Consider the following 54,169-nt stretch of genomic DNA (forward strand, 5'->3'; position numbering starts at 1 on the left):
TCCATCACCTAAAAGAATACACTGATTATCTGTGTAACCAAATAGAATCATAAATTCTACTATGCTTATTGGGTTATGACCACAGGCCTATTGATAATTGTCCACTGTTAACTACCTAGGCTTAAGGCATATGAATCACGGGTTTAAGGCATATGAATCACGAGTTAACTTTTATTGTATCTTTCTTTTCCTTTGTTCAGACTAGTTTCAGAGAAGTTGGGGAGGAGGGTTTGAACATGTATACTTAGGGTATATAAGGTTTTCACAAAAACTGGTCAGGGTCCTTGGCTAAGAGGAGACTCTGCCTTGGGCCCGCCAATGTAATAAACTGCACTCCACTATCTAACCCTGAATATTCATTGGAAGGACTGATGCTGAAGCTGAAGCTCCAATACTTTGGCCAACTGATGTGAAGAACCCATTCATTGGAAAAGACACTGATGCTGGGAAAGATTGAGGGCAGAAGGAGAAGGCGGCTATGAGAAGGAGGATGAGATGGTTGGAGGGCATCACCGACTCAATGGACATGAGTTTGAGCAAACTCCGAGAGATGGTGACGGACAGGGAAGCCTGGAGTGCTGCAGTCCATGGGGTCTCAAAGAGTCGAACACAACAAAGTAAGGAATTGGCAACATACACTTAAGAGACACACACACTGCGTAGGTTTTTATGTATTATATGTTGCTGACGATACTTTCCTTAAAGGAAAACTACGGACACATATCTCAAAGCTTAGAAGTGAACCTGCATGCTCAGTCTCTCAGTCATGTCTAACTCTTTGTGACCCCATGAACTGCAGCACTCCAGGCTCTTTTGCCCATAGGATTTTTCAGGCAAGAATACTGGAGTGGGTTGCCATGCCCTCCTCCCAGGGATCTTTCCCACCCAGGGATCGAACAGAGTCTCTTAGGCCTCCTGTATTGGGAGGCAGACTCTTTACCAGTGCTGTCAGCTGGAAAGCCCGTACAGCATGTCCTCCCCTAAACTTATGTAGCCATGAAACATCTCCAGGGACCAGTGCTCCCAGGAGTATATTTTGGGAAACGCTAGTCTGTCCTCTCAGCGCATAGTTCTTTGCCACCAGCAAGCAGAGCAATTAGTTGTCCCTTGTGATGAGGGTAGGGCAGCAGCGCCCACAAGACGTGCTGTATAGAGTGAGACTCAGTGACACAGCTCGCTCAGAATCGTCATCAAGCGAGTGAAGCCACAGGATTGGCTTAGAGCCTAGAAAACAAATGAGGACTAGCTCAATAAATACGAATAACTGAGCATCAGGTGACATTTTAAAGTACTCTGCTCACAGCCACCACTAAGCTTTACTGTCTCTTTCAGTCTCATTTGGATGGGGCACAAATACATTCAGAGGCAAGGTGAGAGGGGAAAAAACAGATGTTTCATCATCGGCTACAGTATCTACTCCTTAGAGAATCACAATGTACCTATCATATGGAAGATTCTAGAATTCCTTTAAAAAGAAGTGCTGAACTGTATTTAACCCAGAGTTTCCAAAATCACTCAGCCCTTGGACTCTTTTCCTTGGGTCATATATTTCATAGAGCACGTTTTGAGAAATGCTCCGCTATGGCTGTGAAACACTCTTTGCAAAAACAAAGAGCACAGAAACATTAAGTAACTTCTGGAAACATGTGCTGGTCAACACCACAGAGGATGAAGAGCCATGAAACCACAGACCCCACTCTAATTCCATCTTGACACTTTTGCCGTAAACCAAATCGCCAAAGAAGCAATACATTTCCCACGATGTCCCTCTTTACGGTGTGAAGTGGCGGGTCTGCTGATTACAGCACGGAAGTGAACGTGGCCCACGGGGGACCCGCCGGTCAAGTACAGAGGCCAGATGTTTCTAGTCTTTCCCTCTTTGAAAGTGACAGTCGCTCAGTTGTGTCCGACTCTTGTGACTTCACGGACTGTAGCCCGCCAGACTCCTCTGTCCATGGGATTCTCCAGACAAGAATACTGGAGTGGGTTGCCGTGCCCTCCTCCAGGGGATCTTCCCAACCCAGGGACTGAACTCAGGTCTCCCACATTGCAGGTGGATTCTTTACCATGTGAGCTACCCAGCAAGCCCTCTTTTCCTCTTTGGTAACAATCAAATCATTAAACAACAGTCATCATCACTTACAACATGACTACAAGATTTTTCAAATAGACTTGACAGCCCTTCAGTTCAGTTCAGTTCAGTCGCTCAGTCGTGTCCGACTCTTTGCGACCCCATGAATCGCAGCACACCAGGCCTCCCTGTCCATCACCATCTGCTGGAGTTCACTCAGACTCACGTCCATCGAGTCAGTGACACCATCCAGCCATCTCATCCTCTGTCGTCCCCTTCTCCTCCTGCCTCCAATCCCTCCCAGCATCAGAGTCTTTTCTAATGAGTCAACTCTTCACATGAGGTGGCCAAAGTACTGGAGTTTCAGCCTCAGCATCAATCTTTCCAAAGAACACCCAGGACTGATCTCCTTTAGAATGGACTAGTTAGATCTCCTTGCAGTCCAAGGGACTCTCAAGAGTCTTCTCCAACACCACAGTCCAAAAGCATCAATTCTTCGGTGCTCAGCTTTCTTCACAGTCCAGCTCTCACATACATACATGATCACTGGAAAAACCATAGCCTTGACTAGATGGACGTTTGTTAGCAAAGTAATGTCTCTGCTTTTCAATATGCTATCTAGGTTGGTCATAACTTTCCTTCCAAGGAGTAAGCATCTTTTAATTTCATGGTTGCAATCACCATCTGCAGTGATTTTGGAGCCCCCCAAAATTAAGTCTGACACTGTTTCCACTGTTTCCCCATCTATTTCCCATGAAGTGGTGGGACCAGATGCCATGATCTTCGTTTTCTGAATGTTGAGCTTTAAGCCAACTTTTTCACTCTCCTCTTTCACTTTCATCAAGAGGCTTTTTAGTTCCTCTTCACTTTCTGCCATAAGGGTGGTGTCATATTTCCTGATTTTTTAAAAAAAAAAAGGATGCAAGAAGACAACCAGAGTTTCTAATTCTTTTCAGCCAGAATTACACAGGCCAAGAAAGCAAAATACAAAAGCTTTCGGCTCTATATGCCAAATAATTTTAAAGTATCACAGCGAGGACAGGGAAAGATGGAGATCAACGAGATTACTGGAATGATGTAAACATTTCATCTATTTGCATAAATACGTGTTTCTTTATTCTTGTTTCCAAGGAATTTCGCATGATGTCTTGAAACAGAAGGTGGGGCAGGGGGAGGGGAACAACTCTCTGGTTGGTTTAAGACTTGGCAAACACAGTTTCTTCTCTGTGCCATGATGCGAACCCACGTTCACACCTCAATCGTGATTCTTGCAAACCGATACTGCAGGGAGGCAGGCGGCCTCAGCAACACAAGGCCCCTGTCCAGCCCTGGCTGCCTGGATAGCATGTCCAGCAAGCCTGTCAGGCTAACAAACCCCAGGGCTTCCCCACAGCCAACGGCCATGGAAAAATCTCCCTGTGTGACAAAGCCAAGGAGAACTCTGGAGCAGTGAGAAGTCACAACGGGGAGGGGGCCTGACCACAAGCCCGGGGTCAGGGGCTGGGGCCCGGCTGCAGGGCTGCCCTCTGCCAGGCCCTCGGACACGGCACGCCCTCGGTTCAGCCTCTTCTCTAGCTTCTTCTTCTCCTTCTGTTCCCGGATCTGGTTCTTGAATGGGTCACTGTGCTTGGGCTCCTGGGGCCCATGGTACAGCCGATCGCGGCCGAGCTGCAGGCGATCCTCCTCGGCCGGGACACAGATCAGGGTGTGCGGGCCAGGGCTGCCCTTCCCCAGCAGGACCAGCCTGACCCACACCAGGGCCCTGGGGAAGCCGTCCAGCACGGCCAGGCAGGCCTCTCCGGTTAGTCCTTGCTGCCCTCTGCCGGCTCGCTGGGTCGCCTGACGGCCCCCAGGCCTGGGCCCGCACCAGGCTGACAGCTGCCTCAGTAATCTTCTACTCCTGCGTGAAGGAGGAGACAAGCCTTATGAAGATATTTTGTTCATAGAGAAAATAAGCAATCAGGAGACTGGGCATTGCTAGAGTTCATTTGCTTTTTTTGTTTAATACTCAATGTGGGAAAATGATCAAAGCTTTAATTTAAAAAAAAATTAAAACTACACATTTTTACATTTTTTTAACGATCCGTTTCAGGTGTCTCCTATTTGAGACTGAAGGACTAAAGGTTTAAAGCTGAAGGCAGATAAAAATAAGATGGTGGGGTAGAATCTACCACTGTATTCACAGTGGGAGGGTTAAAAAGTAACTGATTATTTTGATGGAAAAAGAAAGCCTAAGGGAGGGACATTTGTATGAAAAGTCAGAAGGAAAGATACGAAATTACAAGGTATTATACAGAAAAATAAGTATAAAGCAAAGGGGTGGCATGCTTTTAAAATCAGAGCACAGAACAAAGGGTGAGTAATAAGCAGAATCCAACAGGCCACAGCAATACCGTGAACACACATTCCACACAGTCCCCTCGGTGGTACAACAGTATCACAACAAATGAATGGATCACCTCATCGGCCACAAACGCAGGTTACTCAAAACCAATGAGAAGAAATCTAAGTCAGCGATTTAAAGAAAGCTTGCAGAGGTTCTTGATTCCTTAAGACTATAACTGTGAGGGTACTGCTTTGTGAGCAAAGACTAAACAAAGTAGGTCATAAATGGCCTTGGTTTAGGTCTATTGAAGCGGTATTTTAAATCATTTCAGCTACATCATGCCCCAAATCAAGTGTGTATGACTTTAGGCTTTTCCCCAGGCCCTTAAGGATCCACTGACTTTCTCTGCTAGAAGATCTGTAAATTCACTTGGCCTTTGTGTAAAGGCACCATGGTAACTTCTACATCCTGTGGCCAGGGACAGTATCAAAAAACAGACAATCCAAAAAAGGCATCAGGACGTCTTGTGCACTTACCTCAGAACGCAAAGGGGGCTGCTGGCGGCACTCTGGCTGGCCGCCTCCTCGGTCCCCACCCCGGCTGGACAATCTGTGTCCATGACTCCCTCGGGCTCACTGGAGTCACGCAGGGGTGTGCCCTGGTCATCAGACAGCTGAGCAGTCCTCCCAGGCTCGGGAACATGAGGCACCCCATCTCTGCTCGAGCCACTCTCCCCACCACTTGGAGAGGAAGCTGCAGGCAATTCCTCTGGAGCCTGGACTCTTGACTCCCAGTCTTGAGTTAACTGCTCCCAGGGACAGTAAAAAGGTGCCAGGGTGCCAAGCTTAACGTAGTTGGGCCGTTTTGCAGGAGGACGTCTAATGGGAATCAGAGAGGAAAACCAATTTTGAACAATTTAGGATGGACAATCAAAAGAATCATGGCCACTGAACTCCATCTCTATTTAAAAAACAAACCTGCAGGGATTTCCCTGGTAGTCCAGTGGTTAAGAAGCCACCTGCTGATGCAGGGCACACAGGTTCAGTCCCTGGTCCCGGAAGATTACCGAGGAGCACGCCGAGAGCCCATGCTCCAAAACAAGAGAAGCCACCACGATGAGAAGCCTGCACACCACAGCAAGCAGTAGCACCCGCTCGCCACAACTGGAGGAAGCCCGGTGCACCCAAACTAAACTAATTAATCAATAAGACCCCAAAATAAATAACAACATACAAAAAAGTTTTCAAAGAAATGTAATTTTTTTTTTTAATGATAATAACCAATTCTCCTGGCTGAGCTTTTTTTTTATTGTTTGGTTTTTACTATACTAGATAATGCACCCACAAAGTCACCCCATGGGCACCCCTCCACAAGGACTGCAGGTAAGGTGTGCTCCTGCAGCTGGGCAGTGACGCCCCTGCACCCTCAACAAGGTTTGAAGTTTCCAAGGTGCAAGATGGGGGATGGTGAAGTTTCTCTCACCCTTGACCTCTGGGGACCCCACTATCCTCCACAGAGTCACTGTCATCATTGGTTTCTCACATATCCTTCTACAGACATTCTTTGAACATACAAGCTGATAATGCACATATTTCTTTCTGTTTTTACCCATCTTGCACAAATAGTGGCACACAGATCCTACGCTCTTTGCTTAACCTTATTCATTTAACAAAATATCTAGGAGATCACCTTATATTAGCACATCTAGACACCCTCACTCTTCTGCACGAGGCTCATGGCCTCAGTTATCTAGACAGACAGGGCATCATCTCCTGCAGGGCATTTTGATTATTTTCAAGCTTTTGCTTCCACAAACGCTGCTGCCATGAACCACCTTGAACACGTTGCACAAGGACAAGTGTGTTCACAGGATCAAGTCCCGGGAGTGGAAGTGCTAAGGCAGCGAGTATTATTAGCACTTGCAATTTAGATGATTATCTCCAAACTGCCCTCCATATGAGTGACACCAGCTGACTTTTCCAGCAACAGGTAAGTGAGGGCGAACCTTCAGAAAGCCAGACGAGTGGGAACCAGGGCCTGCTCTGGTATGTAACGACCCCAAGAGGTAGGGAGCGGCCTGGCTATGGGCCCTTCTGGGCGAGGGGACTCTGTGAGAGCCTGTGTCTTCAGACTGATGGTCTCCTTGGGGACAAGCCCAGATCATCCTTCCTGACTTGGCTTCTTACTATGTGCTGCATTCTAAGATCTCAAAGGCAAATGACCCTGTACCGGGGATTCAGTGTGAGCCTACATCCTGGAGATGGAACCAAATGCGCTCTGGCCTCTGAGAGGGGCACCTGGTCAAAAACTCTCCCAGGGTACTGGCCTCACCCAAACACCTTTAAAAAGAGAGATGGACAATTTACAAAAAAGAGATAAGAAATGGTGAAAACACAAAAGGGAAGACAGAAGGCGAGCTGCAATTTCACTCATACCTGATGCTGATGGAACGCACGTTCACATCTTTGAAAGTTGGCAACTTGGAAGTTCACACACAGGGCTAACCACATGTTTACTCTCCCGCTTCATCACTGCCTACCACCATCCTCACATCTCTCTCCTGAGAAGCCTAGATCCCACAGTTCAGCACCTGCCCGCTAAGTTGCTTCGGTCGTGTCTGACTCTTGGCAATCCCATGGACTGCAGCCCACCAGGCTCCTCTGTCCAAGGGATTCTCCAGGTAAGAACACTGGAGTGGGTTGCCGTGCCCTTCTCCATAGTTCAGACTCACTCCCTTTACACATACCCTCAACTCCTTTACCCCAGCAAAGCCCATCCTGGGTTTTGCATCCTGGTTACATGCAACCCTCCCCCTTCCCCAGTCCAGGACCAGACTGGCAGAACAAGGCTGGGAAGAGCACGCAACAGTCCTGAGGGGCCTCACTATCAACACAGAACTCAAGTGGGCTCTTACATTTCTTACAAATCCCCTAGGTTTCTCCTGGTGATTCCATCTTCCACTCTCCAAGAACACCATTTACATCAATTCCTCGCTCCTTAAATCTCTGACAGCCTCTCTCCCCCTATTCCTAGACGATATTTCCTTGCCTATTTTTCACTGAGAAGACAGGCACAGTTAGAAGATTACTACCCAACCTCTCCACAGATTCTAGCCTACCTAAATCTGTAGCATTTCAGAGTCAGCCTTCCAGCCTATTAAAATGAGAGCGCTGAGCCTGATCCTACGGAACGCCACTCCTTCCCCTGGTGCCCCGATGCCAGCCCTCTTCCCTGCTTGAGGGCTTTGCTCTTGCAAGTTAGCCTCCCTCACCTCTCCTGGATCCCCCCACCAGCCTGGAAACATGCACTTCCAAAGAGAGTAAGCTCCACAAGGGCAGCACTTGACTTCGCCTGCCCTGACCGCTGCTGTAGCCACAGGGCCTAGAAAGGCTTCCGACACATGGCAGATTCTAAATTAACATGTGTTAAATGATTACATCGAACAAATATGTAGAGATGCATAGGGAAAGCTGTTCATGGAAGCAAAAAAGCAGAAAGAACTTATGTTCTTATGTTCTTATGTTCAGGGCCACTGATAAATCACAGAATAGCCACACGGCACCAGCCAAACCTGGCCCACTGCCAGGGGCCAGGTATGACCCACGAGCTAGGAATGGATTTACACTCTTAATGGCTGAGAAAAACACAGGAGATTAATATCCTACGGCACATGAAAATGATACGAAATCCACAGAGTGAGAGGCTGGAACATAGCCAGGCCCACTCGTTTACACATTCTCTGTGGCAGCTTTTGCACCATGCTGGCAGAGCTGAGCAGTTCCCATGGAGACCACAAGGCCCAGAAAGCCAGAAATAGCTATCATCTGGCCCCTTACAGAATAAGTTTGCCAACACTTGGTGTACAGTCGTATTTATTGATGTGGGAAAATTTTCCATAATATACAGTTAAATGGAAAAAAGCAGGTTTCAAAATAGTATATGTCATATAATGCTTTAAAAAAAAATTCCAACTTCCCTGGTAGTCCAGTGGCTAAGACTCCACACTCCCAATGCAGGGGGCCCAGGTTCAATCCCTGGTCAGGGAACTAGATCTCACACTCTGCAGCTAAAGTTCCTGCACGCTGCCACTAAGATCAGAGATCCTGCCTGCCGCAACTAAGACCTAATGCAGCCAAATAAACAAGTAATTTAAAAATTAATTAAAATTTTAAAAATTTATACAGAGAAAAATCTGAAGGATGAGACATAAGCATTTCTGCCCATGACTATTTAACAAGCACAGAGAAGCCCCTGCATACTATGGGAGGCATAGGACGGCTGCCCTCAAATGGCCTGTGAGCCAGAATCCAGGAAACTTTCGCCGCTCACTCGCCCACTGATTCGTCCATCATTCAAACCACAGCTCAACTGTTCATCATTCAAACCTGGGAAGTCAGACAGGGTCCGTCTCTGTGGCTACAGCCATGCATAGGAGGCAACCGTGGAGCTCAGAGTCAAAGAAACACAACATTCAATTATTCACCCATTCCTCAGTCAACAAACACAAGTATCCGGGCCCACTGTGCACTGGCTAGACACAGCAGACGCCATAACAAACTAGAGGGCTTCTGTGCTTCCAGGAGCCTAGAGCATAAAGGAAATAGAGCCTCTCACTGGCCACTCTTCCAATGGAAAAAGAAAAGAAAACAGTCTACATGGATAGATAGCAAAATGTAAAAACAGTGCATATCTCTCTGGATAAAAAGAATACACTGATAAAAGGAATACACTAGTTTATGAAGTATTTTTATATGTTTCCATACTTTCTTTAAAACTTCATAAATATATACTCCATTTATAGCCATTACGGAAAAAAACACAATGTCCATTTTGAGAAGCAGGGCTCAGTAGTGGGAATCTGTTAACAAGCACCTGGAATTCATTCAGGTCCACAGTTCAGGAGTACACTATCGTCACTGAATCTAATAACCAAGAGAAGGGTTTGTAACCTGCATGGACTATAAAATCCAGCGATAGGGCGATCTCCTAACTAAATAATGTCTTCTTAAATTATGTCTCAGGAATGTTGACAAGTCTAGGAACTCCACATTATACAGTCAGGAGTCCCTGAAGCCAGGAAAAACATTGCTGGGCAATGTGTCTTCCCTTTAAGACAGAAAACTAGAGAAGCCAGTTTCTTACCTCTTGTACTTCTCAAGAAGATGTTTAGCTTGCTCTTCAGCAAAGAGAACCCCAGCAGGGCAGTCTGGGAAATCGTCTGGGACATTAGGCGACCTTTTATACTGAGAATGCACTAAGGTTTCTTTTAACCCTCCGACTCTTGCACCTCGATAGATCTAGAAGAAATACCAGAGAGATTCTGCCATTATACCAACTTACAGGGAAACTGCTGAATTCTTTGTATGGGGAAAGTGGGAAACCTAAATACTCATCAAAAAGAGAACGGATAAATACACTGAGGAATTACTCTATAATGAGTTAGCATACAATAGTAAAAACGAATGACTTAGAGCTTCATCAATCATCATGGAAAAAAAAAATCTCAATGTTGAGTGAACAGAGCAAGTAAAAACATGTCAAATTTAGCTATTTTTTTTAATTTATTTTTTTATTAAAGGATAATTGCTTTATAGAATTTTGTTGTTTTCTGTCAAACCTCAGCCTGAATCAGCCATAGGTATACCTATATCCCCTCCCTTTTGAACCTGCCTCCCATCTCCCTCCCCATCTCACCCCTCTAGGTTGATACAGAGCCCCCGTTTTAGTTTCTTAGCCATACAGCAAATTCCCGCTGGCTATCTGTTTTACATATGGTAATGTAAGTTTCCATGTTACAAATCTAGCTACTTTAGTTTGGGATACATACACACACAATTAATAAAACCGTAAAAACATGCATGATCGCCACAAACACCAATAGGGCCAGTGACTCCTTTGGAAGGAGAGAAGGAAATGGAATTGGAGAGGGGTATAGAGTGCTTCCAGTGACACTTCTATGTCTTCTTTCTTAAGCTGGTCGGTACCCAAGTGTCACTTTCTGTATACTTGAAACAGCTCAGAAATTTAAAGTTATCTTTAAAAGTAACCCCACTCCTAAATGATTGAGTATCTTTTGCACTATGCATAAGGACTAAAATTAATTGCATGAATCTAACAGTCCTACATGTCCTTTATGTTCTCAAAGTAATTATTTAAAGTAACCAGGAAAACTCAAACACACGTTAGATTTTTAAGAAAATTTTTCGCTGCAGTTAATAAAGAAGAATATGTGGATCCACACAAAAAGCAACTGCATTATACACATCTATAAAAATTAAATACTTTGTTTTTAAACTATAACAAATTTCAAGTAAAAAACACAAAAAACCTCATTTGTTGCCACTACTATTCAAAAATCAGGCCACTTTTAAAACCTCAAAAGTTCACCAAATGTTAGCACAACTCTTACTAATGAACCTGGCTCCAGGGACTTTATGAAATTATCTCGTATCCAAGATTATAGCTCAAAGGGCAGAAAACCAGCACTCAATTTCTAGGTCCTGTATTAAGTCAGGAACATTTTCAGCATTTGGCACTCCCTAAGAATGTACCTTGAATGATGTAACTGTTAGTCAGTATCAAAAGAGTCACTTACAAATGGAATCCAGAATGCCATTCCCCAGCCCTTTGGGAGCAGGACATCCCAGCCGCTTCCCCAGCCTCGTTGGTCATCACCCGTCACTTTTCCTGGTTGTTGAATCAAAAGTATAGGAACCTTGGATTCATGGGGACCTAAAAACAGTTGTGACCCAGGCACCAGCAATTCACTCCTCCTCCGGTTTAACTCCTGAAGTGGAAGAAAATAATTCAAGACAAACAACTCTAGTCTTCTGGGAGATCCTACTGGGTCTCCCTATAAGCAGCTTTAGAAAGTTAAACACTCTTTTAGGAAGAAAACATTCTCAATAAATAAATGTGAGCCATTTTAAGTACAGAGTACTCCTCCCAGGATGGTTTTGCTCCATAGAAGTGCCTTGGTAGAAAATGCCACATTGTCTTAAATTTGGTGTAGAATATACTAGATGATTCAACGTTCTAAAACAATATACATTTATTCTGCTCGTTTCTTATATCGGGATTAATCTTACATTTTAACACTCTTACATTTACTTTGGTTAAGATTGGTGGTCATGGAGTAAAAGAGATATGAATAATTAACAACTTCTCAAGGGAAGCAAGTCGGATAATACTCCAGCTCTTTGAGAAAATTTCTCATCAGGTCTTAAAACAGAAGGTGCTACAGATTATCTGTCTGGAGGGAGATGGACTGGAGGGAGTGGGTAACAACATCCTTTCAGATTTTTCTTGCCAGCTGTCAAAGGAGATGAGGAGGTAGGAGAGGCCTGCCACTCGACTGAGAAGACCACACCAGGGACCACCTCCACCAGCTACAGTTTCACTCATGAATGCCCTTCATGCATGACCAAGTCTTGGGTCTCCTTTTTTTAACCTTTAGTGATTCCAAAGTATCTATGTCTATAGCCCGTGTTTCCTCCTGAGACAGATACCTGTCTCCTGGACATCTGCTCCTGGGACAGCCCAAGGCCTCTCAAACCCAGTTTACCTAAGACCGGGCTCATCTTCCCCACTGTTTCACTCTCTTCCTGAAGGACACACAGTTCTCACAGTTCATTCACTCATCCTTTCAAATATTTACTGTTCATTCATTCACTCGTTCATTCAAGTATTCCCTGAGCACTTGTGACACACCAGGCACTTTGCTCGCACTTGGGAAGACAGGAGTGACAAGTCAGACCTGGCTCTGGCTCTCTTTCAGCTGAGCTCTTAAATCCAAGCTAGACTGCTGGAAGCTAACCCACAAGGCTTCTCCCTTCTCACGTCCCATCTCACTGAGTCTTGTCAGTTTTATTTCCCAGGTGTATGTTCCAAACCCCAGCCCCTCCACTCCAGCGGCACTGCCACACTTCAGGCCCCCACCGTGGCATCTGGACTATTTTAAGGATCTCTTTCAAGGCCATCCAACCACGCGTCCTCTCTCCAGCTCCTCGGGCCGCCTTTTCCCCATCCCTAGTCTCCACAACACTGCCAGAGTGAAATCTAATCATGTCACGGCCGAGTTTAAAATGTCAGTGGCCCCTACGTCTTCAGTCCAAATCCAAAGATGCCTCAAAGTCTTTTACCCTCGATCCCCATCTTAATCTCTTCAGTTCCATCTCCTGCCTCACCCTTAACCCCAAGATGCTGATCTGCTTGGAGATTCCTGAACAGGTCACCCTGGTTTTGGCCTGAGCCCTTGCCCTTCCTCTCAGCTCGGACAATCCTTTCTCCACTGTAGCCTTGGCTCCTGGCCCCTGGCCCTAAGAAGTCTGGTTAATTCCGACCATCCACCTAAGAGTTAGCTCAAATACCGGCTCCTCCATCTGGGAAGCTTTCCCCAGTTTCCCTAGTCCAGGCTCAGTGCCCATTCTTTGGGCTTCCTCCATTCTCTGTACTTTTTCAACCGTGTCCTAGGCATTTGCACCATCACTGAATACAATTCCTGGTGCTGGCAGGAGCTCAACCATGGTGAGATTACAGACAGAGAGCATATAAGGGGGAAAAAATAAGGAAGAAAAAACATAGTTAGACCACAGGATTATCATTTTCAAGAAAAAGTCTTTGTATTAATCTTTTCTAAAGATTATTCTTCTCTAAAACAGAGAAAAGAATCATTGTTTATATCACTAAGTAAAGGGATCAAAAGTCTAAAAATAAAAGGAAGTCTATGGGCATCTATAAAGTATGAAATAACTTTCATGGTCTCTAGAGTGATGAATTTCAACCTGTTTTCATGACTTTACCATTAGTTACCTGAGCCGAGATTTTATTCTCTGTGACACTCTTACAGATATCTTGGTTCCAGAGAAAGCTATGTGAACACTCCACGGGCACACCCTCCAGAAGCAGCTGTCTAACTTTCTCATTATCTAAGAGGGAAAAGAAATAGCCTTAAACCACATTCTTTAATTTAGGTCAGTAAGGGTCAAATTCTAAACGATGCTAGGGGACCTTCTGTTAGAGGAAAATATTCTACAGGCATTTACTTCTCTAGAGGAATTTATTTGCTTGAAAGTGTTATTCTTACAGTTGGTTTCATAATCTGTGAAACAGCGCAGACTCCTAAACTTACTTGACATTTATTTTTAGTGTATAAGATGCAAATATTACATTAAATTGCCTCGAAATAACTGCCTGATTCCACGGGGAAGATAATCAAATTCTAGGCATCACTGCAGAGGCAAAGAACCACTTCTTGATCATACACTCTGATTGCACAAGTTACATTTTAACTACAGGCTTCAGGGCCCTTTATATCATCCCTGACCCAAAAGTCCTGAGCAAATAGATACCATCCTTTTTTTCTGTCCTTTTATTTCAAGTCTCTAATGACCCTATTTTTATTGAACTGAGTGAATTCCCTTTCTGTAAAATGTATTGCTCTTATTCCTTTCAAATGAATATATTTTCTGTGAACTATGTTGTTTCACCCCTTTAAACGAGCCACACCGGCCAAAAAGTACTCCAGTGGGGAAGGGGTGGGGGGAATCATTTCAGTTATAAACATGTATATTGATAGAGATATCCTATATGAAATTATTTAAACACCAGGGGGAAAAACATCTTTCAGATTTTATTTTGTTGGACTGAAGAATTAGAAGGAAAAAAAAGAAAAAAAAACCAGACAATTCATGAGTTTAGGCTAAGGTCCTAAAATGCCAACACAAAAGATCACTCAATAGAATATACCCACATGGGTCTGATGGCTGAAGGAATAAAGAAAAGAGTTGGAAGTGACTCTGCAGCTGTGATGCGGTGAGACTGTGAGATTGCTGGTCAAGATGGTTCAGAAGATCCTGAACTCACTTCCTCACGTGGGCACAGCACAATTACAACTGTTTACAGAGCAACTACGTACGAGAACATCTTGAAGACTAGCAGAAAAGACTTCCTACGGCTGAAGAAAATAAGGAACTGGAGAGGAGAGGTAGAAACCTGGTATAGTCAAGCCACACACTCCCCAGGGTAGGCAGATGGGGTAGGCAACCCACAAAATACAGGAGGAGAATCACAGTTGCACAGTTTTCCCAAAAGAGCCAAGGGCCCAAGCTCCACATCAGGTTCCCTAGCCTGGGGGAGCTGTATGGAGAGGACGAGCTCATAGAACAACCGGCTTTGAAGGCCAGCTGGGCTTGACTACAGGACAGCTGGAGGACTTCAGGAAACACAGACCCCACTCTAAAAGGGTGCACACAAAATCTATATGCTCCAAGAACCAGAACCAAGGAAGCAGTCTGAAAAGAGCCTTTACTTCCCAGAAAGACAGGAGGCAACTGGGAGTCCTCCTGCAGACACCGACCTTGCAAGGATGTGGACAGAAGGGAATCCTCATACACTGTTGGCAGGAATGTCAACTGGTGCAGCCACTATGTAAAACGGAAGGGAGCTTCCTCAAAAAAACCCAAAATCAAACTACCACACAATCCAGCAATTCCGTTTTGGGGTACGTTGTCAAAGAAAACAAAAACACTGAATTGAAAAGATATGTGCACCCCTATGCTCGCTGCATCATTGTTTACAATAGCCAAGGTATGGAAGCAACCTGAGGGTCCATCAGCAGGTGAACAGTTAAAGAAGATGCGGTGGCTATACAATGGAATTCTACTCAGCCATAAAAAAGAATGAAATTTTGCCATTTCCAACAACATGAATGGACTTGGAGGATACTGCGCTAAGTGAAACAAGCCAGACAGAGAAAGTCAAATACCAGATGATATCACCAGTATGCGGAATCTGAAAAAACTAAGACAGAAGCAGAGTCACAGACACAGAGAACAAACTGGTGGTTGCCAGAGGGGAGAGCTGTGGAGGGATGAATGAAATAGTTGAGCGAGATTAACAGACACGAACTTCCAGTTATAAAATAAATAAGTCATGGGGATGCAACGTACAGGACAGAGGATATAGCCAATGATACTGAAATAAATCTGTATGATGACAGATGGTAACTGGACTTATCTTGGTTATCACTTTGTAATGTTTTTTCAAGATAGACTTTAATTTTCTCTGAACTGATTTATATTAAGATCATACCACTCTAATGGCAGAAAGTGAAGAGGAACTAAAGAGCCTCTTGATGAGAGTGAAAAAAGAGAGTGAAAAAGCTGGCTTGAAACTCAACATTCAACAAACTAAAGATCATGGCATCCAGTCCCATCACTTCATGGCAAATAGAAGGGGGAAAAAGTGAAAACAGTGACAGATTTTATTTTCTTGGGCTCCAGAATCACTGCGGATGGTGACTGCAGCCATGAAGTTAAAAGATGCTTGCTCCTTGGAAAAAAGCTATGACAAACCTAGACAGCATGTTCAAAAACAGAGACATCACTTTGCTGACAAAGGTTTGTATAGTCAAAGCTATGGTTTTTCCTGTAGCCATATACAGATGTGAGAGTTGAAGCATAAAAAAGGCTGAGCACTAAAGAACTGATGCTTTTGAACTGTGGTGCTGGAGAAGACTTCTGAGAGTTCCCTAAGAAGCAAGGAGATCAAACTAGTCAATCCTAAAGGAAATCAACACTGAATATTCCTTGGAAGGACTTATGCTGAAGCTGAACCTCCAATACTTTGGCTACCTGATGCAAAGAGCCAACTCATTGGAAAAAGACCCTGATGCTGGGAAAGATTGAGGGCAGGAGGAGAAGGGGGCGACAGAGGATGAGATAGTTGGAGGGCATCACTGACTCAATGGACATGAGTTTGAGCAAACTCCGAGAGATGGTGAAGGACAAGGAAGCCTGGAGTGCTGCAGTCCATGGGGTCTCAAAGAGTCGAACACAACTTAGCAAATGAACAATGAAAGCCTTCGAAAGAATTTAATACATAACTGCCTTTTCCCAAAACTGGTATAGACACTATGGAGAAGAGTATGAAGATTCCCTACAAAACTAAAAATAGAGCTACAATACGATCCGGCAATCCCATTCCTGAGCATATATGCAAAGAAAATCATAATTCAAACAGATACATGCACCCCAATGTTACTGCAGCACTATTTACAATACCTAAGACATGGAAGCAACCTAAATGTCCATCAACAGAGGAATGGATAAAGAAGATTTGGTACATATATAAAGGGAATATTACTCAGCCATCAAAAAGAACAAAATAACGCCATTTACGACAACATGGATCGACCTAGGTACAGTCATACTAAGTGAAGTAAGACAGAGAAACACAAATATTATATGATATAGCTTATGTGTGGAATCTCAAAAAAAAAGGCCACTAAAGAACTTATCTACAAAACAGAAGTAGTTACAAACGTAGAAAATAAATTTATGGTTATGGGGTTGGGGGGAAAGAGGGGGGGAATAAATTGGAAGACTGGGATCGTCACATACACACTACTGTATATAAAATAGATAACTAATATGGACCTACTGTATAGCAAAGGGTACTCTATGCAATATTCTGTAATGGCCTATATGGGAAAAGAATCTTAAAAACAATGGATATACGTATATGTTTGCGGCGTGTTGCAGTCCATGGGGTCGTAAAAAGTTGGACACGATTGAGTGACTTAACTGAACTGAATGTATATGAATAACAAATTCACTTTGCTGTACACCTAAAACTAATATAACATTGTAAATCTATACCCCAATAGGAATTTTAAAAAATTATTCCAGAAAAGGATTTAAGGCAGCAAGACAACCTAAGTAGACAAACTAACTGTGGTTCTGAGATCATTCTGACAGTCAACAATTATCAGTGTAGTAGATGCTGTAACTTTTACGGTTGTACCCAACCATACTGCTATAAACAAGAAAATAAAGAGCCAACAATTCACTGATTAAAGTGTTAGACTCTCTAATTAACTAACTTACCTACATATCTTAAACTCCTCTTTCAACTAATCCACCTTTCATGTTAAGGTTCTGGCAGAGTATTGTAGTGCCCCCTTAATAAGCTATCTACCTACTTGTGAAGGTTAAAAAAAACCCAAATCTCAAGTTGTTACTACGTACACCAATATCTTTTCTCCAAAAACTGATAGACTGATTTTAACTATTCTTCCAATTAATTGGGCTTAAATGACAGTAAACACAGTGAGGCATTATCACAATTGTGCAGATCAGACTGAGATTTTAGCCAGCCCCCACCCACCCCCAACCACATCACCTGGAAGAAAATCCCGCAGGCCACGCTACTGAGTCTAAGCCGAGACCTCTTACCCTTCAGCACCTGGGATGGCCTTGCCAGGATTCGAACCTGGGTCATCTGTATGGTCAGACAGAGGCTCCCAAAGAGCACAAGGCCAGCTGCGGGTGCGGGTCCCTTCCTCACAATTAAAATCCTGAAAAGCCAGGCATTTTCAGAGAAGCCCGTTTGCAGAGGCAGGTTTTTACTAGATATTGAAAACAGAGAACTCAGTGGGAAAAATGAACATGAGGATCAGTCTACACGTTTACAGCTAAAGATACTTCCTGACATACCATTTCCTTTTATCATGATCACCTTGAAAAGGTAGACAGGTAAAAAGATGGCCTGAAATTTTCTACAGATAAAGTTACTGCAGAAGTTGTCACTGACGGAATTCTTCTACTGGGACTGACTAGTCAGAACAGTTGTTAAGGAAAACGAGGGTTGTCTCAGGAACTTTACCTTGGCATTTTTCTGGATTGGGCAAAACTTTGGACCTTTTTTGAGGCAGATTTATTCGTGGGTCACCAACCGTCAGTCCCAGAATAGTACCTGCTGGAATTTCTGCTGGTGATGTTATTCCTTTAGTAACAAAACAAGACGCAAACAGGAAATTATTCACAAATACATACATATTTTGCTTCCATTTTCAAATGTTTCTAATGATATTTTCATCTTGGGCTGATTTTGTAAAGACACACATTCCCTTTTATCTTCCCAATGATACTTTCAGAGAATAAATTAACATTCATAAAGAGTAAAGTTTCTTACCAAAAACATTAAGTTAACATAACAGGTCATCTTACAACATGAACATGTATGTTCCTAGCAATAACTACAGGAGCTTTACACACATGCAATCACGGGCGGGTAAGTAAGATTTCAGTTTAGTAGCTGGTATATGCTTTTACCTATAGTAACAGAATACCAGTTATTTATTTAAAATACTAACATCTCATTTGTGCTTCTTGTTGTATTTTAACAGTTTCAAAGTAAAAAGCACCACTACATTGAGGTAGCTCAGCTGCAAGATGCTCTTTTAACCCAGTTCCCACTCCTCCCTTCTTTCCCAGTACAACCCAGTGTTCCCCTGTATGCATGCTGAGTGCTAAGTTACTTCAGTTGTGTCCGATTCTTTGTGACCCTATGGACTGTAGCCCGCCAGGCTCCTCTGTCCAGGGGATTCTCCAGGGAAGAATACTGCAATGGGTTGCCGTGCCCTCCTCCAGGGGATCTTCCCGACTCAGGGATCGAACCCGCATCTCTCACATCTCCTGCACTGGCAGGCGGGTTCTTTACCACTAGCGCCACCTGGGAAGCCCCATTCCCCAGTATACCTCCCAACAATTCAAAAATGGCTTCTTGTCTGCGATGAAGGGAAACACTATCAGGATTCTTGCAGGTTTCAATCCACCAACGGTGAGGTGTCTTCTCTGTGTCCTCTCCCTCCTAGAAAACAACAACTCCTGTTCACCAGACAAACAGTGGATCAGGCTTAATAATTTTGGTTAAAATGTTTGTGCTAGTGGCCTCCATCCTTTCATCCTCGTTTCTTAGAACAAATGCTTTCGGAGAGGAACCAGGGAAATTGTCACATCAGACTAACGACTCTTCTAATCAAAGACAAGGCGGCAGGACTATACTTCTCTCAAGATTTCATATACTAAGAAGAATATCTGTGGTTTTCTGAGAGACTACCTAACTTACCACACGCCTGTAGTCCCTGGAGCACAGCGCCAACACGAGAGACCTTGCTCCTTGCTCCTCTCCCAACACTACCAACCTCATCACCAGACTAAGCAATAAAACTCTCCCAGCTGAAGAAAAACCGAAACAAAACCCCTTTTGAAGAAATCTTCAGCAAAGGAAGACATTACTACTATAGTATTTTTAGAAATTTCAAGAAATACTGTATTTTACTTGCCTTTTTTTCGGAACAGAACTAGGAACTGAGGTTTCAAACAGCGCTTCAAGTACCATAGGCAAGCCCGGGAAGAGAACTTTACAGCTGCAGTTCAGTGCTGAAGGGGGATGTTTCCCTACAGAGTCTAACCTCTAATATTAATACATTGAGCCCTTTACCTCACAGAAACTCAGGTAGCACGTGGTTCAAAGTACAGACCCTGGAACCAAACTTTGCAGGTTCAAATCCTCCCTCTGCAAGTTACTAGCTAGCATGGAATGCCTAGTCAGCGCCAGGCACTGCCCTAAGCCTGGGGCAAAAAGAGGACTGCCCCGAGCCTGCCAGCATGAAGCTCAGAGTCTTGAGACACGGACATCAGAAAGACATGCGAACAAATCTAGACGTAAAAACTGAGGAACAGCGCAAGACGGAATGAAAACGACAGCAAGGGTTTAACTGAACTTGGAGATCAGGAAAGAATTCTAGAGGAAAATGATATAGATGTTGAAACCTTTAGACTCAGCCAAGAAGAGGGGTAGAGACAGAAAATTCAGACAGTCTCAAAGGGGCGTGAGATCTGACATATTCTAGAACCTGGAACCACTGGAAGAAGCCAGTGTGGCTGAAGCACAGAACGTGAGAAGAGATAAGGCCAGACGGGCATGGAGGCACAAGATTACCAGTCAAATTAAGGGTCTGGATTTTTTTTTCTCACATACAGTGAGAAGCTATCCAAAAACTTTTTATCAGGAAGTAGCACGATGAGCATAAATTATTTAAATGGGACTACCCTGGCGGTCTAGTGGTTAAGAGTCCGCTTGCCAATGCAGGGAACATGGGTTTGATCTCTGGTCTGGGAAGATCCCACATGCCTTGGGGCAACTAAGCCTGTGCACAACTACTGAAGCCTGCGTGCTTGAGAACCTGTGCTCTGCAATGAGAGAAGTCACTGCAATGACAAGTCTTTGCACCATAACTAGAGAGTAGTCCCTGCTCATTGCAACTAGAGAAAAAGCCCGCATAGTAACGAAGACCCAGTGCAGCAAAAAATTAAAAATTAATTAAAAAAAAAAAGAAAATTACACTTCACTTTCCTTTGAAAAAAAAAATTGCTAAAACATCACTTTGCAATGGAACAAAATAGAAAGCCCAGAGATAAATCCACACACATATGGACACCTTATCTTTGACAAAGGAGGCAAGAATATACAATGGAGTAAAGACAATCTCTTTAACAAGTGGTGCTGGGAAAACTGGTCAACCACTTGTAAAAGAATGAAACTAGATCACTTTCTAACACTGCACACAAAAATAAACTCAAAATGGATTAAAGATCTAAATGTAAGACCAGAAAATATAAAACTCCTAGAGGAGAACATAGGCAAAACACTCTCAGACATAAATCACAGCAGGATCCTCTATGATCCACCTCCCAGAATTCTGGAAATAAAAGCAAAAATAAACAAATGGGATCTAATTAAAATTAAAAGCTTCTGCACAACAAAGGAAAATATAAGCAAGGTGAAAAGACAGCCTTCTGAATGGGAGAAAATAATAGCAAATGAAGCAACTGACAAACAACTAATCTCAAAAATATACAAGCAACTTCTGCAGCTCAATTCCAGAAAAATAAACGACCCAATCAAAAAATGGGCCAAAGAACTAAATAGACATTTCTCCAAAGAAGACATACGGATGGCTAACAAACACATGAAAAGATGCTCAACATCACTCATTATCAGAGAAATGCAAATCAAAACCACAATGAGGTACCACTTCACACCAGTCAGAATGGCTGCGATCCAAAAATCTGCAAGCAATAAATGCTGGAGAGGGTGTGGAGAAAAGGGAACCCTCCTACACTGTTGGTGGGAATGCAAACTAGTACAGCCACTATGGAGAACAGTGTGGAGATTCCTTAAAAAATTGCAAATAGAACTACCTTATGACCCAGCAATCCCACTGCTGGGCATACACACCGAGGAAACCAGAATGGAAAGAGACACATGTACCCCCAATGTTCATCGCAGCACTGTTTATAATAGCCAGGACTTGGAAACAACCTAGATGTCCATCAGCAGATGAATGGATAAGAAAGCTGTGGTACATATACACAATGGAGTATTACTCAGCCGTTAAAAAGAATTCATTTGAATCAGTTCTGATGAGATGGATGAAACTGGAGCCGATTATACAGAGTGAAGTAAGCCAGAAAGAAAAACACCAATACAGTATACTAACACATATATATGGAATTTAGGAAGATGGCAATGACGACCCTGTATGCAAGACAGGAAAAAAGACACAGATGTGTATAACGGACTTTTGGACTCAGAGGGAGAGGGTGGGATGATTTGGGAGAATGGCATTCTAACATGTATACTATCATGTAAGAATTGAATCGCCAGTCTATGTCTGACACAGGATACAGCATGCTTGGGGCTGGTTCATGGGGATGACCCAGAAAGATGTTATGGGGAGGGAGGTGGGAGGGGGGTTCATGTTTGGGAACGCATTAAGAATTAAAGATTTTAAAATTTTAAAAACAAACAAACAAAAAAAAGACATCACTTTGCCTCCTGTGTGGAAAAAGGAGCAAAAAATGGGAACAATGAAAGAAAGTTGAGAAGCTGCTTCAGGACCCAAGCCAGAGACGACAGTGGTTGAGACTAGTGTGGAAACAGTGAAGAAAGAGAGGTTGCCTTTGGTTTTTAAACTTTATCTGTCTTCCAACAGCTCAAACTCTGATGGGCTCTACCACTGTATCAGACATGTCCAATCTGCGAGAGGCATGGACACTGAGAGGCACTGATACAGGAAAACAGACCAAATCTGAACCCAAAGTGTTCACATGTGAGTCTGATTCCTCATCTACTCTCTACTCTCCAGACCTGCGCAATCAACATGGTGGTCACATGACACAGAGAGCTGTGAATTTACCTATTCATCACTGGAATAAGTGAAAGTACCAATTCACTGCCTCGGCCACACGAGCCACTCAGTAGCTACCTGGGGCTGGTGGCTCCCAAACTGGACAGCACAGAGAAACAGCATCCTTGCAGAAAGTTCTGCTACACAGAGGTGCATTTGACACATTGCTCTCAACCTGCTAGAGACCATCCTGAACACGAGCCCCAGAGAATATGCATCACACAAAGACAAACAAAAAAACCTGGCATATACTTTCAGGGATTTTAGGGGCAGCTCCCGGTTACCTACTTACCTATAGCAGAAGTTAAGACCCTTTACAAAATTCAGAAGCTGCAGGAGCAGTCTGTATTTAAATAAGAATCCGTTTACTTGCTACATTCACTTAGACTTGCTATTCTAGGAGAAGTGAAAGATAAAGTCTTTGATAATAAGCATGACTAGGCAAACAAACACGTATAAGCTATGGCCACAAACGCTCCCAAATTATATGCTGCTGCTACTGCTAAGTCACTTCAGTCATGTCCGACTCTGTGCGACCCCATAGACGGCAACCCACTAAGGCTCCTCTGTCCCTGGGATTCTCCAGGCAAGAATACTGGAGTGGGTTGCCATTGCCTTCTCCGAAATTATATGTTAGGTTTCGCAAATTTGCTAAGGAGGGCCTGACCAGAATACAGCAATGCAATCAGGTTTACTCTTACGGTGTGGATGGAAGCAGCTTTGAGCGCCTCAGTTAAGATGGAGTGAGAGAGAGGACCGATCAGCCGGAATCTGTTCATCTCCATAGTCAAATCACTGAAAGAAAAGAGAAGGGCTTTATACTGCATATAATGTCTGTCTCACTGACAAAAACAAAGCACGGCTTCACTGAAAATGTTCAGTAGATTCAGAGTAGGTTCAGCCCATACCGGATCACGATGCCTGTGGCTGGAGAGAGCCAAGAATATGGTTGAAGTGGATCTCTAGTTCCATCACCGATGACTTTTTTAACTGGTTGAGCATTTTCCCCATCATCTTTCCGTTTTCTTTTCTTGCCGACTTTTTCTTCAGGCAGGTCAACCTGGCTTTTCTCTTGAGACGGTGTCAGAAGGGGATCTGGGATCCGGACAGTTGTCTTGGTAGGTTCCATACACTGGCACACTGCTTTTATCTCCTCTAAGATATCCTAAGGACACATTCAAACATTTTAAGCTCTGAATTTAAATACAAGTTTAAGTTGGCTTAGTTTATTTTTTCTACCTGTACAAATTTATATTCCTATGTCACACAAATGAAGCTAAATTTAAAATCGTCAAAAAGCTTTTTCGATTCCTCTGAAAAGCTTTTTTGATTCCTCTGAGTAGTGCTTGACACATAGAACAAAAAAAAGAACTCCTAAATGTACAAGACTCATGAAAACAACATGACTACTCTGACCAAATTTTTTTTAAACTAGTCTAAAGATGAATTTGGAGAAAATTTACAATCTACTGTATAAAAGCAATGAGAGTGTTAATAGAGGGAAGCTAAGCTAAACGCAGTATTAAAAAATTGTCAGAATCACTCAAAACAGATTCTCATCATCAAACTGGCTCCAACAAGCACATGAATACCAATGAACCAGTTAAGGATAATGGAAGCACTAGTCCAGGGCACCATCTCAAGCCATTTGTATAAGACTGGTTTCATCTCTACTCCTACTCTGGCCTTACCAAAAGTCAGGTCAAGATTTGCTTCACTTATTAATACTAACATAACTATCCTCCCTATATTCCAATACAAAGCAATCAGTCAAACTTTCACACTATTTAAATTTCTGTAGCACTCATTTCTAACAGTAATCAAGAATACACTGACTGAGTGATGAGAAATAATATCAAGGATTATACCTGTTTAAGAGCTGGATGAAGCCAGATCCACAACTGCCTGCTCTCAGAAGTGTCACCAGGGGTCCCCTGGGCCTTCCACATAAATGTCACAGGGCCCAGCATTTCTAGGGGATACTTATTTGCCCGGTAAAGCATGACACTCCCTTGGCACTTTCCAGACAAACAGTGGACCGCGGCAAAAGTCAATCCTAACATAAACAAAAACAAAATTCCAAGATCATTTACTGTCTATCTTCATAACAGATGAGGTTTTAGTTTTGGTTGTTGCTTAGATCAAACCCTGGCACATGATAAGTTCTCAATAAAAATTTGTTGAGAAAATGATTTAATGAATTTTGAGTTTCTTCCTATCTAGATTTACTGCATCAGAATAATGGTTCCCTCACTTTATACTTAGTATGTTAGAAATGATTTAAAAGGTACCCCAAGCTTTCCTTACATGAATATACTCGTTAGGAATAAGAACTATCTCCGTAAATCCTGTTTAAATGCCAAAATGCTTATAGAAGATACTTGTTCATGAAATGAATAAATATACAGACTTAAACAGGACTCAGCTCTGAAATAAGTTTACCTGTGTCTATGCTACACATTGAAGAAAGTGCTTTGAGTATTTCTTCCTCTTTGCCCTCTAACTCCAAACAACAGTAGTAGGATAAATCCTGTAAAAAGAGGGAGATACAATTAAATACTTGAATTTCTACTTAAAATGTAAGTGGCAGTGTCTTACTTTTCAGAAAGGAGGTATGTGTTTTATCCTATAGTCACAGATAAGTTCCAAGTGGTATGTAAAAACTACTGCCTTTAAGGATTATCCCTCCCCAAAATCTACCTCAAGTGAAAAATCAAAGTAGAATAAGCAAGACTGTAATAAATTCAGCAAAATGATGTTAAAGACGCTCAGTTTGGTTAGCTAACTTAGGGCCTTAGGATTACTCAACACTCAGCCTAAAGACACATGAGGCAATTTATCCCACGTTTCTCCCCTGCTCAGTCTCTCTCTTTTGCTTGTTTAATATTGTTTATTTGGCTGCTCTGGATCCTAGCTGTTGACATGAAGGATCTAGTTTCCTGACCAGGCATCAAACCCAGGCCCCCTGCCTTGGGAGCCACTGGAGCACCAGGGAAGCCCCATCCCCTGCTCAGTATGAACCACGGCATCCAACTCTGACTAAGCAATGTACAAGGAAAAGTGTGAGTAATGAGAATAAAGCCTTAGCGATTTAAACAGGATGAAGAGAGCTCAGACTGAGCTAATAAAATCAATTATGTTAAACATATAATAATGGTTAATAGTTACTGAAAGGTTATTGAGTGCCAGCGCGGGGTTAACTCCTTACTGGACTGTCATTTAATCTTCCCAACACCTGATGATCAGATGCCAGCATTAACTTATTTGCCGGGTGAGGACATGGAGACAGAGACTGCTACTTGAACAGTCATATCATCAGAAAGTGGAGAAGCTGGCATGAGTCAGGCTCACTGACCCCCAGGCTAACCCCTCTGCCACAGGTCCTGTAAGCAAATCCAGTACACATGGAAACTAAAATGCCAAGTGCAGCAAAGGCTGCAACAAACTCATGTTCATCTGTGCTGACAGAAATCTTCCAGCAACAGTGATCCACTCCCAGCTGTCAGCGACAGAGTGTGTACAATTGGCTGACAGCAGAGAATGATGGTTAAGAGCATGGAACTCTGGAGCCAGACGACCTGGGCTCAAATCCCAGCTTCACCACTCATTAGCTGTACAGCTGTGGGTAAACTGCCCAACTTCTCTGTACTTCAGCTTCCTCATTTGTAAAATGGAAATAATAATAAACACTTACCCCATACTGTTGCTGTAAGGATTAAGTGAGTAAACATATGTAAAGTACTAAAACAGACATTAAGTATTCAAAAATATTTATTACTAGCTATTATTTTTATTACTTAGGGCAGATGTAAAGAAAGTATGGGATAACCTCAGCAAAAATTCTGCCCCAAATGAGGAGTAACTATGTCTGCCTTACAATCTGAGTGATGGTAGTGGAGAAAGCATGGGCCAGGGGAGTCGGCTTCCCAGAGCTAGGTAGGTCGCCAGCAACATGTGTGGCCCTAGGCAAGTCACTTGATCACTCCAAATCCCAGATCCGCAATGTAAAATGAAGAATTTGACTCTAATCCATGATTTCTGCTACTGAGTCTTCAAATCAAAGGCTCTTAAGAGGTCCCTGTGTTTTACTTATACCCATTAGGATGGCAATTATCAAAAAAAAACCAAAAAACCAGCAAACACCAGGTGTGGTGAGGATGTGCAGAACCTGCTGATGGGCATGTAAAATGGTAGAGCCTCTACGGAAAACAGTATGATGGTTCCTCAAAAAATTAAACCAGGAACTATCTCATGATCCAGCAGTTCCACTCCGGGGCATGTACCCAAAAGAACTGAGAGCAAAGAGCTGCAGGGATGTTTGTACAACGTGTCCACAGCGGCATTACTCGAGACAGCCAAGAAGTGGAGACCACCCAAGAGTGGATCAACGTTGATGGATGGATGAATGGATGGATGATGAATGGATAAACACAACGTGGTATAAAATACAACGGAATATCATTCCGCCTTAAAAATAGGGAAATTCTGACACATGATACAACATGGATGAACCTTGAAGACATCATGCTAAGGGAAATAAGCCAGTCTCAAAAATACAAGTATTATATGATTCTACTTATGTGAGCCACCTAGAGGGGTCAAATTTATAAAGATAAAAAGTAGAATGGTAGCTGACAGAGACCAGGGTGAGACAGGAATGGGGACTTCAGTGTTTAATGGATGCAGGATTTCAGCTTGAGGAGACGAACAAGTCCTGGAGACGGATGGTAATGACAGTCACACAACAATGTGAATCTACTTAAGACCTAAGTAATAAGTACCACGGAAGTGCAGACTTAAAAATAAAATGGCAAATCTGACGTTAGGTCTCTTTTACCACAGATTTTTTTTCAGGTTCTTGTACTGATTATTCTGCTATATTGCTCTCAAGAGGTATCAGAGGATGCTAATACGAACAGCTTTCTAAAGTTGGTCAAGGCCATCCTGCCATTGAAAGGCCCTCTGCAAAGAACAGATTGCTAAGTGAAGTCGCTCAGTCCTGTCCGACTCTGCAACCCCATGGACTGGGATCTTTTGCGACTACCAGGATCCTCAGTCCATGGGATTTTCCAGGGAAGAATACTGGAGTGGGTTGCCATTTCCTCCTCCAGGGGATCTTCCCAACCCAGGGATCGAACCTGGGTCTCCCGCATTGTAGGCAGACACTTTTCCGTCTGAGCTACCGGGGAAGCCCACAGATTGCTAAACATGTACTGAAAAAGAGAGGAAGCGATTTCACGTGGAGCTGGGGGGACTGGGGCAGGCTGCTGGGGTGGAGGAGCTAGGACAGCCAAGACAGACAAAGACTATTACACAGCTCTAAGATCAGCTCCAAACTCAACTGTCCTCTCAAAGACTTTTTTTAATTTTTATTTTTAATTTTTTAATTTTAAAATCTTTAATTCTTACATGTGTTCCCAAACATGAACCCCCTTCCCACCTCCCTCCCCATAACATCTCTGTGGGTCATCCCCATGCACCAGCCCCAAGCATGCTGTATCCTACGCCTGACATAGACTGGCGATTCAATTCTTACATGATAGTATACATGTTAGAATGCCATTCTCCCAAATCATCCCACCCTCTCCCTCTCCCTCTGAGTCCAAAAGTCCGTTATACACATCTGTGTCTTTATTCCTGTCTTGCATACAGGGTCGTCATTGCCATCTTCCTAAATTCCATATATATGTGTTAGTATACTGTATTGGTGTTTTTCTTTCTGGCTTACTTCACTCTGTATAATCGGCTCCAGTTTCATCCATCTCATCAGAACTGATTCAAATGAATTCTTTTTAACGGCTGAGTAATACTCCATTGTGTATATGTACCACAGCTTTCTTATCCATTCATCTGCTGATGGACATCTAGGTTGTTTCCATGTCCTGGCTATTATAAACAGTGCTGCGATGAACACATGTGTCTCTTTCAATTCTGGTTTCCTCGGTGTGTATGCCCAGCAGTGGGATTGCTGGGTCATAAGGTACACTTCCCAGCAGAGACGGTTCTCAAACATCTATGGTGGCAAATGACTGCTAAATGAATCAGTGCTGAATCAGCCTGGAGCATGACCAATAAGACCCCGCGGGCTCTGGTTTCTACTTATTTCTCCAGAACTACTCTCACCCTAACGTTAGCCCTGCTCTCACTCTCTTCGTCTTTGTCACAGTGTGTTTATTTCGATCCTTCCCTATCTGGCTGCCTGCTGCCTTCCCCACTCTGGCAATTTCTTAGCCCTTAGAGCTCGGCTCAGACATCACTTGCGTGGCGAAGCACTCCTCTTCCCGTTATGAATATTCATAGCATTGCACAGTTTTCCCTTACAACAAAACTGAATGTTAGGCTAATTATCTGACTGTCAGTCTCCCCCCAAAACTTGAGGCTGCTTCAACTCCAGCATCTAGCAAAATGGTTCTCACCCAGTAATTATTTTTAAAATACGTCATCTTAGATAGGGCTTTGGCCTACCACGAACTCTTTCAAAAGGGTGGGGAAGAGTCTAAACAGAAACAGAGGGGAGCGCACTGAGCGGCCGCTGGCTCTGGAAGCCTACCTGGAGGAGGCAGCGGCTCGTCATGGCCCGGTAGCAGGCTCTGTGGCTCTTGACTGTCGGCCTCTCTCCCAGGCAGTAGCCCCACCTCTTGACCATGTGAAACCGCTTCGCGTGCCAGATGTGAGTTTCCAGCCATTTGTTTTTCTTCTGTCTCCGGTTAAACTCCAGTATGCGGTTTATGTGACATCGTCGAGCTTTATGGCACTTATTTTTTGAGTGTTCTTTTTTCTGATGAACTGCTTTCTCTGCCTATAGTTTCAAGAAGACAGGCAAATCCCTGTTTGTGACCATCTCAAAACAAAGTTAAGTGTTAGGAATTCAAAGAGCTAGTTTTAGGTGAAGTGAAATACTTTAGGACTCCATTAGTTTGTGCAATTTTTTAATTTGGTGATTTTTTCCAACAAAAGTAGAGGAGGTCACAGAAAGAATGAAGATTTTAGGAAAAGGCAAACCTAGGAAGGAAGCTCAGTTCTATCACTCATGAACTGGGCAAACTCTGGGGCCTGGGAAGATTAGAATATTTACAAAATGTTCAACATAGTAAGTCAAACTGATGTGTGGCTAACAATATCAGACAGGAAGAAAGAATAAATCAGATGCTAGCTCTTCGTTGTTCTCTTTCTGGTTTTTTTAACCTCTAAGATCATAATTAAACCCCAAACTAAGGACCAAAAATATAAAAGTGGGAAAAACCTACACAATTCATATCACTTAAGTACTGAAAGACAAATGCTAAATGCTTTCATGAGGAAACAGACTTCTCATGAAATCTAGAAACTACAAAATTCCTGTTTAGTTTTCACTCTTCCTCTTCCATAGCTAAGCTAAAGTGCTGTGGGAAAAACTCTTCTCCATTAGTGTGTGGGCCCCTTAAGAAGATTTTACCTTAATGGACTCTAACCCCACCACCAGCACCATGCCAGTACCTAGACGGCACTTGACAAAGAAATTCTGAATCAATTAATGAAGATATAAGGTGCTTGGACAATCACAGAATGACCAAACCAAGAATTTTGGTAAAGCCAAAAACAACAGGACTTGAACAAAAATTAAATCCAAGTTCAAGTTTTCCATTTTAAAAAAGACAAAAGGCAATCTTTCAACCTTCCAGCTCTAGACTGGTCACATTCCAAAGTGCAGAGCTAAATTACTTATCTGGTAAGAAGGTCAAAATTTATTTTAAATCTGACTGGGGAACACCAACTGTTTAACATCATAAAGAGAAAGAGGTTTCAAATGCTATATTTAAAAGTAGCTATAGTATCCAGCAGCCTGCTAATTTGGCGGGTATGGGGTAAAAGGGGGAAAGATAATGATAAACCAAAAAATATGCAAAATGAGTATGTTGTTTCTTAGTTTTCATTTTAATAAATTCTATTAGACTAATACATCTCAATTTCTTCAAAGAACCACTAACCTAAACATTTACATTAAGGGACTCTCATACCTCTTTCTGGGCAATCTCCCGTAACCGCCGAGGAAGGCGTTTGACATTGTGGCTCATGGCTCTTCGTCGCATGTGCCGTGGCAGAGTCTGGAAAACCAGCGAATTAGAAGACTTCTGGGTCACCGCTTTCAACATGGCACTGATTTCAGCAGCTCGGGCTTGAGCAAAAGTAGAAGCTGGCAAAGGAAATAGCAATGCCATTTAAAAACTCATCTTGAATCAATACTTTTCCTGGTAGATTTCAGAAAGATGTTTAAATACACGAGCTTACAATTCATCCACTACCCTAACCTCCTAATAGATTAATACCAATAGTAGTTATTTCTGTATTTCATGATTGGGAAACTGTCCTTCAACTTATATTTTTCAAGTTTTCTGCAAGGATTCAGTTCTACTTTCCTAATCAGAAAAAAAAGTTTAAAAAATAAGCTTAAAAGGTTTTCTTTTTAAAACAGAGGGCTATATGCAATATAATCACAACCATTCTGAAGTATAATAATCCCACCAGAAAACAAAGAAAAACCAAAATCTTAGTTTTGATTCCAAGGGTTTTCTTCCTTTACAGTTTCTGCTTTTTTACAAATATATAACCATAATTATTTTTAGTTTTCTTTACTGAAAAAGAGACTCTTTTTTTTCCTAAAGAATAAACAAAGTGCTGGAGACACTTAAGTGAATTCCTCCAGGAAGGCATAAAGACCATAAGAATACAGGGTTATGAGGTAGTGGGGGCGAGGGGGAACGAGGGGGCATCGGGGAACGAGGCAACAAAGGGCCTGGAGACAGGATCTTACAGGCCTTGGCTGCCCTCAGACTGTGCTAAATTTGGTTTTATCTTTGGAGATGCGTGCTGAAAAGTATGGATGGCATTTTATATTTTTTAACAAGGAGGGAGTGGTGCCAATGACAACTTTAAGACAAAAAAGACAAATCAGGACCTCTAAGAAGATGGCGAGCGAGGCGGGGGGAGAGCACGCAGGCCCAGGCAGTGAGTCCAGGCTGCAGGTGAGACACGCCTGAAGTGAAAGTCTCTCAGTTGTGTCCGACTCTGAGACCCCATGGACTACACAGTCCATGGAATTCTCCAGGCCAGAATACTGGAGCGGGTACCCTGTCACTCCTCCAGGGGATCTTCCCAACCCACGTCTCCAGTACTGCGGGCGGATTCTTTACCAGCTGAGCCACCAGGGAAGCCCAAGAATACTGGAGTGGGTAGCCTATCGCTTCTCCAGAGGATCTTCCAGACCCAGGAATCAAACTGGGGTCTCCTGCATTGCAGGCAGATTCCTTACCAACTGAGCTACCAGAGGGCACTAGAAATCTGGCTGCAGGAGAAACAGAGCTCACTGTCCAATCATGCTTGACTTCCCTACAAACACCTACCGGTTATATACTTGGGAATCTCCTGAGAAGTGCCCTCGGGACCTGCTTTCCATCCTCCCTTTTTTCTAAAGGTTACCCTGGAGGAAGGCTGCTCCTTTGCATCAGACTCGGGCAGCGGACGGTGAGTCATTCTGGTCTGCCGCTGTCGGGAAGTTCCAGGATGAGACTCTAGTGTGTTTTCAAAAAGAAAACAAGAAGAAACAGGTCACTTTTATCAGAGATAAGGATGAGAGTGTTGGGTGACAACACTGATGGGGATTTCAGTCCTGTAACCCCCCTGTAAGGTAGCAATACCTGTCCTCCTCTGCAGGAGGAGGGCTCCCAGGTGGGGAGGTGAACTGACTTGCCCAAGGTCACACAGCTAGGAGGCGGCATGCTAGCTAACCATGTCCCTGTGACACACAGAAGAACCTTGGATATAACAGATACAAGGGAAATTTTTTCTATAGAAATAGTGCAATGTGAATTTTACACCCAAGTTCCCTTAAATACTACAGTTCACTTGATTGTGCATATTTGGTCTTTCATCTCAATGCTCTGGTACACTCCAATAGATAGCCGCTATGCTAAGAAAGAAAGAAAGGCAATTTCTATACATATGCCTGGGCATTCAAAGCATTCTGACTTCAAGATATCATCAAATCCCTCTCTGTAAACACAGGGAAAGATCAGTGGAGAATTTCACCGCATTCCTGCTTGTTTCCATTGTGGTGACAATTATTAAGCCCCTATAATCATGAAACATGTTGCAAAGTCTGTCGTTGTGAGATATAAATGACATATGTGTTAAGGCTTCTCACCCGGCCTGTTGGGCATCAGTGTTGCATCTCAATCTATTTTCTATTTCCTGTTGCTGACTAATAAACAGCTATCCCCTTCACATTGCCTTATAAGATTTCTAAAATCAGTACAAAAGTTAAATGCAGACATGATAAAGGCACTGTATTTCTTTTAAGAAACATACCAGTGTCATTTAATAAACGGTTAAGGTACAGATAAAATATATCAGCTCTAAAATACGTACAGCCAGTTTTCATTATTCCCAGTCGCTACGTTCTAGAAAGTCACAGCCAACAGTGAATGAGTGAACACTGAGCCCTTGCTCCGAGAAAACATGTATGTGTCCATGTGTGTATGTGTGTTACATATATCTCAGAGATTACGGTCTTAAATCGTAAGAACAATTCAGCCTTTCTTATCTTTTCCAAAGTGAAAATGAAGCTCAGAAGTGTTAAGTGACCTGCCTGGGGCCGCTGCACAATCGGCATTCGAACCCCTGTGCCAGCGGGAGTTTCTCACACTACATGGCCCTGCCCCATCAGAATCCTTCCTCTGGTAAGAAGGTCAAACAGGACAGCACTGGGAACTCCACTGGAAATACCTGCATCAGGTCAATCAAAAATTTTCCCACTCTTGGCATGACCACCAAAGTGCCATGAGGATTAAGCTTAGGGTTACAAATTTAGCACCTAGGAGAATTTGCAAATACAAAGCTTGCAAATAATGAGGGTCAATTGCATCTATTTTTAATCTAGCTCCTCTATTATTTAGATGAGGATTACCAAAAGGAGCTGACAAAAGCAATCTGACCCATAGGGAAGTGTGTGTAGCGGGTACCATGTGTATCTTACCTTTTTGAGACTGGAAAGGTTTTCCACCTCCATTATGGTGCTTTACACCACTGTCAGCCACAAAGCCAGAGGATAAAGTCACATTGGTGGGCTGATTTCTCATTTTCTTTGCATGTTTTCTTTCTTTTGCATTAGACATTTCTGAAAAGAAAAGTAATAAATTTTGAAATAAATTTCAAAAATAAAAATAAATTTAATGAATAAATGTTCATGTGACTTAGAATTTGAATCTTCAACATAATACATCTCCATTTGTTATAGATGGGTTAATGATACCAAAATGTTATCATAGGGGACTTCCCTCGTGATCCAGTAGTTAAGACTTGGCCTTCCAGTGGAGGAGGCGCAGGTTCGATCCTGGTTGGGGAGCTAAGATGTCACATGGCCAAAAGACCAAAACATAAAAATAGAAGCAACACTGTAACACATTCAATAAAGACTTTAAAAATGGTCCACATTTTTAAAAAACAAACAAACTTTAAAAAAAAAGTTACTATGATACTGATCTACAGCAGGGATTTATAACCAGAGGGACTAGTATTAACACCAAAAATTCTTAATTCAACGGAAAAAAATAACTGTGTTGTACTGTCAAATAACTGAATCACGTACCAGGGTTGACACTGCATAAAGTTTGCTGGCAGGATGAAAAATGAAGATAAGATCCCTATGCCCTTGTAAAAAAAATTTAATTAGCTAAAACAGTTTATCAAAATTAAGTGAAACAAGAGCCACGTGAATCAATGAAAACCAAAATACACTATTCCAATATGATACCCTCACCAAAAACTGAACACAAATTACTAACAGTTTCATTTCTATTACTGAGATGAGGCCAGCTGCACCTTTAATTTAGAACTGCAAACGATTTCAATTTAAAGTAAGAAGACAAAGGGACAAAAACTTAGTGGAGCTTGACTCCACAGTGGTTCTCAGCTCTCAAACTCAATGCCTCCTTTCTTTTACTGAAGAGCTTGAAACACCTGTCTTCTATTTTTAAATGAAATTCATTAATTACATAACCTACTAGACACATAACTTTTATCAAAACAAGTCCTACAATATGCGCCCTCAGTGTGATGTAGGGGCGAACTAAAAGTAATTAGTGAAGTGAAAGTCACTGAGTCGTGTCTGACTCGTTGCAACCCCATGGACCATACAGTTCATGGAATTCTCCAGGTCAGAATACTGGAGTGGGTAGCCTTTCCCTTCTCTAGGGGATCTTCCCAACCCAGGGATTGAACCCAGGTCTCCACACTGCAGGCAGATTCTTTACCAGCTGAGCCACAAAGGATGCACAAAAGTAATTAAAATAATATTTATTTCCTATATTTAAGTATTTCACATAACTAGACATCATGAAATAGAGGTATGTTTAACTAAGGGGGATAATCACAGATACAGGCGCCAACAGAGGCGTGGGCACGATCTGTAGAGCTGGAGCGGGGTCCTAGAAGCCCCCACACAGCAGTCATTAACTCTTTCCTTGCTGACTGTAGGGAGTCAAGGGTCCTGCAGGAAGGAGACACTTGGAGGCTGGGAAGCTCAGTGCAGCCACAACCAAGCTGTTCTCCAAGCATTTAAATGTTTTAATACTAGCCTTTACTCATAGCTATACATAGAATTACATGCCCACAACAGCTACAAAGGCAAAGAGATACAGGTGTATACTAGTACCTGTTCGACAGGGCAGTAATGCCACTGGGGACATGGTTCCCTAAATTTGTAAACACTCTTTGGTAAAGTACAAATCTTATTTTTAAAGTTCAAAAATAAAAAAAATAAAAAATAAAGTTCACTCTTGCCTTTTTATTGTATTCCTAGAAAATTCAGTGCATATTAAATCCATGCAGCCACTACTTTACACAAAGCAGAGTCAGGTATCGTACACTGCAGGACGGCTAACATCCCTGACCCCTGTCTAGTAAATGGCAGCAGTGTTACCCCAATCACTATGCTTACCACCTGGACAAACTTTCAAAATTCACATCAGGATTTGCACCACACCCGATGAGTGCCATTGGGTTAAATTCACTTGTCTTCTTTCCAATTCAATACTTCATACAAAATCAAGAGTAATCTATGTGGCAGAGTGTTTAAGAGCCTTTACTTCAGAGTGAGAAAGACCTGGATTCAAATATCTTCCTTAACACTTTTTAGTCATATAATCTTAGGAAAATTATTTTCCCTCTTTGAGCTTCGGTCTCCCTTTCTATAAATGGGAATAATCTACAAATGGTTGTAAGGTAATGTACCCATCACAATGCATGGGGCTCTGCATAAACTAAGGGCTCAGTTAACAGTCACTCTTACTCTTAAATAAAAAATGAAGTAACAGAAATGTATCTCATTTTACTTTCTCACTCCATTCTGTTTTCACTTACATGAAAAACAACTTGATCTACACTCCAAAATATTTTCCAAACTTAAAAGTACATAGTAAGTAAACGGAGCTCTGCAGAACTCGTTGACTAGTGAAGGTCTTGATTCAGATCAGACTGTATTAAGAACCATTCAAAATTATCCTACCAAACAGTTTAGTCCACATGCTTGAATCAGAACTTACTCAGTGAAACACACCACTACCTGGGAGCCCTGGGCTGGCACACCAAATTTAGGAACGAAATCCTATCTCTGAGCTTAGGTTCGACAGTAGAAAATGAGCAGATTGAACTAGCAAGGAGTCTCAAACAGTTCTGATGCCAGAAGAGAATGAATATAGAATACATCCTTATGAAGCCTGAGGATTTAGTTTAAAATAGCTTCCAGCAGGAATTTTAACTCTTATCTTTAACATTCATGTGAATTTTACATCTATTCCTAACAGTCACAGTTTTTGTTTTCATAGCCATTTTAGTCAAAACTTCAATGAGCACTAAGTGTGTGCCAGGCTTTATAAAAGTGTTTTCTCTCAAATATTCACATAAATTGGACATGTCATATTTTCCCATCCAGCATATTATCCCCTGGCTGATCAGATACAACCCTTGGTAGAGTAGAATCTGATTTGAAAACCAGGGAATTAAACAGATGATCTCTGACTTATTTTAACCTAAAAAACTGGTGACTCAGACTTAATAAAATCTGCCTAATGAATACAGGCAGGCTGTTTCACAAAAAATATTAGTATTTCCCGTTTACTTCAGTTCAGTTGCTCAGTCATGTTCAACTCTTTGCGACCCCATGGAATGTAGCACGCCATGCTTCCCTGTCCATCACCAATTCCCAGAGCTTGCTCAAACTCATGTCCATCAAGTTGGTGATGCCATCCAACCATCTCATCCTCTGTCGTCCCCTTCTCCTCCTGACATCAATCCCCAGCATCAGGGTCTTTTCCAATGTGTCAGTTCTTCGCATCAGGTGGCCAAAGTATTAGAGTTTCGGCTTCAACATCAATCCTTCCAATGAATATTCAGAACTGACTTCTTTTAGGATTGACTGGTTTGATCTCCTTGTAGTCCAAGGGACTCTCAAGAGTCTTCTCCAATACCACTCAAGTTTAATTATCTGTAATGCTTCAAGAGAGTGCCTATTTAAAAATCATATGGTGAAGTGTTCTGTAAATTAAAAACACCTAATTATCCAGTTTAATCAAATTTAATAAGCTTGGGGGTACCTATATGTGCTTAATAGCTTTGGGTTGTTTATATACCAAAGTAGCACATGAGTGTGGCCTCTTTGCTTAAAGAATTACTCATCTTCAGCACCAATATTTATTGAGAACTTTGTCAGGCCCTATTCCCCATGCCTTACTCACCTATTCTTACAATCCTGTGAGGGAAGTACTAGCACTACCCTCATTTCATAAATGAAAAAACCAAAGCACAGAGAGGTGAAACTAAGCTTGTAATTGTGCGGGGATTCAAACCAGGCAGTTTGGCTCTATTCACCATTCTTAAAAACAATTAAGAGAATAAGATTACATATAGTAAAAGATGACAGGGCTTCTCTGGTCGCTCAATGGTAAAGAATCCTCCTGCCAATGCAAGAGACCTGGGTTTGATCCCTGATCCGGGAAGATCCCACATGCCGAGGAGCAGCTAAGCCCCTGCACCACAACGCCTGGGCCTGTGCTGGGAGCCCGGGAGCTGCAGCTAGTGAGACCGCGCGCCCTAGAGCCTGTGCTCTGCAACAAGAGAAGCGACTGCAGTGGGATGCCTGCGTACCGCAACTCAAGTAGCCGCTACTTGCTGCAACGAGAGAAAAGCCCCAGCAGCAACTCACACACAACACAGGGGTCTAAAATGAACCCCCCAAAATATATATATATATATTTTTTAAGACTAAATTTTGTAGTACAGCACAATAAAAAACAGGATAAGGGAAAGAAAAAAGTGTGAATCTACAGGAAAAGTCAATGAGAACATAAGATTTCATTAGTCAGAACTTAGGGAAGAAAAGTATTCAAGAATCTGCTTCGTGACTTCAGGAATGAGGACTCTGGATAGCTAGAGTGGAAAGAGACAGCAGGAGAGGACAAAACTGAGAAGGCAAGGCTTGGAGGCAAAAACTCTGAACCAATGAAAAAGCTCTGAAGGTTCTCGGGTCAGAGTTGGAAAGCCAAAACCCCACACCATGTAGAGGTGTATGAGGTGGAAAAAAGAGGATTCTCTTATGTTTCAGAAGCAGGGGAGGACAGGAATTTTTGCCAGTCTTTTTCACTGCCACATCTCCAGGACCTAGCAGAGTGTCTTGCACAAAGCAGGGGCTCAATATATATATCTGCTGAATATACATGTACACGCATAAAATAAGAAGTGAAACATGCCTATAATGCACATTTTAACAGTAAAAAATATTTAGCCAAGTACCACTGCTTCTGATACTGCATGACTGAATATCTGCCAAGGGAACAGCTCTGGGGCCATTTGCTGCACCGAGATCAATAATCTCCTACTTGAAATCAGATGCCAGTCACTAGGCTTCTGCAGAGACATCTTGTAAATCTCGAGGGGCTCTCCAGAAGAGGAAGCATGAGGGGGCAGGGAGGAGGTGAACAGTGCCAAGTCTTCTCAAGGTTCTCCAAATGACCCATCTTATTCCTTTAGAGAGCGCAAACCCAGTCCTAGGAGAACCTCTGCCTGGTGGGGCAATGCAGAGAAATGACAAAGTGGGCTCAAGATCACAAGGGCTGAAGTGTAAACAGATAAAGTAGGAGGTCCCCAGAAAAACAACCAGGCAAAGCTTTCTTGGCATTAGAGAAGCCATTTCTTGCCTAAGCCATTTTGTGATCTAAGCCTGGCCACAAGGCTTGTCCCTGAACAGCATGGCTCAGTAATAATGATCTTAATGGACCTAAAAAAAAACGATCTTAAGATCCCCTGCAGCAGGAAATGGCAGCCCATGAAGGATTTTTGCCTGGGAAATGCCATGGACAAAGGAGCCTGGTAGGCTACAGTCCATGGGGTCTCAAAGAGAGTCAGACACTGAGCAACTGAAAGGCACCTAAAAAAACAACTATTATCAGGCAGGAGAAGTACCAATAATAAAAATCAGTTGTAAACTCCCATTTCTATTTCCATGACCAAGATTAGCCTGAAGCATTTTCTCCAGCTGTTTTACAGAATTTGAACCCCCTCAGGCACTCAATCATCAGATCAACTGGGATGCTGCTGCTGATCCCCTCCCCTCACCCCGTGGCTTCCACTAAAACTAGAACTCTGTTGACCTTTGCCACAAGTCTAAGCTGAATTGCCTTCCGCTGGAGCCCCTTCATGAATATGCATGTATCCCTAGCTTAAAACCTGGAGAAGGAAATGGCAACCCACTCCAGTATTCTTGCCTGGAAAATCCCCACGGACGGAGGAGCCTGGCAGGCTACAGTCCAAGGGGTCGCAAAAGAGTCGGACACGACTCAAGCGACTTAACTTACTTTAGCTTAAAAGGTCCCGGATTTTCTGCTGGGGAGACACTGCTTTGGGAAAGATCCCCGGTATTCTACTCACTTGAAGCAAGTAATAAATCCTTCCTTCTGATCTTTGGCTTCATTGGGTCTTTTTGTTTCGTTTTTTTTTTCTTTTCTTTTTTTGGCTTGACACCCACCAAGACGTGACCCCAGTTCTCTGGTAAAAGTAGGAGGTGCCAAGCGGAAAGGGCCCCAGCGCTGGCAGCAAGGGAAGAAGAGTAGGTTATAGTTGGGTGTGAGGACAATCCAAGAGGAGCCCGGCCAATATTGGGCCTTCGCAGGGGTCGGCCACACACTCTCTCCCACATTCGCGATCCCTGAGGGAGGCCAGCCCCTCACGACCTACCTGCCAGACGCCCGGTGGGAAGAAACCAGGACTCCCCACCCGAGTCCAGATGACAAGGTTGTGCCACAGTCACCGACGCGCCGGGAGCGGAAAACGAACTGGAACGCGCATGCGCCAGTGTGACCGCGGCCTCCACGTGGCCCAGAGTCGCACGGAGACTACAACTCCCAGAGGAGGCCGGGAGTCACACGGAGACTACAACTCCCAGAATGCCGAGCGAACCCCCGGCGATGCTTTAAAGCAGAGATGCTGGCCTCAGCTGGTCAGGCGAAACGCGAGCGAGAACCGTGTGCTGCGTAGTTGTTTCCGAAGGGCAGCAAAGGAAAAGGGTTAGCCATGTCGTCTTTGGTCAGAAGGATAATCAGCACCGCGAAAGCCCCTGCGGCCATTGGTCCCTACAGGTACAGGAGGGCTGTGGGAGCCGAGAAGGACTCGAGGCGTCCGGGGTCGCGACCCCGGTGCGGGCACTCGGGGCGTGGGGGGTGGGGGTTTGGGGCTTGGGCTGCTGCTGCTACTGCTAAGTCGCTTCAGTCGTGTCCGACTCTGTGCGTCCTCATAGATGGCAGCCTCTAGTCCGGGTCAGAGCTGCTGCGGGCCTCGGGGTTCACTGGGCAACCTACCTGGGGGTTCACTGTGCCCACTGGGACTGAACCATAGCAGGCAACGCACCGAGAGACTCGGTACCAATTGTGTTATAAAATTACCACTTGTATTTAAAGTTATAAAGGAGAAAAGACATGAGGGGAGACGTCATGAAATAAGAGGAAAGTTAGGAGCATGTTGAACGAAATACGGAAGCAGGACATTAGAAATGAGAGTATCTTACTTTCTGAATAACTGAAATGGTGTAAAACAGATTTTACTTCTGAATTTAAAGTGGTTAAGGTTTCTTTATAAAAATTTTTTTAAACATTTAATGCCATTGAAATGTGTACTTTAAAATGGTTAAAATGGTAGATTTTAAGTTTGGAAACAATGGTGGGACTTTTTGTCTAAGAGAGAATTAATTGCCTTTAAATACGTGACCCGGGAACTTCCAGATGTTCAAGCTGGTTTTAGAAAAGGCAGAGGAACCAGAGATCAGGTTGCCAACATCTGCTGGATCATGGAAAAAGCAAGAGAGTTCCAGAAAAACATCTATTTCTGCTTTATTGACTGTGCCAAAGCCTTTGACTGTGTGGATCACAATAAACTGTGGAAAATTCTGAAAGAGATGGGAATACCAGACCACCTGACCTGACCTGCCTCTTGAGAAACCTGTATGCAGGTCAGGAAGCAACAGTTAGAACTGGGCATGGAACAACAGACTGGTTCCAAATAGGAAAAGGAGTACGTCACCCTGCTTATTTAACTTGTATGCAGAATACATCATGAGAAACGCTGGGCTGGAAGAAGCACAAGCTGAAATCAAGATTGCTGGGAGAAATATCAATAACCTCAGATATGCAGATGACACCACCCTTATGGCAGAAAGTGAAGAGGAGTTAAAAAGCCTCTTGATGAAAGTGAAAGAGGAGAGTGAAAAAGTTGGCTTAAAGCTCAACATTCAGAAAACGAAGATCATGGCACCTTGTCCCGTCACTTCATGGGAAATAGATGAGGAAACAGTGGAAACAGTGTCAGACTTTGTTTCGGGGGGCTCCAAAATCACTGCAGATGGTGATTGCAGCCATGAAATTAAAAGACGCTTACTCCTTGGAAGAAAAGTTCCAACCTAGATAGCATATTCAAAAGCAGAGACATTACCTTGTCAACAAAGGTCCATCTAGTCAAGGCTACGGTTTTTCCAGTGCTCATGTATGGATGTGAGAGTTGGACTATAAAGAAAGCTGAGCACCGAAGTGAACTGTGGTGTTGGGGAAGAGTCCTGAGAGTTCCTTGGACTGCAAGGAGATCAGTCCTGGGTGTTCATTGGAAGGACTGATGTTGAAGCTGAAACTCCAATACTTTGGCCACCTCATGCAAAGAGTTGACTCATTGGAAAAGACCCTGATGCTGGAAGGGGTTGGGGGCAGGAAGAGAAGGGGACTACAGAGGATGCGATGACTGGGTGGCATCACCAACTTGATGGACATGAGTTTGAGTGAATTCTGGGAGTTGGTGATGGACAGGGAGGCCTGGTGTACTGCAGTTCGTGGGGTCGCAAAGAGTCGGACATAACTGAGCGACTGAACTGAACTGAAAGTTGATTTGTTTGGCTCTCTTTCAGGTCTCAGTGTAGCTTATGCTCTTCCCTGTGATCTTGTTACTAATTCTGATATTTAGTTTCCTCACTACAAAAATGATCAGTTCGGAAAGTAAGCCATGTATCCTTCTTGACCCTTCAGCAATGATTAACCTTGTCTAGTTACTTATTTTCTTGAGTGCTTGGCAGTTCTTTCTTTTGTTAGTTATGGGATCTTAGTTCCCTGACCAGGAATTGAACCCAGCTGCTGGAGTGAAAGTGCCAAGTCCTAACTACTGGACCCAGAGAATTCCCTGTTTAGTGTTTAAGAAACTCCCAACTACTTTCCAAAGTGTGTGTACTATTTTGCATACCCACCAACAAAGTATGAAGATTCCATTTTATCCACATCCTCATCCATACTTATTATCAGTCATGCCTTATTGTGTGTAATGGTATGATAGAGTGGCTTTGGTTTGCATTACTCCTTCCCTCTGTATGTCTTCTTTTATGAGGTGTCTGTTCAGATCATTTGCCCAATATTTTGCTGGGTTGTTTGTCTTTATATTATTGAATTATATAAGAGTTCTTTATATATTCTGAATAAAAATCCATATATTCTGAATACAAATGTTTGCGTTTCACAAATATTTTCTCCCAATTTGTGACTTGGGTTTCCATTTTCTTAAAGACTTTCAATAAGCAAAAGGTTTTAATTTCCATGAAGTCCAATTACAATTTTTTATTTTATATTTTGCACTTTTTGTATCTTAGCAAAGAAATCTCTTAGCATTGAGTTTTATATTTTACATATACTGGATTTCTGTTCTTTGCAGTCAGGCTGTGTTAGTCGACAGGACCATTTACATTTCAGGACAGCTAGGCATGGACCCTGCAAGTGGACAGCTTGTGCCAGGAGGGGTGGTAGAAGAGGCTAAACAGGTGAGTCATTTTCCACATTTGAAGTTCCCTTTTCTACTTCTTTTTCATCATATTGAGGAATATTAAGAATCCATTTGGCTGATTTATTTTATAGAGATTATCAGATAGATGCTTTTTAAGTTATTGGTTGACTTATTGACATAAAACAGTTTTATGTCAATAGAAAGTTGGAAATGTGATGAATCATTTAACAACCTAAAAAAAAAAAGATTTTACTTGCCAAGGTGACTTTAAACCTGAATTATTGGATATTAACTAAATTTACTGTGGTAATCATTTCACAATACATACATGTATTAAATCATCATGTTATTTACCTAAAATTAATGCAGTGTTATATCTCAAGTTATATTTCAGTGAAATGGGAAGGAAATTGAGAAAGCAATTGTGAATTGTGAAAACATCTTGCCAAGCAGTTCTGAATTGTGAAAACATCTTGCCACTTCCACATGAGTTGGGAAATTTTTGGGGGGTCAGTGACTGCAAAAATAATCCACCACCACAGAAGTAAAAATCATTGTTTGTTAGAAAGAGAGAAATATCAAAGGTTACATGCAGTATGCAGTATGTTTTCTAAAAATATTAATAAGGATGGGGGTATAATTCTAATCCAATAAATAGAATTAAATTATCATTTAGTACATTCACTTGAGTCATTTGTGATGTCCAAAGGTAGAAAATAACCTAAAATGTGCATCATGAGGAAGTAGCTAAAGAAATCCTGTGAGATTTGTACAGCTAAATTAATATGGAAATATCTTCCAGATAAATTGTTATATAAAAAACCAAGATACAGAACAGCTTGCACAATAAGCTACCGTGTGTATGTTTGTCTCTGTCTCTGTCTTTCTGTTTCTGTTTGTCTCTGTATAAGGATATATACATTTATGCTGGTATAGGCATTGGCTGTCTCTGGAAGGATATACAAGAAATTAGAAACAGTTTTCTAGTGGTTGCCTTTGCTGAAGGAAACTCACGAGGGAGAGTAAGGGTGAAAGGCATCTTTTCACTGTATATGTTTTTTGTAGCTTTTGAGTTTTTTGCCCTATCCATGTATAACCCATTTAGAAGATTAAATTTTTAAAAATCATCAACTACTATAATGTGACCAGTCAAAGTGGAAGAGTGAATTGGAAAAACAATAAATTAAGGACAGAGTGAAAAACTAATGTTTTTCCAAAGGCTGAAGTGTCAAACATACACAAAATTTACTTATGATTGTTTTTTAAGAAAAAGGAAACAACCTCTGTAAAAATATTGCTTCAAAGAAAACAGGTTTTAATGCTTACTAGCTCATACTTTTCCTGAAAGTGATACAGAATTAGGAGCCCCAGTAGTTATTTCTGTTTTAGCTTAGTTGACATTGGCTGAGAATTTCACAGTTCTAGCATTGAGGAAGAGACTTCAGTCTTTCTCCTCACGAAAAGAGACAGATTCTCACTGTATTTCAGAAAGACTCCATCAAAGAAAGCCAAGATGCAGTTTACTTGTATAGAGGTGGCTTATGAAGAGTGAATTTCCTAGAAAAGGAAGATTTTTCTGCAACATAGGAAGTATTAGTAAAAGATGGTAAACTGAATTGAGTTAAATCTTCGATGTAACATTAGTGCCTAAGGGTTTTCTTGCCTTGGTTCACAGGCTCTGACAAACATAGGTGAAATTCTGAAAGCAGCAGGCTGTGACTTCACGAATGGTGAGCAACTTGAAATTATTTCACATTTCTGTTTGATATTTCTTTGGTAAAGAACACATGGCATCTAATAATATGTCCTGCCATATCTTTTGTTGTTTGAAGTTGGCTGAGTTTCAGTCCCATAGACACGATATCAATGAAAAATTAATCAGTAGTGGATCTAGAGCTATATACACAATATCAGTAAAAAATAATCAGTAGTCAATCTAAGGAGAAAAATTGAACATTTTATTTGACCCAACCTGAGGCTGATACCTGGCAGACAGTCTTTCAGAAAGCTCTTAGGACTATTCTGAAGCGGTAAGGGGAGAGGCCAGCATATACATGACCTGGCACACATCTTGGCAGAAGGTTAGTGCTATTCGTGAGGAACAGATGGCTAAGTTAATGGTTTTAGTGCTAGGTATGGAAGCATATGTAAAAATAGATTCATAACATTTTCTCCTGAAAATATCTATCTGGGGGCCGGTTCTGCCAATTTCCCTAGAGCACAAAGTGCCTTATCCTGATCTTCCTGAATTCCTTTCAGGATGTGTTGTAGGTCAGCGACCACAGTGGCTAATGACTTTATTCTTATAAAACTGAATGCTCTCTTTTGATCTTAATTTCAATCAAAGTTTGGGAGGTGTTTCATGACCAGTTTTTCCCACAGGGCTAAAAGTGCTCTTTGCCAGGTCGGGCGAGGACTTTGTTGATATGTCGCTCAGTGTGCTGTTAGTGGACTAAAGCTCTGTTAATAGTAGCCAGAAGCCAGGAAACGATTCTCTCTTGTTGCTGCTTCCCATATCTAGAGTACAACTATTATAATCATCGATCTTGAAGACCTGTATTTTAGGTCAATAATTTCAAGTCATCTAGTTATTTTTACTGGAGACTCGGTCACATTTGATAATGCAAGAAACAATCTTGCAAAATAGAACAGGTGATATAGCTAGTGACATGAATAAGCTCTTAAGTAAGTTATGTTATGGTCTAGGGAGTTGCATGGCTAGCACCAGCAAAAGAAAAGAGGTCTGGCTAATGCTCTATGAAGACACCCAGTGCACACTAGAGGGGAGGCAGGAGAACTAAATGGGCAGAGAAAGAAATTTTTTGTTAACATTTTTCTTGTCTTGCCTTAAAATGTGAATTTTATTTCATCACTACCATTTTTCTAAGTAATGTTTTAGATCAAACCAAATAACAAACCTAATGGCAATGTATGTATCTCCTAGTGGTAAAAGCAACGGTTTTGCTGGCTGACATAAATGACTTCAGTGCTGTCAATGATGTCTACAAACAATGTAAGTTATTTGGTTTTATTACTATTTTTCATTTTAAAGAGACATGTATCTATTGGACTTCCCTGATGGCCCAGCGGTAAAGAACTCACCTTACAGTGCAGGGGAGGTGGGTTCAATCCCTGGTCCCAGAAGATTCCGCATCCTGAAGGGCAGCTAAGCCCATGCACTGCAACTAAGACCCAACATAGCCACATAAATAAACATTTTAAAAAGATATATATTAATCTTAATATGTGTCCATTATAAATTAAGAAGGGCTTTCCTGGTGGCTCAGTGGTAAAGAATCCACGTACAAATGCAGGAGAGGTGGGTTTGATCTCTGGGTTGGGAAGATCCTCTAGAGAAGGAAATGGCAACCCACTCCAGTATTCTTGCCTGGGAAATCCCATGGACAGAGGAGCCTGGTGACCTACAGTCCATGGGGTCACAAGTTAGCAACTAAACAACAACAATACATTAAGAATGTTGGGCGAGGTTAAAGAAATGGTCATAGATCCTGTCCTAATAGCTGATTAGAAACACAAAGTGTGTCCCCATGAAAAAGATCCAAGATATTTCTATTGCATTCCCTAGAAAAACATACCGCAACCAGACAAATCCTTTTTCCTTAAGCTTAATTTTATTACATCCTTCTTAGGTTTTCTGTACTCTCTTAATCATTTTTCAACACATGACTGCATTATTGCTGTGATGAGGTCTAGCTACGATCTGTCCTGCTCTCTCAGAACCATTAACTGGTTAGTTAAAATTTCTGTGCCTTGGTTTCCTCATATCCTAAATGTGGATAACATCTTCTAAGGTTGGAATTTTTAATGAGTTAATACAGCATGTAAGCATGCATGTTAGAACAGATTCTGCAGAGTGTATATTTTCATTTCTTTCCCAGAAAGCTAAGATATTTTTAAGAATATTAAATATTATGAGACTCATAGCAAAGTATTTTGTCAAACAAATATGAATATGAGCTTCTTTTTTCCAATGTTGGCTTGTATCTAAAAAGTGACATAGATCTGAATCACTTACCAGATTCTTGATCCTGCAGTGTTGAATTATAACATAGTATCTGAAAAAACTAAAATGAAATTCTTTTAAATTAGATTTCCAGAGTAGTTTTCCAGCAAGAGCTGCTTACCAGGTTGCTGCTTTGCCCAAAGTAAGTACACATTTGTCTTAAAAATTAAGAAAATTAGAGAGATGTTATGGGGAGGGAGGTGGGAGGGGGGTTCATGTTTGGGAACGCATGTAAGAATTAAAGATTTTAAAATTTAAAAAATAAAAAACTCAAAGAAAAAACAATTTAAGAAAATTAAAAATGAAGGCCACAAGCTTCCCTGGTGACCTAGTGGTAAGAGTCCACTGGCCAGTGCAGGGGACATGCGTTCAGTCGCTGGTCTGGGAAGATCCTGCATGCCACGGGGCAGGTATACCCGTGTGCCAAAAAGACTGAGCCCGCGTGCCTAGGTACTGTGCTCCACAAGAGAAACCACCGCCGTGAGAAGCCCATGCACTGCAGCTAGAGAGCAGCCCATACTCGTCACTGCTAGAGGAAAGCCCTTGCAGCAGTGAAGACCCACCACAGCTAAAAATAATAAATCTTAAAAAAAAAAATCAAGGCCACACATGAATGTGAATACAACAGAATCATTTTACTTAAACTATGAGAAGTAAAACAGCCACTGTATTGTTTTACTGTTACTTAACGACGATAAATTGAGCCAGATCTGTGAGTTCTACAGTTAAAATTTTAATTTTCTATTGTATAATAAAATATCTAGGAAATGCCCTGGTGGTCCAGTGGTTGGGACTCTGCACTTTCACTGCCAAGGGCCCAGGTTTGATCCTCGGTTGAGGAACTAAGATCCAACCAGCTGCATGGCGTGGCCAAAAACAACACTATGCTTTCCATTAGGAAAAATCATCTGAAAAACAATGGCTCGTTTTGGTTTTACTTTGGTTTTCTAATTGAACTAGAAGCACTTCCTGTGCCCCTTAGCAGCATGATATTTCTACCTAGAAAGAAGCCATTCTCATGGACTTCTACTGGAAATTTTGCACCAAAGAAATTTAGCTTCTATGAATGGTATTTTTGTCGTTTGACTGTTACTTGGAATGATCAGTATCATCAAATTTATTAAGATACAGAATGAGATAGAAGGAGCTCTGAACTTGACATAAGACATGGGTTTGAACCTCTGCCATTTGGCTTTGTGTTCTGGGATGGGTTAAACAACCTTTCTAAGCTTCAGTGTGGGAGAACCCTGATAACAGAGCTGCTAGGGGAATCACATGAGCTAACATAAATGAACATGCTGGGCACGGTAGTCTAGCCTTTTCTTAGTGATTCTTGGTGAATGTGCCCCCTCCTTTCCTTCTTTGAAAAGTTTAATTTTAAAAATGCAAATGTTTTCAGTAGACATTATGGTGCTCTCTTAATCTGTTATTTTCCCAACAGGGAGGCCGTGTTGAGATCGAAGCAATAGCTGTGCGAGGACCTCTCACGACAGCATCACTCTAAGTGGGCCAAGTGTTATTTAGTCTGGAAATTTAATAGTATTTTTAAACTAATGGCTTAATCCTTGTTGGAAAGTATTAAGGTTGAAATATCTGAAAATATTATGGAAATACCATATAATAAGGGAAATGATATGAATTGAAGATTAATGATGAATCTAGTTACTAATATTACAGATTATACTTCTGTAACACTTGTATTGCTGGATGTGGGAAAACAGACATGCCTTACTGAGTTAACTCAGAAGAATAAAAGTTGAAGGAAATAACATGTAGGAAAGATGAGCTTCTGTGCCTGAAAAGTAAGAAAAAGAACACCTAATTCAACTAAATCCTATTAATTTAATGATGGGAAGTATTTCATTATGTCAGATATGTGATTTTTGCTTGAATAAAACTCAAGCATTTAAATTTGAATGGCAGAGATAAAGGAGAAGAAACTGGACCAAATTTTATATAGATAATATTTTTCTAGTGGAAATAAAATAGCATGCAGATTTTCCTTGGTGTGATTCCATTCACTGATTTTTTTTTAACAGTTTAATGTATGCATTAAATTACATTACCTAAATAAAAGTGAGGAAACTATGACGTTTAAACTCCCAACTATTTTTTTTCTCAGTTTACTTCTGACTTTACATCTTTACACTGTTGTAAAGGCTCTATGTAACCATTTTAAGTTTGTTCTTTGAAGTCTTTTCACATAGAAGCTACTACATGAATACCTCCTTGTTGTAGAATAAATTCCGACACAGAATTTTATAGATTTGAGAAGTTAAAAGTTCCCTTCACTCACTGTCTATTGCACTTACCTCCCGAAAGCCCACCACTGCTGAGGATTCTGAGTGAGTATAACCAGCAGACAGTTTTATATCCATTACATACTTGATCATCTAGTTTGGTTTTGACTTATATAAATGGAGTTTTACTGTATATATTATTCTACAGATTGCTTTCTTCTTGTCTTGAAGGTTTTCCATATAGATACATATTGATCTACCTCATTTTTAAAGCTGTTGCAGACTCTTCTTTTGTGTAGATATACCTTAGGTGATTTAACCGTTGCTCCAAACAATTCCATGTTAACAAAATTATCATATCAGTGTGCTCTAACATTCTTACTTACACATGTAGCATTTTACATATACCTATTTGTTTCAAGTTGTTTTAGAAATGTCTTGCTAATTTGTAAAGTTTGGTCACCAAAAGATAATGTTAGAAGCACTTCTGAAGAGCAGTTTTAAGACCACAGACTTTTGAGTAATTCCAGCAGGCTTCAAGGCCCAGATCTACCACTTATTATCTCTATGACCTTGAGCTAATTATTTAACCTCTTTTAAGTCTCAGTTTCCTGAAAGATAATAATTGCACCTTTTCAAAGGAATGTCATAAGCATTATTCAACATTAAGAAAAAAAAAAAACTTAAGATCATGGCCTCTAGTCCCATCACTTGATGGCAAATAAAAGGGGGAAATGTGGAAACCATGACAGATTTTATTTTCTTCTCCAAAATCACTGTGGACGGTGACTGCAGCCAGGAAGTTAAAAGACACTTGCTCCTTGGAAGGAAAGCCATGACAAATCTAGACAGCATATTAAAAAGCGGAGACATCACTTTGCTGACAAAGGTTTGTATGGTCAAAGCTATGGTTTTTCCGGTAGTCCTGTACAGATGTGAGAGTTGGACCATAAAGAGCGCTGAGCCTGAAGAACTGATGCTTTCGAACTGTGGTGCTGGAGAAGACTAGAAATAAAACCAATCAATCCTAAAAGAAATCAACCAGTAATAGTCATTGAAAGGACTGATAATGAAGCTGAAACTCCAATACTTTGGCTGCCTCATGCAAAGAGCCAACTCTGGGAAAGACCCTGATGCTAGGAAAGACAAGGCAGGAGGAGAAGGGGACAACAGAGGATGAGATTGTTAGATGACATCAGTGGCTCAATAGACATGAGTTTGCGCAAACTCTGGGAAATAGTGAGAGTCAGAGAAGCTTGACATGCTGCAGTCCATGGGGTCGCAAAGAGTCGGACATGACTGAGCAACTGAACAACCACCACCAGTATTCTTGCCTAGGACGGAGGAGCTTGGTGGGCTACAGTCCGTGAGGTCCCAAGAGTCAGACACAACTTAGCAACAACTACAATGAGATCATCATATGATTTTTCTCACTTAGTTTAATAATAATGGGAAAATATACCCATAGTAATGAGTTTTTTGTAGTATAGAACCAACTCTCATTCCTAGATAAATTCCCCTTGGTCAACATACATATTTATAACATATTTCATGCACTCAAATTCAAGATGAGGTATCTTGTTTAGGATCTTTGCAGTTACGTTCATCCGTGAAACTGGCTTTCTTCTTTGACATAAGTGTTCATTGTTGTAAATATCCTTGAACGTGTGATGGAGTTTACCTATAAAACTGTTGGAGCTTGATATTTTCTTTGGGAAAAAATTTTAAACTACTGATTCAGTTTCTTTAATGGTAACGGGAACATTCAGATTTTGGTCATTTACCTTGTTATAGAATTTGCACACTTCATCTACATTTTACCTTTTAATCTCTTGCATCTGTATTCAATGCCTTCTTTTCATCTAATATAGTTTATTTTTGCTATTTTTTTAATCAGCCTTGTCCAGAAGTTTATCCATTTTATTAATCTATTTTAAAGAATCATTTTTTGTTTATTCTTTTATCTTTAACATTAATTTCTGCTCTTGTATTTAATGTTTCCTCCAAGTTATGTATAAGACACTTCTTTCTGCTTTTAATATTAAGACTCTTTTATTTGTATGTGACAGAAACCCAACTGGTATAAAAAGGGAAAAAAGAGGAATTCATAGGATCATGTAACAGAAATCCAGAGTACAGCTGACTTTAGGTATGTGTGTTCCAAAAACCTCCTGGCTTCATCTGTCTCAAGGGGAAGATGCTGTGGACTCAGTGTAGAGACCACCAAGGTAACAACCCCAGGAGAAAGGCAGGCAGGAGAGTCTGAGAAGCTTCTGATTGGTCCAGGCCAAGGTTAAGGACCCATTCCTAAATCAATCACTGTAGGCAGGAAATCAAATAAAACTGACCAATAAGGGTCCAAGGAGCATTCTTATAGATAAGTCATGACTTCAGATTCTAACTCTGCAGTGAGAAAACTGGAAATAAAATGCTGGTATCCAAGTTGATTGTTAGTGGCTGGGATTTTGAGTGTCCATCCCACACTTTTAAGGAAAATTATGATTGTGTTCAATGTGAAAAGGAATACATTGCATGTTAGCCTTTCAAACATAAAAACACAGCAATCTCTTTGAAGTGTGTTATCAAATGATCACAAGATGTCTAAAGAGTCACCCATATTTCCCTGTGTTATACTCCTTACCTTTGATGAAGTGTGTGGTTTAAAATATGTTTTTCTCAAGGACACAAGTCAAAAGTAATATGTTTCTATAACACAAATTCACATAGAGAAGCTTTCCAACACTTTATTTTTAATAACATTCAATCAAAATTGTAAATACTGAACCAGCAGTACAAAATAATTTTATAAAAATTTTGGCCATATTTTCCCTATAGCAAGTTATACTTAGTTCTGAGGAAATTACCATGATTATGTAAGAATAAAGAGCATTTATTAATAAATAGCATCAACAAGTATTCAGAACGTGAAATTTGTACTAAGTCCTATAAGGCACTTTCCCTGCTCCAAAGGGCTTAACAATCTTTTTGCTAACATTTGGTCAACAGTTAGAATGCATTAAAAAATAACTTCAAATAAAAACTTTAGTTTCAGTGCTTCTTTCTAAGATGTCAGTTAGTTCTCATAAATTGTAGTTAGCTAAGTGCTAATATGCTTGGGCATAATCGCTCTCTCTATAACACTAATCACTATTTACTAATACAGCAAAGTATTATTGGAACAATCTCTGTAACCTACTATCTTCAATAGATTCCAATGAGGAAAATTCAGAAGTGCTATGCTCTGCAGTTCAATAGACATAAAGTTCTATTAATAGTTGTGCTTTGGCTATCTTGCTATTGCAACACAAAAAAATAATCCCTCAGATACATCAACATGATTTTTGACTGAATTACGTGTCGGAGAAGGCAGTGGCACCCCACTCTAGTACTCTTGCCTGGAAAATCCCATGGACAGAGGAGCCTGGTAGGCTGCAGTCCATGGGGTCGCTAAGAGTCGGACATGACTGAGTGACTTCACTTTCACTTTTCACTTTCATGTATTGGAGAAGGAAATGGCAACCCACTCCAGTGTTCTTGCCTGGAGAATCCCAGGGATGGGGGAGCCTGGTGGGCTGCTGTCTCTGGGGTCGCACAGAGTCAGACACAACTGAAGCGACTTAGCAGCAGCAGCAACATATAATATTTAGATTTTCTCTTTTTGGAGTTTATATTTTCTGAAGTTTCTAATATGAACATGTATCCATTTTTTTACTAAGAAAAAAATTTAATGATAAAGGAATTCTTTCTTGCAATTACTAGTAAGCAGTCACTGTATCACAAGTACTTAGATAAAAGCAGTTTTTATCCCTCCAAAAAAAAAAAACTCTTTTAACAAAGCTCTGATATCCAGAAAACTTGAAGCAAATCCATAGTGATCCATTAAATAACTACGGTTGAAAATAAACTTTGAAAAGAAAAAAAAAAAGAAAAGAAACTTTGAGTTAGTCCCCACACTGAACTGCCATGAGTTCACCTTTGAACCTTATGACTTCCTGGTGAGATGCTGGGCTGAAACACTCTCCCAGCCCAAAGCCCCTATACAACTGAACAGCTGCAGTTGACAGCCTCTTTTGTCACTGAAGAATTTTACATATTTGGAATCAGGATCACGTATATTGATTCAATATAATATGCATTATTTTTTTCATAAATTTATATGATAGTATGAATTATTATATCTCGCTAGTTACTTCTATTTTGTTAAGAAAAATTTGAGAACTACATTTTGGGTTTCCCTGGTGGCTCAGTGGTAAAGAAACTGCCTGCAATGCAGGTGTGGGTTTGACCCCCAGGTGGGGAAGATCCCCTGGAGAAGGAAGTGGCAACGCATTCCCGTATTCTTTTTTTTATTCATTAAATTTTATTTATTTATTTTTGGCTGCAGTGGGTCTCATTGCTGTGCTCGAACTTTCTCTAATTGCAACAAGTCGGGGCTACTCTCTAGCTTCAGCACTCGCGCTTCTCACTGCAGTGGTTTCCCTTGTTGCAGAACACGGGCTTCACAGGGCAGGCTCCGTAGTTGTGGCATACACAGGCTTAGTGGCTCTGCCACACTGGAATCTTCCCAGACCAGGGGTGAACCAGTGTCCCTGGCATTGGCAGGCAGATTCCCAGCCACTGGGCCACCAGGGAAATCCCCCAACTCCAGCATCCTTGCCTGAAAAATCCCATGGACAGAGGAGCCTGGCGGGCTCCAGTCCATGGGGTTGCAAAAGAGTTGGACACAACTTAGCAACTAAACAACAACAATCTATATTTTACAAGTAAAAAAAAATTTTTTTTTAAGATTAAGAGGCCAACCACCTGAGACAAGATTAAGGGAGTGCAAGCCCTGCACGCACCGGAATCTTGTCACAGACCCTGGCTTTGAACATTGTTAAAAAACCTCTCATCAAATCCTCCCGGATGGAGGAAATGGAGGCAGGAGGCTATCTGTTTCCTCCTATGCCTGGTAAAGTAATAAAACTATTCTTTTTTACTTCACCCCCTCCTTGGGGTAAAAGAAAAAAATGAGATTTCAAACCACAATTATGGTCCCTAATTGGTTTCTCAGAACTCTTTTTCTGGAAACCGGTGAGGCAGGCAGCTCTCTGTCCTAGTAATGGATAGAATTGTGTGTTTATTCACATCAGTTGCACAC

At 41.7% G+C, this 54,169-nt stretch overlaps 2 protein-coding genes and 1 non-coding gene across 3 annotated transcripts; 2 read left to right on the forward strand and 1 right to left on the reverse strand.

The window, feature by feature from the left end:
* Positions 1 to 1,528: 1,528 nt before the first annotated feature.
* Positions 1,529 to 39,811, reverse strand: POP1 (POP1 homolog, ribonuclease P/MRP subunit). The gene is made up of 16 exons (XM_069600537.1): positions 39,697 to 39,811; positions 33,446 to 33,586; positions 31,815 to 31,982; positions 30,432 to 30,607; positions 28,985 to 29,233; positions 24,877 to 24,964; positions 24,303 to 24,490; positions 23,343 to 23,599; positions 23,136 to 23,229; positions 18,938 to 19,049; positions 18,063 to 18,182; positions 13,209 to 13,324; positions 10,993 to 11,184; positions 9,540 to 9,694; positions 4,934 to 5,275; positions 1,529 to 3,971 (listed from the first exon to the last, which is right to left on the reverse strand). Exons 2-16 carry the CDS (start codon positions 33,582 to 33,584, stop codon positions 3,320 to 3,322), a joined length of 3,048 nt encoding a protein of 1,015 aa, XP_069456638.1. The 5' UTR covers positions 33,585 to 33,586; positions 39,697 to 39,811; the 3' UTR covers positions 1,529 to 3,319.
* Positions 8,371 to 8,443, forward strand: TRNAG-CCC (transfer RNA glycine (anticodon CCC)). Its single transcript has one exon. It is a non-coding gene; the product is annotated as a tRNA-Gly (tRNA).
* Positions 39,576 to 48,877, forward strand: RIDA (reactive intermediate imine deaminase A homolog). The gene is made up of 6 exons (XM_069600538.1): positions 39,576 to 40,097; positions 42,697 to 42,802; positions 44,441 to 44,495; positions 45,710 to 45,778; positions 46,876 to 46,931; positions 48,231 to 48,877. The coding sequence occupies exons 1-6, from the start codon at positions 40,033 to 40,035 to the stop codon at positions 48,291 to 48,293; spliced, it is 414 nt and encodes a 137-aa protein (XP_069456639.1). The 5' UTR covers positions 39,576 to 40,032; the 3' UTR covers positions 48,294 to 48,877.
* The last annotated feature ends 5,292 nt before the right edge of the window (positions 48,878 to 54,169 follow it).

Source organism: Ovis canadensis, chromosome 9, assembly GCF_042477335.2.
Source record: "Ovis canadensis isolate MfBH-ARS-UI-01 breed Bighorn chromosome 9, ARS-UI_OviCan_v2, whole genome shotgun sequence".
Taxonomy (NCBI): domain Eukaryota; kingdom Metazoa; phylum Chordata; class Mammalia; order Artiodactyla; family Bovidae; genus Ovis; species Ovis canadensis.

What these genes read in the sequence shown, in the direction of transcription:
- POP1 (XM_069600537.1), bottom strand. Translation starts at nt 33,584, where the DNA reads ATGTCTAATGCAAAAGAAAGAAAACATGCAAAGAAAATGAGAAATCAG. An exon ending in GGGAGATTGCCCAGAAAGAG is followed by an intron (nt 29,234 to 30,431) that starts GTATGAGAGTCC and finishes TTGAAACTATAG; the next exon opens with GCAGAGAAAGCAGTTCATCA. An exon ending in AATGTGTAGCATAGACACAG is followed by an intron (nt 24,491 to 24,876) that starts GTAAACTTATTT and finishes TGTTTATGTTAG; the next exon opens with GATTGACTTTTGCCGCGGTC.
- RIDA (XM_069600538.1), top strand. Translation starts at nt 40,033, where the DNA reads ATGTCGTCTTTGGTCAGAAGGATAATCAGCACCGCGAAAGCCCCTGCG. An exon ending in GCGGCCATTGGTCCCTACAG is followed by an intron (nt 40,098 to 42,696) that starts GTACAGGAGGGC and finishes TGTTCTTTGCAG; the next exon opens with TCAGGCTGTGTTAGTCGACA. An exon ending in AGGCTGTGACTTCACGAATG is followed by an intron (nt 44,496 to 45,709) that starts GTGAGCAACTTG and finishes TGTATCTCCTAG; the next exon opens with TGGTAAAAGCAACGGTTTTG.